This window comes from Physella acuta, unplaced genomic scaffold, assembly GCF_028476545.2.
Source record: "Physella acuta isolate Inbredline_101_S28 unplaced genomic scaffold, ASM2847654v3 ptg001196l, whole genome shotgun sequence".
In the NCBI taxonomy this organism is placed as follows: domain Eukaryota; kingdom Metazoa; phylum Mollusca; class Gastropoda; family Physidae; genus Physella; species Physella acuta.
This window is the reverse complement of record NW_026732713.1, coordinates 297292-369380: the sequence shown is the minus strand read 5'-3', so window position 1 is coordinate 369380 and position 72089 is coordinate 297292. Positions and strand designations below refer to the sequence as shown.

At 36.2% G+C, this 72089-nt stretch overlaps 2 protein-coding genes across 2 annotated transcripts; one reads left to right on the top strand and one right to left on the bottom strand.

The window, feature by feature from the left end:
- The first annotated feature begins 14453 nt into the window (after positions 1-14453).
- LOC131957018 (complexin-like) lies at positions 14454-63080 on the top strand. Its single transcript, XM_059321714.1, has 5 exons — positions 14454-14508; positions 36203-36363; positions 50641-50782; positions 59872-59982; positions 61476-63080. The coding sequence occupies exons 1-4, from the start codon at positions 14454-14456 to the stop codon at positions 59973-59975; spliced, it is 462 nt and encodes a 153-aa protein (XP_059177697.1). The 3' UTR covers positions 59976-59982; positions 61476-63080.
- Positions 63081-66368: 3288 nt separating this feature from the next.
- Positions 66369-69269, bottom strand: LOC131957019 (uncharacterized). Its single transcript, XM_059321715.1, has one exon. The coding sequence runs from the start codon at positions 68869-68871 to the stop codon at positions 67009-67011; it is 1863 nt and encodes a 620-aa protein (XP_059177698.1). The 5' UTR covers positions 68872-69269; the 3' UTR covers positions 66369-67008.
- Positions 69270-72089: the final 2820 nt, after the last annotated feature.

Genomic DNA, 72089 nt, shown 5'->3' with positions numbered 1-72089 from the left:
CACTCAGGTGGTAGAGTCTTTTACTATATATCCTTTACTCCTACTCGTGTTCCCCCCTTCACCCACCTTCTCCACCTTCACCCACCTTTCACCCTTCACCCACCTGTTCACACCGTCACCCGCCTGCTTACACCCCTCACCCATGTTACTATAAGCGAGTATGTATTGAACATTTGTTAATATTTCCCCCTTCACCCACGTGTTCACACCGTCACCCGCCTGCTTACACCCCTCACCCATGTTACTATAAGCGACTATGTATTGAACATTTGTTAAATTTATCTGGCTCAGGGTGGTCAAATGGTGGTTAGATCAAAAGAAAATCGGAACGGTCATAAAAAACTTAATTACTTTTCCAGACTTGTAAAAAACATGTCTACCCCCGCATACCTACGTACCAACGCACCAAGTCGCCCTGTCGCCCATTAAAAAAAAAAAAAAAACACGAACCTACCGAGACTTCGTTTCGTCTCAAAACCTGATTTAACGGTGGTTGAAAGAAAATTCCGACCCTTAAATATATTTTGTTTTCGTTGACCCTCGCTATAAGCGAATAGTTACAACCAATGTCCTTACTCGGCGTAATTACAGCACCAGCTGTTACGTGATGGCTTCTCACTCTAGTAACCGAGCGGGGAAAAATCAATTAAAGTGGTACAGCTGTTACCACACTTAACGCGGAGACGCGCTTAATGGACCTCATTAAACACCGGACCCTACGGTGTTCGCTTCCGTGAATAACACATAACATCGACGATGCGTAACAAAATTTAATTAGGCGGGACATCATGCTGTGATGGCCCGTGGGTGCGATCAATATTAAAAACTTTGCTGGTGAATCGATACGTAACATCTGTTACATGTCTGGTTAATGGATGTTATTCACAAAGTACACGCTAGCGCACCCCTACCCTCAACCAACACCCCTATCCGTTTACTATTAAACATACATACAATCAAATAAACAGTGTCTTTTATTTTAAATACCATACATCAAAGAAAAGAAATATATCAAATAAATAAATAAACAAAAGTAATTAAAATCAAATTACGTAACTACTCAATAAAAATTACACAATATAAACAAAGTAATTAAATTAAACAACAAGTAAACAAACAAATTAAACAGCAAAGAAAAGAAATATATTAAATAAACAAATAAACAAAGTAATTAAAATCAAATTACGTAACTAGTTAATAAAAATTTAACTAATTATAAAATAAAATTAAAAATTTAAAAATTCAAAAAATTAAAATCCAATTACGTAACTAGTTAATAATAATTTAACTAATTATAAAATAAAATAAAATTAAAAATAAACAAAATAAAAATAATTAAAAAGTAAACAAATAATCAAATTTTAATTAATAATTTTAAAAAATTTAAAAATTTGAAAAAATTTAAAAAATTAAAATCCAATTACGTAACTCGTTAATAAAAATTACACAATATAAACAAAGTAATTAAATTAAACAACAAGTAAACAAACAAATTAAACAAAATAAAAATACAATCAAAGTAATTAAATTACGTAACTCGATAATAAAAATTAATTAAAAATTTAAAAACTCATTAAAACTCATTAAAAAACGCATTAAAATTACGTAACTAGGTCAAAAATTAATTAAAATTTAAAAATTAAATTCAAACTAATTTAAAACTCATTAAAATTACGTAACTAGGTCACCTGCGGTGATTACGTCACAAGGTCACCACCGGTGACCTACTGACCTACTCCCCATCCGCATCCCTGCGCATCCTCCCCATCCCCATCCGCATCCCCATCCCCATCCGCATCCCCATCCGGAGTATTTTACTATATCTCATTGTACCAGGCTGTTGCGCCTGCGCCTGCGCCTGGAGTATTTTACTATATCTCATTGTACCAGGCTCCCCATCCGCATCCCGAGTATTTTACTATATCTCGTTGTACCAGGCTGCGCCTGCGCATCCCCCTGCGCATCCGAGTATTTTACTATATATCCTTTGCGCATCCTGCGCATCCTCCCCATCCCCATCCGCATCCCCATCCCCATCCCCATCCGCATCCCCATCCGGAGTATTTTACTATATCTCATTGTACCAGGCTGTTGCGCCTGCGCCTGCGCCTGGAGTATTTTACTATATCTCATTGTACCAGGCTCCCCATCCGCATCCCGAGTATTTTACTATATCTCGTTGTACCAGGCTGCGCCTGCGCATCCCCCTGCGCATCCGAGTATTTTACTATATATCCTTTGCGCATCCTGGGTGCGCCTGCGCCTGCGCCTGCGGTCCAAAAGTGACCTAATATACTACTAACGTGATTACAGATTTCGAGCAGAATGCAGATAGATGTTTATCTGTATTGTATGTTGTTGGTGGTGGTGGGTTAGAGCAGAATGTAGATAGATGTGTACCTGTTTTGTGTATTGTTGGTGGTGGGTGAGATCAGGGTTGATGGCTGCTAGCCGTGGGTTGTTCTAGAGCAGTGGTTCTTAACGCGGGCTCGATCGAACCCCACGGGATCGGTGAGTCAAAGATCAAGACAAACACACGACTCGTATGATTCGCGGATCAAAAACTGTTTAGAAGGGTTCGGTGAATGAGCATTTGAAACTGGTGAGGTTCGGTACCTCCTGAAAGGTTAAGAACTACTGTTCTAGATACTGGCGAAGGGGGGGGGGGGGTAACTACTTTCTTATTGCTACAAACGCCCACTGTCTTCTTAACTCACTGCCGTACGTATGTGGTATAATATTTGATTATTAAAGTTTCTCAAACATACTATATGGCGTTGAACTCTGTTTTGGTTTATTCGAAATGATACTAATCCACCAACAGACGGAGTGGTCTAGCGGTATAGAGCTGGACTGCTAACCCGTAAGTCTCGAGTCCGAATCCGGGTTCAAGTCAGTAGACCGTCCTTGAGTCTAGCCAACTCTGATGGGTACCTAACTCACGTTAGGGAAAGTAAAGAAACAAGTGAACTCTACTTCACTTGCCCTATAGACCGTCAAGTTTGAAAGGAAACTTTTTCTTTAAACACCTTAATGTTATAAATCATGTAGCTATATTATTATAATAACATACACCTTGTCAATACCCCCCCCCCCCACCCCAACACCTCTCCCGTCATAACACCAGTATCAGCTACCTTCCTGTCAATTGCACCCTGGGTAATTACCCCCCCCCCCCCTTCAGGGGGACACACTATACCAATCCCTGTCCATTATTATTACTAACTCCCTAACCCCAAAATTTCCCCGATCCCTATCCCAAACTTAGTCATTATCCCTAACAGTATGTATAGCCCCTAATTCTATCCCAACCACTATTCCAAACCGTAACAAAAATCCCATTACAAAAACCATCCATATCCACATCCATATCGTAATTGTTCAACCAAAACTAAACGTATCTTTAACCCATTACTACAAGTATCTAACTCTAAGTGAATTTTAGGGGAGGGGGGGGTAATTGACAGATGGCAATATCCTATTACAGGTGTCTCGGTTGGGGTGGTGTTTGGGTGTGGGGTGGGCGGGGGGGTGATAATGTACATGATGTAATTGATCCAGTATTGACGTGGGTAATGTATTTGGGGGGAGGGGGGATAAGATCATCCCCAAAGTCTACTTACAAACTCTGTGCCGTTACAAATCGGTTCGTGCAGTTAAAGTTATCCACTGGATGTTGTTGGGGAGAGACGTCCCCGTGTTCTAAACGAATCGATAGTTTGAGCATTGTATTGGGGGGGAGTCAAACCTAATTGGATCGCGATTAACCGAACAGCTCCTGGGAGTTGTTGTGTAGCCCAGTGACGGCGTCAAGCAGCCGTCTCCAAGGGGACTTCACCGGCAGTTCCAAGATTCTTCTTCGTGGGGAAATTACTTTCTAACACCGGCGGAGACACGGTGGACTGAAGCGTTGTTTTATAGGCAACACTAATAGCATTTCTCTGTGTTAAAAGTCACCCTGTTTATTTATTTACTGACCGGTATATATATATATATATATATATATATATATATATATATATATATATATATATATATATATATATATATATATATATATATTTATATGTGTGTGTGTGTACATGTGCATGTAATGTACATTGTCATGGTCATAGGCATATGCATACGTTTACGCACATGCCCACGCACATACGCATACATATACACATACATATGTATATATATATATATATATATATATATATATATATATATATATATATATATATATATATATATAGATAGATAACTGTATGCCTTTACAATTATACAGACACACTATGCATGCACAAAAGCGCATGTAGTGTATACCTACATTGGTATCCAACAATATATTCATGTTTATGTTTTGAGTGTACCTCTTGTTTGAATGCCTTAGTGTCGGCGCGTATTTGATTCAAAGAAATTACTTGTGAATGAAAGCTTGTACTCATAATTTAAAAAAAAAATAGGCATGAGTACTGATATTCATCTGTGCTTCAAGTAGCCTTAAATTGATCCCTCTCCCTACCTGAAATGCAAATGGCTTCAAGTTTTGTTTATTATCTTGATATTTATTCTGCCCCACGTCAAAATCCGAAGACGAGAAATATATTGTAATGTATTCAGGTTCATAAATATGGATATCGCCGTGCGGGTGGTCATTTAGATTCATTGATGCGCGTTTTATTTTTTTTTATTGGCACGCGATTCACTGTTAAATAGCCATATGGAGGAATTGCTTTTTGAAATAGCCACTTAAATGGTAGTTAGTTACATTTGATGTATGATGATTTGTTTAATTAATAGTTTTGTTGTTTCATTAATTGGGGGTGGATTGTGTGCGGTATTGAAGGAGAGTAATGAATCGTTTGTATTGGTGTTGCCTTCAAATTTTTGTGAATTATTTCCAGATAGGTGCTGTTTTGGGATGTGGATATAATGTGACTAATTCAGGTTTATTTACTGGTGGGTTGGTTTTTTTGGCTGATGGCGTTGTTTTTTAGACTTAATAGTGTTCGGTGGTTTACAGGTTTGGCTTATATCTGTTCTGTCATTCAGGACTGGATTAATGCTGTCTTAGCATTCAAGATTGATGTAACATGCCATTTGGTGTCATGACATTTCACAATTGTTGGTGTCTTGTTTTTCCTTACATAATTAATGGTGTCTGGTCATTCAGGAATGATGTTGTCTTGTCATTTCAACATTGATGGTGTTTTTTTTTTCCTTTTGGGAATAGATGGTGTCTTGTCCTTACATAGTTGATGATGTCTTTTTCTTTCAGGATTTATATTGTCTTGTCCTTTTATGACTGATGATTCCTTGTGCGTTCAGGATTGATGGTACCGTATCCGTTCAGGATTGATGGTACCGTATCCGTTCAGGACTGATGGTACCTCGTCCGTTCAGGATTGATGGTACCGTATCCGTTCAGGATTGATGGTACCGTATCCGTTCAGGATTGATGGTACCTTGTCCTTTGAGGATTGATGGTACCGTATCCGTTCAGGATTGATGGTACCGTGTCCGTTCAGGATTGATGGTACCGTATCCGTTCAGGATTGATGGTACCTTGCCCGTTCAGGATTGATGGTACCGTATCCGTTCAGGATTGATGGTACCTTGTCCGTTCAGGATTGATGGTACCGTATCCGTTTAGGATTGATGGTACCTTGCCCGTTCAGGATTGATGGTACCTTGCCCGTTCAGGATTGATGGTACCGTATCCGTTCAGGATTGATGGTGCCGTATCCGTTCAGGATTGATGGTACCGTATCCGTTCAGGATTGATGGTACCGTATCCGCTCAGGATTGATGGTACCGTATCCGTTCAGGATTGATGGTACCGTATCCGTTCAGGATTGATGGTACCTTGTCCGTTCAGGATTGATGGTACCGTATCCGTTCAGGATTGATAGTGTCTTTCCCTTAAATAATTGATGGTGTCTTGTCATTCAGGATTAATGGTGCCTTGACCGTTCAGGATTGATGGTGTCTCCTTTTAGGATTGATGATGTCTTGTCCAATCCACGTTTCTTATAATTGATAGTGTCTGGTCCTAATGCTGTTTAACGCTAAATACTTGCAGTACTTAATGGTGAATGTCTTTCTCGTGACTGATTGTATAACAATTTTCTGTGACGTACGATAAAACAGCTATATGAGAGATTAAAAAATGACTGAATGTGACTGAAGGCTAAATGACTCAACGTGATTGATAGTAAACTTGCCCTATGTGACTGATTTTAAAATGACTTTTGTGGCTGATGGTAAAATGGTTTCCTGTAACTGGTGTTAAAATGACTCCCTTGACTGACGGTAAAATGACTTTCTGTTACTGATAATAAAACGGCTTCCCATGACTGATGGTAAAATGACCCTGTTACTGGTGGTAAAATGACTTCCTGTAACATGGTACAGTGACTTCCTGTGACTGATGGTAAAAATGACTTTCGTGACTGATGATATAAGTGACTTCCTCTAGCTAATAATAAAATGACTCCGTTGACTGACGGTAAAATGACTCCGTTGACTGACGGTAAAATGACTTCCCATGTCGGCAAGTCTACGACTTCCCACGACCGACTCTGTGTACACCCCTACTAACGACGATGTGTTTGACTCTGTTAGCCAGACGATCCCATTACCATCCAGAGCTGATAGAAGGTCAGACCACAGATCGAGTGCACCGATTGATCGATACGCCCCATTACAGGTAGACATAACCTCGCGAAATCTGGCTATTTGTCCCTCGCGTGACCGGGGGGATACCTTCATTATTTCTTAACGAGGGGACGTGTTTCTCGTGTTACCTGGACGCTTCAGCCGGCAATCTCAGGTAGGGTAATTTAAGCATGACAGAGTCGCCGGATCTAGAGCTGAAGATGGAGGTAAGTCAAACGAATAATTACAGTCAAGGTCATTTAATCGTGAGTTGGTTACACAATTTAGAGCGGAAATTGAAGGTAAGAAAAAGGAATAATTACATTTACAGATAAAGTAATTTTATCGTCAGTAAGTTACATAATTCGGTTCTTAATTTGAAAGTAAGAAGAACGAATTATGCAACTTAAATTATCCTAAGTGCGATAATTATACATACGATTATTTAATCATGGCATTTGGAGCTTAAATTAAAGGCAAAACAAAATTACACATACGATAATTTAGTTATGACGTGATTCCATAATTCATAGGTAAGGAAATGTACATATGGCACTAGTATTTAATGTAACAAAAGCTGCTACGGTAATTAAACATATACATTAATTACGTTAATTAAAAAGGAGATTCGGTCATAAAACAAATAATGATGTAAGAAGCTTGTGTATTCTAAATATATCAACACTATATTTAAAAAAAATGTATTTCGTTACTACATCTATGAAGATGTTAAAAAAAAAAACTCCCCACTTTTATGCGTGACGAAAACATTGACCAAAAACCGTTAGAAAAAACGTGTTATCGAGTGTAAATGCCAGGGCTATAAATTACCGACAGGAATCTTGAACATTAAAACAACTCCCAGACTGGGTGGTTAAATATTCATGCCGTTATGGGACACACGGGAGGGATACGGTTACCGTAGGTAGATTCAGCATCGCAGCCTCTCTCACGCACTCTCTTATTCCATCTCACCATCTCACACACTCTCACACACTCTCTCATTCCATCTCACCATCTATCACACACTCTCTCATTCCATCTCACCATCTCTCACACACTCTCTCATTCAATCTCACCATCTCTCACACACTCTCTCATTCAATCTCACACACTCTCTCATTCAATCTCACACACTCTCTCATTCCATCTCACCCTCTCTCACACACTCTCATTCCATCTCACCATCTGTCACACACTCTCTCATTCCATCTCACCCTCTCTCACGCACTCTCTCATTCCATCTCACCATCTCTCACACTCTCTCATTCAATCTCACCATCTCTCACACACTCTCTCATTCAATCTCACCATCTCTCACACACTCTCTCATTCCATCTCACCCTCTCCTCTCTCTCCGTCTCCCTTTCTCTTCCCTGTGTAGTTCTCTCACTCTCAACCACATAGATCGTTATAGATGTGCTTATGTTTGCCTGTTCTATATTCCTTGCATCTACATTTCAGCGTTAGAACTTCTTATGTGTATTGATCGATACGTATATATATATATATATATATATATATATATATATATATATATATAATAGTATGTGCATTTAAACTTTATTACAGCAAATATCTTGGGTGTTTGTTTTGAAGATCGCCTAGTCTCAACACTATCAGCCCACTAAGATATCTAGTTTCCCGTACAACGATCCCTAACTCCTGTAGCTAAGGGATCTATATAGGTTTAGTATTAGTTTTACAATGGGGTATAATCATGTTGAGTACTTTCCATAATGCAGGTCTTTGTGTATAGAATAAAAAAAAAAACTCTCCCTACTGCTACAGTTTCACAGAGTACCACCTTCGTAAATGTAAAAATAGAATACAAATAATGTTTTTATCAATAGCAAGTCCACACTTTAAATGTACAATCCTAACTATGGGAAATAAGGGCGATTAGGCTATACTCTATATAAAGCATAAAACCCACTCAACAAATTCTCTTAAGCCTAAGTCTGGATAAAAGAAAAGCCGGCAGAACAAAAAGCAATAATCCCCTTCCATAGATGTGAGTGTTTTCATCCTATGAATATTTTCCCCTCGTTGATTACAGAGGGCTATTGATGGGAGGGGTTATGAAATCAATACCCCCCCTTGACGGAGTCTTTTGTTGTGATAGTGTTATTCAATATGTTTGATTTATGAGACGGTCGCCTACGTCATTTGGAGGGGAGGGGTTTAGATATGTTTAACCCTGGGGGTGAGGGGGTAGGGGGGGGGAGGGGGTAAAACAGAGTGGGATGTTTGTGGAAGCTTGAGTGTATGAGGTGGATGGTGTAGGGTTAAGTTAGATGGAGCTTGGATAAGGGTTAGTGGTATGTAAAGATTGTTTTGTTATTTTGTCCCGACGCACGATGGTGAGCTTGATTTTGTTTTGTGAGTTAAGGATTTTACCTTGGTTTAGTCATGGTGGGGTTAAGTTTGTTAAACCTAGCCTGTAATTTTAATAGGGGGGTCGCGTGGTCGATTGGTAGAGCGAACGGCTGTTAACCTGAAGTACTTGAGATCGCATCCAAGACTTGAGTCCGGTGAACACACCTGTCCACCCAGCTCTGTTAGGTATCTGACTCACGTTGGGGAAATCTAAGGCGGCTGGGCTTAGTGCTGACCACACTATACTTTATATGTCGAGGTAATTGAAACAGCTTAACTCTACTTCACCAGCCTCATCTGTCTAACGTGTTCTTTCTTTTAGACACTTCGAACTTGCATATCACTGGCCATGCTGTTAGCTGTTGATGGAGTAGTGGTTTTGTTACTGGTAGTAGCTACTTAAGCTGATTGGCTAGGGTTTGAGGTGGTGATAGTAGCTACTTTAGGTGATTGGCTAGGGTTTAAGGTGGTGATAGTAGCTACTTAAGGTGATTGGCTAGGGTTTGAGGTGGTGACAGTAGCTACTTAAGGTGATTGGCTAGGGTTTAAGGTGGTGATAGTAGCTACTTAGTTGATTGGCTAGGGTTTAAGGTGGTGATAGTAGCTACTTATGCTGATTGGCTAGGGTTTAAGGTGGTGTTTAGTACACGTTCGGTTTTTGAACGCGTAGACAGGATTAGCCGGTAAAGATTAATGTAAGAATATATTTGATGAAGACTTAAGATTGGTGACTAGAACAACACTAAGCATGGGTTATGAATGTTTATGCAAGACCACTAAATGCTGCATGCATAATGATACATTTTTGTTCTGTTTTAATTATAGTTGTGCTTGTTTTTCGCCCAAGTGTAGGTTTTGTATTTTCGGATCTGTATTGGTTAGAAACTTGTTTTTTCAAGCAAACTAAAATATGTTTGGTGATCTGTGCCTGTTTTAAAATCGGCTCTTGCTTTTCGATCACGTCTTTTAAGTTTATACCCTCTGGGCCATATGTATGTTTCCATATATAGAACACGAGATTGCATCTGAAAGTATGGTATACAATAGACCGATAAAGCCTTCACCTTTTAAAATCAACCTCACCATTACTCCTCAAGCTTCATGACCTTTACTGTAAAAACTCAAACCCTTTGACTCTCAGAAACTCAACCCCTTTGACTCTCACAAACTCAGACCAATTTCAACCTAATACTAGCGGATATCCCCCCCACCCCCCACCCCCCACCACTTCTACTGTACTTTATTTGCTCTGTTAATGCCCCGATGCGCCGCCGTACATGTGAATGTCATCATGAGTACAAAACCATCGCCAGAACCTACACCTACCGACTCAGCCACTACCTGATATTAAAAAAAAAAACGATCCCCGGATTATGAAAATCGTTATGGTATCAATGAAACAAATCATTACAGTCTTCATGCATGAGCAAATAAAATTCTCAAGTTGCGGGATAAAAATCAATAAAAAGCTATTTTACCCCTCTCTTTTTTCCCCTTGCCTTAGTTTTGTATTCCCAGCCATATGCAATCTGTCCCTGTTATGGTTATGAAATACAGCCAATAACACCGCCCGAGGTTAGCTTATTTTATGACGCGTAGTCACACGTCATATTTCACCGCTTTAGACAACCATCTTGTATTCTTACGCCGCGACTGGAAGCTCGTATTGCAAAAAATCGACCCAATCCATTTGCGCAAAATTCGGCTAACGTTTACTTTTAGTATGGGTTTTTTTGTTTTTTTTTTTTTAAATGAAAATACAAAATCTGAGTTTCTTTTTTAAATCTTTTCAGTACTCAATTTGTATTTGCCAGTTACAACTTCTTCATCTGTTTTCTTTAAAATGTTCCAGACATATTTTATTTGACTGTTGCTAGGATTCACACCACGTTCATCTTTCCATCTAAGCTCTGGCCAAATTGGTTCACCACAAAAATCCATTAGTGTTCTTAATTAACCATTGAAACAGTTTTTTTTTCTTTCAAGAATCTCATTTTAAAAATACTCTAACAGATCCAATCAATGTATACGATTTTTTGTCTGTGTATTTGTTAATTTAAAAAAAAAAACGTGAATACACGGTGACAAATTGGGTCGTAGTTGTCATCCATTTCTTAAGAAGTCCGACATCTTTTTGTTAAAAAAAAAACGCTACGACTAATAGTTTTTTTTTTTTTTTTTTTTTTTTTTTTTTTTTTTTTTTTTTTTGCAAACTTGCGCAAGTGAGAAATCATATTTTATCAGAAGTATTTATACTTAACCATGTCGGTAGATAAAGATCTTTTTTTTTCTTTACACCAAAAGTTCATATATATATATATATATATATATATATATATATATATATATATATATTAACATTAAATAGTGGTATTGTAAGGCCCTTTGATCAATTCTATTCCTATCCTATTCGATTTCCCACAAGCCAGTGTTGTGTTAGTTTATGATCCCATAACTTGAGACTTCTTGACATCTGTCCCATTACTATTCTATAATCAAATTCACATTCAAGGACTCCCATAGTATATGTGACATCACTGTCAAACATACAACACATGTCATACTAAACACACGTTCATTTCACTAGTGACGTCAGTATGGACACTCACGTAACCCCTAGCATATAACTCTTGAAAGAAACTCTCCACACAAAAAAATATAATTAGCCACATTCAGCCCCATAGTTGAGTATAGAATATTTTTTTATCCTCTTTCAATGAGGGGGCATAATACACGAGTGAGCAGGCCATGTGCACACATACTCATGACGTATTGATTCGTGGGCCTGATCAAATGAAAAGCAATACTTCTCTCTGTGATTAATAAAGAAATGTAACATTAGGTCCGCTCGTTGCTGAGTTATTTATTTTTTTTTTTGTTATAATCAACTACGTTTTCCTGCGTGTGCATGAAATCTATTAAGTTTGGTCATAATTTAGTGTATGTGGTGATAGCAATATCGCCTATATGTTTAACGTTGTAATAATATGGTTGTGGTACTAGTCTTTTTTTTTTTGTTGCTTGATTATTGTTTAATCAGATGCATTGTCTTAACTTAATTTAATAATTAATTGGTTGTTGACGCGTTCTCACAGATTATTAAATCTTTTCCCATGCAAGTTCGAGATTGTCATTGAATGAATCATCCTCTTATAAGATTTTGTTATGGGACGACGTGGCCTAGTGGTAGAGAGTTAGACTGCTAACCCGAGAGTCTCGAGTTGGAATCCGGATTCAAATGAGTGAAACGTCCCTGAGTCCACCCAGCTCTAACGTGTACTTAACTTACATTAGGTAAACAAAGGCGGCTGGGAATAGTGCTGACCACACTATCCCTTCACATACCGAGGTCTCTGAAGCAGATAAACTCTACTTCATCCGCCCCATGTGTTTGAGGCGCGAACTGGAAATGATGAAAACATTATTGACATTCTGATTTACTTTTTTTTAACGTAAAGGTTAAATTTCAATTCAATTTAAATTCAGGCGAAGACGAAATGAGATAAAGTTACATATTGTGTGTTGAGTTTTGACAAACAATTGGATGGTGTTTCTGTGTTTATTGATTTTCGAGCTTGAAATGTTTTTTTTACCGAAACAAACAGATCTATAACTATACAATAATTTCATCCGTGTACGTTGTGAGAAGTTTCTTCAACTGTTCCACTTGCCGTACGCTTTCACGAAAGTTAATATTTAGGTTTCACCTTCAGATATAGGAAAGTAAAGTTCCCTTTCGAACCTGTCGGCTCACGGAGTAGGTGAAGTAGTGTTCACATATTTATGTAACATCAGCGTATAAGTGATTGTGTGGTCAGCACTATGCCCAGTCGCTTTTGCTTTCCTTAAGTCAGGTACCTATCAGAGTTGGGGGACTCTGGGACGTACTACGATTCCACGGATCCTAACTGGAGACTTTTTGGTTAGCAGTCGTTATATCCAGGTGAAAAATGACACATTTGCTTTTATTTAAAATTTCCCCAACCCCACAAAGTCCATAAACGACGTAAGTCGTTTTTTTTTTTTTTAATTTGTTTTTTTAAGAAAACATCCCTCTCCTCCCGACATTGTCAGAAATTGTTTAACGTATAAAATGACGTCCTACGTGAGTCTTCCAACCTATTCGATTTTATTAAGATTTGTTAAAAAAAAGAAAACGTCTTTTATAAATGATAAATGTGCACTAAGATTTCTTTAAAAGTAACTTTAAAAATTACTTTAAAATTTCTCTTAAAGTCGAACTCGCTATTTCTGAAAATCCACTTCGTCACACTATATCATACAAGTCCAAACTCATCTCATCATCCACCTACCTCCCCCATCCTTACCTAGCAGCCCCATTAGTTAAATCACGCAAGCAGCTTGTGGGTCGCTACCCCCTCCCTCTCTCGATTTTCTAGACAAACAGGTCCAGACCACGACCCCCCACCACCTTAACTACCCGCCACCAACATAGACTATTCGATTGACCCGAAGGTTTGAGCACACCTCTCAGCGTTTTGCCAACAATCTGTTCGCGTTTGATCCGAGATTTTCTCCGTGAACGCTCGTGATTCTCCGTGACTGGTCGATACAGCCCGTAGGAGTTGGGCTAATGCAATACGCCGTAATGTCGTTTTTGTGTGTGAGGAAGGGGGTAGGGGGAGTTTCGTGGACTTCTCCGTATGGTCGAGCCATATGGTGTACTTTACAAAAGTTCCGTCATCACTAAGCGTTGGCTTTTTTTTCAAGCAAACTTCACATACAGTGTATGGCTTAATGTAACAGAGACGTGTATGTTCGTGGGGATATTAACTATAATATAAATAGAAGTTTGTGAAAGTATATATTATACGGTCTAGGTTGTCTTTAGAAAAAAAAATTGTAATGTCAGATTTGATTCGTTGTTATTTGTAGGTAAAGAGAGTAGCATATAGATTGTACTTAATAATGTATAATTTGGCTTATGTTTTTTTTTTCTCTCTTCTTTTTCAGGTACTTGGGATCAATGCGATTCGCGCTCCATAGATCGCCCGTGCCGTCCTTGGTACAGTCTTCCATCCAACCGGTACAGTCTCTCATCCAACCGGTACAGTCGCCCCTCCAACCGGTACAATCGCCCCTCCTGCCGTTCACCCACCTGCCATTCTGTGGGTACTCGATCGGCTTGAAACGATAACTGCGCTGTAAGTCATCTCGCTTCAACAGCTGACTGGGGAGGAACCGGAAATACGTCTTCAGGATCCCCATCCAGATTATTGTTATTTCTGTGTGCTCTCTGGTTTTATCGGCATCGGAGGATAATTTTTTTGTTCTTTTTTCTCTGACGGGATCGTTGAGGGTTTTTATAGAACCTCACTAGACTTGATTCGTTGGTGGTGCTGGACTTAGGATATTTGTTGTGGGATTTTGTTTGTTGTTTCCAGGACTGATTCGGAGTATTCTAAACAATGGCAGCATTCATAGCTAAGCAAGTTGTGGGTGATAAGCTGTCGTCAGTCAAAGGTGAGTTGTATTTTCTTTCATGTGTGTGTGTGTGTTTGTGTAACAAAGTGTTGGTACTGTTGGGTTAGGCGTTCCACTAAAGTACTTATTGAAATAAGCGCTTACAGCTATCCAACCACATGCGGCTAAACTTCTCCCTACGTTAAGGCATTACAATCACCATACTCAAATTCTAATTTTCAAAAAACAACAGCTAATTTAGCTTTTCGTTGTTGTCTTTTGTTTATTTTTTTTTAAGGACGGAAGGGTAGTAGATATATATCCAAATACAAATCTAGGAGGGAGGGGGGGAGGGACTAAGCCTCCCCATACCTTCCGATAGCCTGTCATAGTTATGCGAGTATATAGTAAGAAGCATAAAACCGGGTAATTTCGTTTAAAAGATCCCGAAGTATAAATATGCAGTAGATTTGTTATTTAGAAGGAGGTTTATACCCCCAGCTTCTCCCTAAAAGCGCCTCTTTCGACATACCTTGTAATGATAAATGGTTTTCAACCATTTCGACTATCTCAATCACATTTATTTTTTCTCTTCTTGCGAAAACTGTTCAAAACTGTTGAATTAGTTTATGATGGCACACCTACTTTTGAATGAACTCACGCTTGATTTCTAAGGTCTTGTATCGAATATGTGACACAGTTGTAATGGCATATGTATTATTCAATGTGTTATGCTGTTATAATGACAGACTAACTATCACATTAGTTATACGGTTATAAAGACAGATCTGCGATCGAATGAGTTTTGCCCTGATACCGACAGATCTACTATATTTTATACATTATTTATAATAGTAGACCAACTATCGAACGCGTTATACGGTTATAATGGCAGACCAACTATTACATGAGGTATGCGGTTATTATGGCAGACAACGATCGAATGCGTTATCCGGTTATAACGACAGATATGCTATCGAATGAGTTATACTATTATAATAGCACACCAACTATCGAATGAGTTATACTGTTATAATAGCACACCAGCAATCGAATGTGTTATACGTGTATTATACCAGGCCAACTATCGAATGAGTAATGCGGTTATAATGGCAAATCTCCACGCTCGATTAGCTGATCGGTTGAAACCATTTCAGCCGTGGGTTGCTGGTGTAAACTCATCCATGACGGGAACTTAGTGAGTTACGCTGTGCTGAGTCCGTGTTCGATTATTTGGTGGTCTTGCTCGGGTCATATGGTGTCTACCATCATAGATTCTCGCCTCGGGTCATAGGGTGTCTACCATCATAGATTCTTGCCTCGGGTCATAGGGTGTCTACCATCATAGATTCTTGCCTCGGGTCATAGGGTGTCTACCATCATAGATTCTTGCCTCGGGTCATAGGGTGTCTACCATCATAGATTCTCGCCTCGGGTCATAGGGTGTCTACCATCATAGATTCTTGCCTCGGGTCATAGGGTGTCTACCATCATAGATTCTCGCCTCGGGTCATAGGGTGTCTACCATCATAGATTCTTGCCTCGGGTCATAGGGTGTCTACCATCATAGATTCTTGCCTCGTCTACCATCATAGATTCTTGCCTCGGGTCATAGGGTGTCTCATAGATTAATGCCTCGGGTTATAGGGTGTTTACTATCATAGATTCTTCCCTCGGGCCATAGGGTGTCTCATAGATTAATGCCTCGGGTTATAGGGTGTTTACTATCATAGATTCTTCCCTCGGGCCATAGGGTGTCTCATAGATTCTTGCCTCGGGCCATAGGGTGTCTACCATCATAGATTCTTGCCTCGGGCCATAGGGTGTCTACCATCATAGATTTTTCTTCCCTGTTAATATTGAGCTCCCTTCAAAGTGTTGGTGTTAGATTGCGAAAAAAAAATTGTGTGTAAATAAGTTCTATTTTAGTCTAATAATTGTTTATTGATTTAGCCAGTTCACCGCAGTGTAATTATTTTCAGTTTAAAATGGTTGAAAATCTCTCTAACGTGTTATCAACTAATTTTTTTTTTTTTATAAAGTGGCTAACCAGATTGTGTGCTAGCTATTGTGTGCAAGTCTCCGGCGTGTAAAACCAGACACGTACTCGCCCGTTTGTTCAATCGAATGTTCTAATCTTTTGCGAGTGTGGCTGTTTGAAAACATCCATCAAACGACAAATCATGTCTGATCCATCTATGGGTCCACGAGCTTAAACCTGGTCGTTTAGTGAATCGTTTTTTTTTTTTTTAATGGAGGATAGGTTCTTTTGATAAACGTTAAGGAAAAGAGGGGGGGGGGGGGTGAATTCCTTTAGTGAACGTAAAGACCCTAAGTAGGATTAAGTCTACACAAAACGTCGCGGTTAAACTTCAGTGTAAAAGAAAAAGCGGAGCAAATTTTTTTGAATTTTTTTTTTAAGTTTGAAATTTTTTTAATCGGATTAGAATTTCGTAAAGTGAGGAAGATGGGCACAGATGGTTGGGAATGATGTTTTTTTGGTTTGTTTTGTATGCCGTGTGATGGCCGCTTTTTGTTGTATCTTTGAGCGGCCGAGTGGTTATTGATATAAAAGTAACATTGAAATACGAAGCGTGATTGACAAGTAAGTTCATGTTTTGAATAGAAGCGAGAGATTTTTGTTGTGTTCGTGTTTAGTAAGACTAACTGCTGCGGTTACTTTTAGTTAAGAGTGGATTGTGTTAAATAGGTGACATGACTGGATGTATTATTGTATTCCGACCTAAGCTTTAAAAAGGCGTACGGTCGTTCATCGACCGTTTTAAGCTTTGGTGTTTTAGTAGCATATGGCTTAGGTTTATCCCTGGATGGGATGGCATAACGCAACCTCAGACAACCCCCCCCCCTAAAGCCAACCCGTTGGTGAATCGATGGTAGCCGGTTTACCGTTTTCGTTCAATAGAGGTGTTAGCGCAGGTCTGCCGGCTAACTTTAGGCGGTTATCGGATTTACAAAACAGACGGCCTGAATCCATTTTAGTCCTGCACTCACTCAAATATTCAGTTTATATTTTATCGATTTAGATGGAGAGAGATGCATTAAGTGTATATATATATATATATATATATATATATATATATATATATATATATATATATATATATATATATATATAATGTTGGTGATACTATAAGCATTATGTTTGTTTTCGGTTTATTTCTTTGCCAATTTTTGTTAGATGTATTTTTTTTCTTCTTTTTTTTTTAATTTTTTTTTTTGCCTCAGGCATGTAATTTACAGCGTCAGTTGTGTGTGTTCGCTTTAGTATTACAGTTTTCATCACCGGCTTGTGAGGACTGATTCAGATTTACAATAGTAATATTTCTTTCTTACTTGTAGCCTACTTTCATTCATTTAAGATGGTTTACTTATACATAGATCTAATACAAAACGTCTAAATATAAAAAAAAAAAAAAAAAAAAAAAAAAAAAACCTGAAAATGCAAATGTGAAATTAAATGATTCAATGGATTTTTTATTTATTTTTTTTCTTTATTAATCACCATTATTTGGTCTGACTCATTAATAGTTGTTGTAATAGTTTACCCCTTATATATGGCGTGATATCAAACTAGATTTAGTGTTTGCTTTTCTAAATACATTCAAGATTTAAGGTGTGGCATTTAAAAATAAAAATACGAATGATGCTGTAACATTGCCGTTTATATAACGCACTCGGTCCTAATGATCTTAAAGTGCATTTTTTAGATCATCCGTCGTATACTTACGTAATTTTGATTTCAGTTTCCGAACATTACTCTAAAAAAACGTTGTCTCCCTTACATGCTTTAAAATAGCTTAGGTAAAAATAAAACCACTGAGATAAAACAGTGGTAACTGATGTAAATACTGCATTACATGATGAGTAATGAAGAGTTATAGACGTCCGCACCATCGTCTTCTTACCCGTCTGTTTTTTTTTTTTCAAACTTGCGTGATAAAACATGCGTGTCTTTGACCTGAATGTGGAATGAGAAATGACATTTTTTTTTTATCTTATAGATTCCGATTTTGTATGCTTTTAAAATACTTTAGCTTATTTTGTTGTATATGTTGCATGTGCGAAATGCAAAAGGAGCAGTCACTTTTATTGTATCGTATAAATTCCTATTTTGTATGCTTTTAAAATACTTTTGCTTATTTTTTTTTTTTTTTTTGTAAATGTTCCGTGTGCGAAATGCGAATTGAGAAGTCACTTTTTTTTCTTATAGATTCTGATTGTGTACGTTTTTAAAATGTTTTTTTTTTTGCATATTTTATTGTCAATGTACCATGTACTCGAACTTTACATGAATCAATTGATTGTTTAATGGAGATGAGGTGTTTCAATTTTTTTTTATTATCAATGTATCGATTGATTTAAAACTTAAATCATGTTTTATAACGAGATCAACCCTTTAAAATAAGTCTCTGTTATCCAATGGGTGACTTTATTTAAGTCTTTTGAGTTTACCTTACTTGGGAGAGGGGGGGTTAGAAAAAAAATGGTTTTTGTTTACTCTGACCGCTACTTGATTGCTTTTAAAATTTGTAAATTGTTTGAATCGATTGCGGAAAACAAATTTAACACGAAACCTAATAATTGGGGAAATTTAAATTAGTGTACACAATACTGGGATGGGATGGCGTGGCCGAAGCGGTAGAGTGCTAGGCTGCTAATCCGAAATTCTCGGGTTGGAATCCGGGTCCAAGTCAGTAGAACGTCCCTAAGACCACACGGTACCTAACTTATGTTGGGGAAAGTAAAGGCGGCTGGGCAAAGAGCTGACCACACCTTCTCTTCACATGCCGAGGTCAAGAAATATATTAACTCTACTTCATCTTCCAAATTATCGCTAGATCTATAGTATTCTTTACTAACACAACATTGGTAGGCTACATAGAGCTATGGGGGTTCTTTGGTAAATTAAAAAAAAATGAGAATATACAAAAGGAATTTTGAAACATTGTGTTTTGTTGTTCTGTGTTTAAATGACTAAACAAATGGCACAGTGATGGCGAATATAATAAAAACAGCTGCTTAGTGATTATACACAACATGTATTTGTGATACCTTTACTGATACTAAAGCATAACATTGCATGAAGTTAAATGTAAGAATACAAAAAAGTGTAACTGTATGTATACAAATTGAGAGACAAAAAATAACAGAGACAGAGCATATCAATAATGTTTATAAATTAGCCAATTGTTATGAATACTAAAGGACACACCATCTCCCGGGTCGTGTTTTTAAGCAGCGGTTAATTGATCCTCCCGCGGCCATCTTAGAAAATAACCGCTATGATTATTAAATGTCTTGTAAATGACAAACGTCGACAGGCCGGGATTATGTTGCAATTATCAGTTGAAAGCAAGTACTGGTTGAAAGGCCTGACATTTCTCATTCGGTAAGCATTTTTCTTTTGAGAACATCTCGAGTTGGTCATTAGAATCTTGTTTTTGTTATGTTAAGAGGTGATTTTTAAATGTTAAGGTACAATCTAGATATGGCAATTTTTTTTTTACATAATTTATTCGGTTTTCGTCGATACATTTTTTTAGATAGTTTTGAATTTCCTAAGAAATGTTTATAAACATTAATTTGATGTAACATGCTAAAGATATATTTTTCTGTTATATTGTTCTGTTACTTTTGTCAAACTTTACTATATGCTTATTGGTTAGAAAACCTTGTTGTAAAATATCAATTTGTTTAATCGGCTTAAGTTCAACTTGTACTTTGATTGTTATTACCCACTGGTAGTTTTTTTTTTTTTTAAATTAATTAATTAATTAAATACTTCCCTATATTGTTAAACCGTTCGGTCTGAAACAGTATCTTCATGTACTTTTAAAACAATAAAAGCATTTACTAAGTCAGCAACAGCTTAAGGAAATGTATATTTATTTCTTCTCTTTAGTTCTTTAAAAGCGTATTATTCTCAAGGTTTTAATGCTCGTTTTATAATGTAGCTACGCTCATATCCAGGATATGTAAAGGGAGAGAATTAATAAGAAAGATGATGAAGTGGAAATATTAGAGAAACAGTTTTTAAGCTATGTATATATACAGTGAAATGAAAAAAAAAATAGGAAAGGACGTAACGGGCCATCAATAGATGTGCTAATTAAGTAAAAATAAAAGGGAAAGTTAAGATAAAATGTAAGGAAAAATTGAAGGGAAAAAAATGTAACGAAAAAAATTAAGAGAGGGAAAAAAAGGCGAAAAGTAATAGAGAAACTGAAGCAGAAATGTAATTTTGTAACTTTGTAGAAGGGAAGTCTTAGGATGTGTTTAGCTCGACGTGAAACCACAAGACGGTGGCCTCAAAGTCACGACAGATGGTTTCATCTCTCAGTCATGACTAGCCGGTCTTCTTATGTGTGTGTCTGTGGGGGGGGGGGGTGGTTGATTGGGTGCTGGATTATGGTGACTTGATTAGTTATATGTGAGGGTTGTTAGTTAGTCTAAGTAGTTCTGTGTGGAGGTTGTTTGTCTATTTGTGAGTAGTTTTATTTGAGGGTTGTTAGTCTAGCTGTGAGTAGTTCTTTGTGAAGTTTTTTGTCAAATTTTGAGTAGTTTTATTTGAGGGTTTTTAGTCTAGCTGTGAGTAGTTCTATGTGAGGGTCGTTAGTTAAGTCTAGCTGCGAGAAGTTCTATGTGAGGGTCGTTCGTCTAGTTATGAGTAGTTCTATGTGAGGATCATTAGTTAGTCGAAGATGGCTTTAAGTAACTATCGATACACTAATGATTAACCTTTGTACTTTTAGAGAATTATATTTATCTATTTTTCAATCAGATCCCACCCTTACTGTTTACTGTCTTGCCGTCTGTATTGATTTTAACCAAATATTTGGGACAAGGAACGCAACTTTGCCCAAAAAGTAGGCCCCATCTTTTTTCTACCCCGTTCGTGCCCAAGACACATGGGGCGGATAAAGTAGAGCTCATATGTGTCATTGACCTCCCAATACATTGGGATAATGTGGTCAGCACTATCCCCAAGCGCCTGTTTTCACTAACGTGAGTCAGGTACCCGTCAGAGCTGGGTGGACTCAGGGACGTCCTATAAACTCAAACCCAAAGTAGGGCCTATGGTGGGTTTTTGTTTTTCCGGGTTTTAAACTTCCCTGAGCTGGGTAGGTCGTCACTGTTGTAGTTTTTATCACACCCGAGTCGGTTCATGTTTCTGTCTATTCCTGCCTACTTAGTTATCTTGTACACTTGAGTGTTTCAATATACAAGATGGTTACATTTCTTTCTTGCGACAACCTTGTGTAAATTCTTTTGAATTTTAATGATATAATTAAAAAAAAAAGTGTATTCTTATTTATTTCATATGTGTATTGTATGTTTAGTCATTTGTGTTGTGAATATTAGCTTAAAAATTGACGCATATTTAAGTTCTTTGTAAAAAATAATTTGGTATAAGAAATAGAAGGAAGTCTAACTTTGTACCTGCTGTCCTGTAAAAATATGTGTTTTTTTTTCTATCTTCTAAAAGACAAAACCAAACTCATACATCACATACTTCGCTGTTTACTGTATACAATCTGTACTTTAGAGTTCATTTTTACGAGGGCCAGTCGTAAAGCGAGAAGAAAAGTTTCGGGGGAATTCCACGAAGAATTATACCCGCCTGAAGGAACTCGTACTCCCGGCTATCGTCTTCTGTCTCCCTCACATAATCAGAGACTTTTTTTGCTGAGCCCGTCCAGCTAAGCTCATTAGTTGCGTGAGAAGAGAAATACGATTTTAGGCCTAAAATTGACCGCACAAAGCCTTATCATTGGGAGGGCTTACCTCCCTTAATGAGGTGCTATCAACAGGCTAGGGGGGGGGGGGGCTATTTTTAGAAATGTTTGATGAATGTAGAGAAAAAAAAAGGGGGATAAAGAATTTTGAGATTCGATTAGATAAACTGACAAAAATGTTTACATCTGAGGAAAGGTATTCAGAGGATACTTTCCCTGGGTAGATAATGGTCCTATTATAGAAATGAACAAAGACCATTCGTTCACAGTGTATTCGGTGCAATGTATTTTAGATGACATTGTCCAGTACTGAGTATTATATTCTTGACAAACTGAGTATTATATTTTTGACAAACTGAGTATTATATTCTTGACAAACTGAGTATTATATTCTTGACAAACTGAATATTATTTTCTTGACAAACTGAGTATTATATTCTTGACAAACTTAATATTATATTCTTGACAAACTGAATATTATTTTCTTGACAAATTGAGTATTATATTCAACTAAAATAAACTGCAATTTTCTTTTTACAACTTTAGTTAGAATGATACTAGTATTTGTCACAAAGATGACACAATGACAATATGAATTATAAGCAATATGTCTTACACGTTAACACTAGCTGTCCATGTTCATATTAAACTCAAACACTCCCTCCGTTATATATGTAGATTACGTACATATATATATATATATATATATATATATATATATATATATATATATATATATATATATATATATATATATATATATATATTCAACATGTGTTATTATGTACAGTTGTATGCATTTATGTAACGATATATATATATAAATATATATATATATATATATATATATATATATATATATATATATATATATATATATATATATATATATATACACACATTAGTACAAAGAAACATGTATGTGAATAGCTACCAGGTTAACTCAACACATACGATACACCATACTTTCTGGCTTCTTGCCTGGTTCCATGACACGGGTCAACACTGGGCATACTGCTAGCCCCCCTCTCGAATGTCTATCGATTTTTGTCTATGTGCCGGAAAATAATTCTCTATTATTATGTCCGATTTTTTTTCTCTCTCGCCTCAAACCATAATTTCCGTTATCATCGTTTTATAAAAAAAAAAAATTTAAAAATCTCCCAAATTTCTAAATCACAATTTCTTTACGTGTTCCATTAAAAAGAAAAAAAAAATAATCTTTTAACTTTTTTAAAACGCCATATTTTGTACTTTAAATTTTTTGTCCGGGCTCTGATAGAAGGGAAATGACGTCAGAACTTGACTTGCAGATGGAATGCTAAACACACTTTCATTGCGCCAAGTCCGACTACTCGCCCAGCCCTTTGATTCCCGAACCCCCCAAAAAATCGATGATAAACTAGTACCGTCGAGTAGAGGGATGGCCAAAACTTGTAGTCTAGAAATAACAAACATCTGGGACTTGGAACGATGTTTTTTTTGTCAAAAAAATATAAGCGTTGCTGACGTCAATATGTTTTTATTCTCCTCTTTTTGAAAATTTAGACTGCAAATGTTTTTGTTTTAATATGTAAAATGTATTTGTTGCTAATTTTTTTTCATATTGTTCAAATTAATACTGATGCATATCAGTAGTCCAAGCTATTACCCTTAGCTATCCTTGCCCGAATGCGAGAATTGCCCGAATGCGACAAATGCCCGAATGGACATTTTCCCGATATTTGAAAAAATAAACACATTTGTTTTTATGCTTAGAAGTGTGTTGATTATCAAAATGTCAAACTTGAATTGATTAAGAATGTCTATTGGTTATTCTAACTTATCTTATAAATTAACATTTTGTTTTCGGGCAAACGGCCTTCGGGGAAGTAGCTTGAGGGCATTTGTGGCATTCGGGCAACGATAGCTAAAGACTTATTAAAATTTGTGTCCATTCGGGCATTTGTGGCACATGGACAAGTGTCCATTCGGCAAATCGGCCTTCGGGCAAACGGCTTTCGGGCAAGTGTCTTTCGGGAAAACTTCCGGCTCCCGTGTGCTTTATGCCCACAGTAACAAGTGCTTCTGAGTTGAATGTCTATGTCTTCCTTAATAACAAAACTTTCTGACTATTATGTCTCTCTTAACACATGTGTGTACGCTTTATGTCCATGTCTCTCTTAACAAATGTTTCTGAATTTCATGTCCCTGTCACAAAAGTTTCATATTGCTGTCTGTTTTCACAAAAGTTTGTATGTTTCATACACATGACTCATCTGACAAGCTGACATTCATGGCGATCCTTTTATCCAAACATGGCTTTATAAAACTTATTAATTTTTCTTTTATGTTCGCCAAATTTGAAAGTTTATTCAGGAAAATACGTCAATCCTTTATGCTTATAATTTAAAAGGCTCGCTTTCATACTTTCACAAAATCAAGATCTGGTATATATCATAGTTGATGACATCCAATAATGGCGGATACAACTCGCCTTTTTTGTGTTCAAAATATTAAACAAAAATTGAGACTCAACAACTTTTGTGTATTTATAATTGGATAAGGGGTTGCATATGGAAGCATTTTTTTTAGAGATGAAATGTATCTAATTAATGTTGACGGTGCCATGGGGTTCTAGATCTGGCCGTTTTTAATCTCATTACACTTACATCAGCCTTGTTTACTTACATAGTAGTAGGTACAGTATAACATAATCCCATTACACTTACTTTAGCCGTGCTTACTTACATTAGTAGTTGGCACGGAATAGCATAATCTCATTATACTTACAGGTACCTTGTTTATTTTTATATAGTAGTAAGCTCAAGATACATCAAGAAGTTGTTAGTTATTATTGTTCGTTCAGGCATCATAAACATGAACTGACTGGCCATTATTTATTCCTATTTTTATGCATTAATAAACACGAATACACGTATTAAAAAATATACAACTAGACCGGTTTTAGAATTTTACACTCACAACAACATGATGCCCAAAGACAAAACAACTCTATATTAGATACCTCTTGGGAAAATGTGGCGTTTTTAGAGTAGTAGGAAACGAGAAATACACATCATCTTTTACTTATACTTAGAGAAAATGCTCGGATTTTGTTTTAAAAAATAGACATGTTTTTTCCCCTCGAACTCCCCCCCCCCACCCCCCCCACCCCAACCGGACATTGCATATTCCCAGTTTCCTTCTGGACGTATTCTAAGATAAGACAAGACGTCTCGAGGCTTACACACATGGACGTATATCTCTGATACAGCCGGCTATAACATCAGCCCGGGATGAGGGGCACTCAACCCGATCTCTCTCCCCACGGGAGGGGCTGGAGGGGACGTCCGAGTGCAGCAGGATTAGGGTCACCCCAGTCTCACCCCCCCCCCCCCCCCCCCCCACCTCCCCGAGTCTCATCCCCATCTTCACAATTTATTGATATTTATTTTCCCGTTCAAACACGCTCGATATCTTTTTATCACATTTAAATGTTTGGTCCCCGCGTTCGATCCTAGACAACTTTATCTCCGATGGAGAAAAAAAAAAACGAACATGGAAACACCGTAGTGTGCTGAATAGATGAAATAGATTTATTCAGGGTGTCTTCTTGGCGTTTTGGAAACTCCATCCTTTGGTGAAGAGGGAATCAATGCACTAAAATATTCAAAGTAATGATACTGAAAGTCGTATTGGTAACGTGTTTATAACAGGTGTCTACTCTAATTGACAAAGCACATGTGTACATTTGTCGCACATAAGCACGTTCAACATGTGTGTGCCCTTTATACCCCTAATAATCACATTCCTTAAGTATGTGCCTACTATGCTTCTACTAACCACTCCACAAGTATGTCATTTAAGCTTCTATGGGCAGTTTGAGATTTTAAACTAATTTTCTCATTAGCGTTTAATTATTTTTTGTTTTACATAATTATAACAACCGATAGATTCCAATGTATGAAATAAAATCGACGCCGTTAAAACAATACACGTAGAATAACAATATGTTAACATGTACAGGAAATAATAATTTCCCGAACATTAATCTCCCCTGCCATTATTTTCCCATTAATACAAACGTAAACACCAGTGCCGGCAATGTTTTTTTTCCAAGTAATTAAAACTTTGTCGAGGGTTATTATTATTTTTTTAAGAGATGGCCGCACTCCCCGGGACATTGATTTGTAACAAGCCCCCCCCCCCCCCTGTGACGTTACGTGACGTGGTAAGTAAATGGCTCGTCCTGATGTGATCCGAATCCGAGGGGAAACTCCAAAGTCAAATCAATAGTCTTGGATCTGAGAGTTACCCCCTCCTGTCGTGATGGCGGAGTACTGCAAACATTTCAACTATTGAATTCAATTTGGTCGTCGCTGGGGATGAGGGTCCCGTGTGGGGAGGTCTGTGTGGAGGGGCGGTGGTGATCTTGTGATTGGTAGAGTTGAGGGGGGGTCTCACTCATGTGGGGAGGTCTGTGAGGAGGGGCGGTGGTGATCTTGTGATTGGTAGAGTTGAGGGGGGGGTCTCACTCATGTGGGGAGGTCTGTGAGGAGGGGCGGTGGTGATCTTGTGATTGGTGGGGGAGGGGAGGTCTGTGTGGAGGGGCGGTGGTGATCTTGTGATTGGTGGGGGGAGGGGAGGTCTTTGTGGAGGGGGTGGTGGTGATCTTGTGATTGGTGGGGGGGTAGGGGAGGTCTGTGTGGAGGGGCAGTGGTGATCCTGTGATTGGTGGAGTGGAGGGGAAGTTATCACTCATGATTTATGTGTTCTAATCTATGATGTGGCCGTTGTGATATGGTAAAGGGGAGAAGTTCCTCACTCATGAGGGGAGGCCTGAGCTCGATGTAGGGTCCTAGCATATCTGGTACCTTGCGTAGAAGAAAATAAATGTATTGTACCTGAGAGGGTGGTCTGTGTTCGATACAGGGTAGGACCTATGTACTGATCTTGTGGGGGAAGATAAGAAAGAAGGGAAAGTTTTCATCCGAGGGTATTACTTTACATTGGTAGTATTCATTAGTTTGTCTTTGTCATCAAATTATAGAAATCTAAGTTCGTCTCTTAAGTCAACTGTGGTCAATAGGGTATATTTAATGCGAATATTTTAAAACGATGTTAACTGAAGCATAATATAGGTGTGCGGCAAAGCAATGATGTGATTCCAACAATCAGAATGTTGGTCAACATAGAATTTTAAAATCTACCATCCAACCCTTGATGCTGTCTACGATGTATGTACTTCACAGCTCACGGTACCGTATCACGTGATGACCCCCCCCCCCCCTGTACCAACCCCCATGCAGAAAGCTGCCAACCAACACTAAACCCACGCAGACATTAACAGATCGCCTAGTGTCGCCGGCTCCGAGCTCAGCTGCTAACTGGGTGTTAGCATTTTTTACGCTCGGCGACTTTCTGACCAGAATCGCGTGAGGTAGTCACGCACGTGCAATTACGACCGAGGGTAGTTTCGAGGCTTGGGACTAGATGTTTTTTTTTTTTGTTTTTGTGCGCAGCTCTTTGAAGATGGTCGCTCTGGGAATAATGTGTTGTTTATGTAGGGTAGTCAAAGCGACCGAGCGGTATCAAATAATGGCTGGATTCTTGTTAAACCGTGTTGTTGTCTTTTGCTTTTAAAAAACCACTGATTGAAAATAGCATGTAGTAACAGACAGTAAAGTAACTGTGTTATGTTTAGAAAAAAAAAATCTGCAGCTAGATGTATACAAATCCCAACAAAGTGAATCGGACAATTTGGGCTTTTGATTAAGGAAGAATTAGACAACCGGACGTTCGTCCAACAAGAGACACTTGCCCGAATTTGTGAGTTGCCCGAAGGTCAATTTTTCCAAAGACCGTTTGCCGAAATGGAGCTCTGCCAGAAATTATATATATATATATATATATATATATATATATATATATATATATATATATATATATATATATATATATATATATATATATATACATATACATATATATATACATATATATATATATATATATATATATATATATATATATATATATATATATATATGTATATATATGTAAATATATGTATATATATGTATATATGTATATATGTATGTATATATATATATATATATATATATATATATATATATGTATATATATATATATATGTATATATATATATATATATATATATATATATATATATATATATGTATGTATATATATATATGTATATATATATATATATATATATATATATGTATATATATATATATATATATATATATATATATATATATATATATATATATATATATATATATATATATATATATATATATATATATATTTATAACTTATTTTGACATGCTGTTGAAGGCCATTTTTGCTTGCGTCGTGTATTTTCCTCGCACTTTCAGTAGTGACGTTAACAGAAACTAAAGTAGGGTGTTTTCCCCACACCCTTCCCGTTCCAATGACGTGTTTGTTCTTGAAACTCTAGCAAGTTATTGATTTTATAGATATTAAATAATAACCCCTTCTTAAAAAAAAACAGTTATTTTCGTTCGACAGAGGATGTGGTAAAGAAAACAGCTTAAAACGTCAATATTCCACCCACTTTCCCCCATCTCACGTCATCTTTAGGAGGGCAAACATCTGCTGTCGACGTCTTGTGTGGAAAAACTCCCGGAAATAATTTCTATTTTTGTTTCTGTCACCTGTTTCCAGCTAGATTGTATGAGCATCGAAGATCTCAGTTGTAATAAAATAAAATGCCAGTGGACGCGTTGTGGTTGAGTCGCTTGCGGGTTTGGTGTCGTGTTGTGCTGGGATAGGGAGGGTTGTCAGTTTTTCTTGCTGGGTTCAATTCCTGATATGTAACAAGACTAGTAGAATGCTCATGTACGACATTTTTGACTAAAGAGGAAATCGCATTCTTCAGCACTCCGTATTAAGCATGTAATGCTGAAGATCATCTTCACATCACTCACTCGGTGTATACGACAATGCTCGCACCAATGTTTCAGCGTAGATAAGAACCATTTTTAAAAAAGAAATCATTTTAGAGCCACGTTCTCAATGTATCTAATTTTAGAAACACTGTTCTTATTTCACTAACTTTAGTCAACTGTTCCTTTTTTCTTTATTTTTTACCAACTTTACAATACCGGAATAATAATATCATTTCAAACAACTCATAAAGCCTACTGCTAAAAGGGTGTTACATTACATAAAGATGTCTTATACTTTATACAACATATCCCTAGTAATCTGTGGGTTTTGTTTATCATGTAATCACATGTAATGAATATAAGATCTTCAATCCAACACCTTTAAACTAAGCGATTTTTTTCCCTAAATTATAATGCTATTGTGTAACGCTATGGTAAAAGAGTTTGTACTAAGGCAAATGAAAAAAAAAATCGTGTACAATAAGTTTAAATGGTGTTTCGACCGTTAGAACAATCAGTGTGGCTCATTTGATATTCTCAAGTAAAAAAAAAAACAATCGTCAGAAGAGTGAGTTCTACGGAAACTAGTTAACCAAACACGTTCCAGGAAGTGCCAACACAATGCCCAACTGCACTTTTATCCTAAGCCTAGCTTCATATGGACCAGCGACATCAAATCATCGCGGTGAATATAAATTCCAGAATTATTCCGGATCCTGAGAACCCTTTCTGGCAGGAACTCCCATTTCCTACGCGATCTTGTTCTAATCTTCATCAAACATCACCGTCTCCATTGACAGCTGATTTATTTTATTTTTCACGTCCAAATCGCATGCAACAGACTTGGGTGATGGCGTGTTGTTGCTTGTTTCGTTCTTTTGCTTTGGGTTTAAACTTTTTGTTTGTCTGCTGGAGGTGTACTGTGGCTAAAAGGATAGTAAGTAAAAACAAATATTAGGAAGTATTGTAAAAGTGAAAAAAAAACAAAACAACCCCATATCGAAATATAACTCTTTATCCAGTTTCTAAAGTACCGATAATTTGAGTACCCTTTCAGTCTTCTTCTTCGTTCTTAATTTTTAGTGTTGGGAGGGATCGAGCCTTATCTGCCAGAGGGTTTGAACTCGACCATGCTTCCATCACAATTAAGGATTACGTGTCAACTGGTTATGCGCCATTGAGGCCATTGACTCAGATTTCAGCCTGCTTTTCTTTTTGGATTTGCTTCCATAGACTTTGTCCATCCAAGAACAAACTACAAGGCAGCAGTTGTTTGATTTTGGAGTTGTCTCTCCTAGAAGAGTGGCTGTCCCCAGCTAACGAGCCTCATGTGCCCGAGGGTTCGAACTCGAGACTTTTCGGTTTAGCAACCATGAGCTTTACCGACTCGACCACGCCGACCCCTACCGTTTCAGTTATCTGGGCGACAATTTATATATAAGTATTAGCTCCCGTAAAGAGATTTATATAAACTTTTAAACGCTTTTCTGTAACCGGGTTACTTAACCTTATTTCCCAATTTCTCAAACACCATCAGAATTTGATCAATTTATATCGTATTTTCATAAAGCGAATTCGTCGAATTTTTAGCTTCTGTGAGTGTTCTCGAAAAAAAAAAGCGGTTTTGTCACAAAGTTATATATTTCTATACTTCGATTTCATTGGAAGTGCCATGTCATTGTAATATAAGTATATACAAGGAAGTTTAGAAGAGCTCACTAAGGTGGTGAAATGATGGTATGGCCGAGTTGGTTAAATGATGGTATGGCCGGGATGGTGAGATGATGGTATGGACTGGGTGGTGAGATGATGGTATGGCCGGGGTGGTCAAATGATGGTATGGCCGGGGTGGTAAATTTGATGGTATGGACTGGGTGGCGAAATAATGTTTTGGATTGTGGTGTGATGGTTATATTGCAGGGATAGGGTGAAATAATAGCACGGCCAAGTTGGTTAAATGATGGTTTGGCCCGTTTTCCCCTGAATTACCTTTTTTATAGGCGTCGTATCCTGGCTATTGGTAAGCCTTGATTGCTTCCGGCTTTTAAACGGCGTGATTGATTTTACGTTGATTGGAAAAGCTGTTGGCGCGTGGTAAAGTAGATAATGCATAATGCATGTCTTCAAAACACTGTGGGTTTCAAATTTCCCGAATTTTTTTCTTCATTTTTTTTTCAGTTTGAATAATAAAAAAATAAAAATAAAAAAGCCATTTGAATAGACTCGTAAAACAATAGTTTCCACCTTATTCCAAGACCCCAAATCATACCTTTTTCTTTCTCTCTCTCTCCGGGTCGCGGTAGAGGATATGTATTAAAAGCCATTAAGAGATTTGTATTGGAGCTAATGCGATAATGGGAGTAGAGCGTGTGTACAGCTCGCTGTTTGAGTGTCGGCTCGGCTCCATTAGCTGCACGGTGTGTGTCGAAATCTAGGAGAGGATACGCTTTTTTGTTGGTGACGTGCTGGAAATCTGACGTATGTCGTGATGAATGTGGGGGGGGGGGGGGTGTAGTTGTAAGACAGTAAGATCGCTGTTGGTAGTCTTTCATATGTCTGTCTGTCTGTCTGTCTGTCTGTCTGTCTGTCTGTCTGTCTGTCTGTCTGTCTGTCTGTCTGTCTGTCTGTCTGTCTGTCTGTCTGTCTGTCTTTGTCTGTCTGTCTGTGTCTGTCTGTCTGTCTGTCTGTGTCTGTGTGTCTGTCTGTTTGCCTTTCTGTCTATGTATCTGCCTATCTACCTACCTGTCTGTCAGTCGGTCGGTCGTTCTGTCTGTCTGTCTGTCTGTCTGTTCGTCTCTATCTGCCTATCTATCTACCCACCTACCTACCTTCCTACCTACCTGTCTGTCTGTATCTATTTATTTCTCTCTCTCTCAATATATATATATATATATATATACATATATATATATATATATATATATATATATATATATATATATATATATATATATATATATATGCTGATGAATAAAAACAATCATTGATTGTGTTAAAGAGCTTACTGTCGAACTAACCGTTTTGGCTAACCATTAAGCGTGCTGATTTGAAATGTAATCATAATGTAGTTCTGTCTTGAACTGTGAAGGTATTGTGTACGCATTAAATAAGTATTACGCAAATATTTGACAGATCTTTTATCTTCAACAGGCGGAATAAAAATAATATCCAACAAATGATTGTGTCGTATTTGTCTTGATGCTGTTGTCTTGTTTCAAAATTGTAAACATCTGTCTTCTTTACAGCTGACGTTTATGATAGTTTTCCATAAAAATATCTTTAAAATCTTCGAGATATGACATTTTTTATAAGAAAACAACATACTTTGTTTTAACTTCGTCCCTTATTTTCCTTTTTATTTTCTTCCAGACCCACCCTCGATTTTCCTCCCCACTTTATATTTATCCCCACTCTCCATTTTTCCCACACACATCATCAATTCCCCTGACCATACTATCCCCACCCCTCCGTTTCTTCCCTACTTTGCATATCCTCAGAATTCCCCATTTCCACCCCTTCCTCCACCCCCACTCTCCCGTTTCTTCCCTACTTTGCATATCCTCAGAGTTCCCCATTTCCACCCCTTCCTCCACCCCCACTCCCACTCTCCCGTTTCTTCCCTACTTTGCATATCCTCAGAATTCCCCATTCCACACATCCAATATCTCCCCCCCCCCAAAAAAAAAAAAAAAACTATTTTTTTCTTTACTCTTACTACCGCACCTTCCACGATTCTATATTTGCTGGCGTCTTCAAACAAAAAAAAAAGAATTGCTGGTTGAGAGGACGTAATGTGTGGGCCAAGATTTCCCACAGGATTCGATTGCTGGTCCCCTTATAGATATCGTGTCACACAAAAAACTAAAGTTCCCTTTTTGAACTTGACGATCCATGAGGTAGAGTTCATTTGTTTCTGTGACCTCAGAATATGAAGAGATAATGTGGTCAGCATTATGCCCAGCTGCCTTTACTTTGCCTAACATGAGTCAAGTACCCATCAGAGCTGGGTGGACTGAGGGACTTAGACAAGAGTTGTGTTTTGTGTATGTTTTAACTCACAACACAATTTCTCCTGCAGAAAGTTGTATGCCAGCCAATACTTTATCAGTAGAAAGTTGAATTTCACATAAAACTTGATTTCTAGAAAACTGTATGTCTCATAAGACTTTGTAGAAAGTTTTATGTGGCATTAGTTACCCCACCCCCTGCCCCCCTCCCTCCCTCCCCCCCCCCCCCCTTCCCCCTCCCCCATCGCGATTGATCAGAATTTGTTTACTAACGGGGAAAAAATAAACACTGTAACATTCAACAATTTTTAAAATATAGCTCTTACAGCACCTATTCAAAACTCTCATTTAAGTTGCCTACTTACCTCTGTACAACTATGCATTCTCTGCTTTCAGTTCTCGTAATTTAGATTTCACATTATCTTGAGAAACTCAGTTTTAAATTCATTACATCTTGACCACCATCCTCTCAGCTTACACATCTGATGTGAATTCTAATCACTGCGTTTCTCCATCTTACCATCGCTGATACTGTCATTCACACAGTTTACCATGATTCCACTACCCCATCCCTCTCCCATCTTATACTGTCGTTGGCGGCTAATTAAGCGAAAACTCCGAGTGTGAGAACGGAACAAAAACAAAGCTTCTGATTGGCTCATTCAAACCTGATCAACAGCCCAGCATGTCTTTCAACTTGGTTCGGGATTTTAAATTTTAATTAACACATTTTTGCCTTGATTGGAATATTGCTAAAAACTATTGGGATTTTGAAAAAAAAATTGTTCCGTTTGTTATTTTTGTCGCTTCCTTTAAAAAAAACCCCATTCACAGCCTTGTTCAAAGATTGGGGCGTGTGTTGATGTGTGAGGTATCCAAGGTAATTTTAGCCACATTAAAATGGGTTTAAAATAGAGGCTATGGATTTTGTGAATGCTCGTTTAATGGCCGATTGGCTGGGGATAGTTTGTTCAAATATGGAAATGAGATGGGAGAAGATTTTTTTTTTTTAAAAGCTTCTTTTCGTAACGTGATACAAAACTAAGGGCATGTCTGTATTATAATGCCTTGTTCACCATTGATATTATTTCCTGAAATTTAGTTTATTTTTAAATTAGTTTTTTTTTTTTGGACGTCGTGGTTGCTAGCCCATAAGTCTCGAGTTCGGATCTCGGTTTGGGCATGACTTTAGGGCGTCCCTGAGTCCACCCAGCTCTGCTGGGTACCTTACTTACATTGGGGAAAGTAAAGGCGGCTGGGTATAGTGCTCACCACACTATCAGTTCTAATTCCGAGGCCTTTTCATCTTCCCAATTGGTCTAAACAAGAATTTAAACGTTTGTTTATTTTTCATTAGGAACTTTTAAAAATGTTTCAACTGTAAGGTTCTTTAAAAAGTCTATGCAGCCTTTAAGGTGTATGTAAGTCTATCTTTTCTACCCGCATGTAATGGGGTGAGTGTTTAAGTACCATGACCTGCAGTATTGATCGCATTGAAGGAACTCATCTCGAGACGTTTGGGTTGATATTCATGCTTTGGTCTACGTTGATTTTTTTTAATTCAAATTTTCACACTTTTTTTTCTAAATTGTTTATTATTTTGGTTAAAATATTATAAATATTGTTTCAACTCAAGTCATTCGTTGTTTTGTTGCTGTTGATGATGTTTTCAAACGCCTATATTTAACTCTGACGTCCAGTCAAACGACCCTCGCCCAGGTCAGCCGCCCCTCGCCCGGTTTACCGTCGCCCAGTCTTCATTTTCTTCTCCATCACTGTTGTGCAAATGAGGGGAAAATCCATACCACTGGCAGAGGTCAAACCGCCAGGACAGAGCACCCTTCTGCCCCCTTCCCCAGAGGTTGAGAGGGGTGTGAGATGAATAATGCTCCTCATGGAATCCAAAGCTTATAACGAAAGAAAAATCCAAACAAAAATATAACACGTTAATCCTGTGTTTAGCCTTCATTTTCCAGCATCCACTGCGAAAACATGCCATAATTCTTTTCACGTAAAAATAATTTTTTTTTTTTTTAAACTTGATCAAACAGGGAAATATGTGGGTTTTTTTGTTTGTTTAGGAAACGTGCTATTACTTTTAATTTAGCATAAACCAAGAGAGTGTAATTTCGGAAACATTTCTTCTGAATTGAAATAATTTAACGCTTTGTACTTCCGATATGAACTAATTACTCGCCATATTAACTGGCTCTGCGCTGGGCGACAACTCTATGTTAATACCAATTATACCAGAGGTTACCATTCCACCTGACGATACTATCGGCCTTGAGGGCTAAAGATAGTAATGTGGAATTATCTTGTATCAGATGCCGCGACCCCATTTTTTTTTAATGTTATCATACAATTATTTGGCCTCGTTTGCTGGTCTAATCGGCCATGTCATAATTTTTGTCCTTGTCTAAAAAAAAAAAAAAAAAAACAAGAAAGAAATATGGACTTGTACATTAGTTGCAATGAGGTCGCTATAAGGGTTGTCTTCTTTTTGCATGTGAAAGGGATTCCCTCCAACCCAATTAAGCATTATTTGTCCATATGGTATACGCCGTGTAGGTCGCTGTCTCCGATTTCAGCTTGCTACAAGTCGGCGGTTGTTTTATTTTGGAGTTGCTGCACCTTCCTCATTTGCCCGAGGGTTCGAACTCGAGACTTTTCGGTTTACCAGCCATGAGCTTTACCGACCCGACCACGCCAACCCCTATATGTAAAATCAAATCGTCAAATTTTGTTAGAATCCCCTTGTTTGAACCATGATTTTGTTTTTATTAAATTGTCCAGTGTTTCTTATTTCTTATTTGTTTGTGTCTTTTGAAACCATGACTTGTTTAAATAAACCCTCAAGTTTTTGTTAAATTCACCGTGTTTGTACCTTGACTTTTTGAAATAAATAATCGCGCTTTTTTTATATTCACCTTGTTTGAACCTTGACTTATTATTTTAAATCGTCAAGTTTTTTTTTGTTAAATATTTTCATTTTTTGTGTGCCTTGACTTGTTGCTCTTTAAATCGTCAACTTTTTCCTTACACCTTCTCATTGTTTCTACCCCAGGTGCCATTGGTAAAGACGAGGAGGGCGGAGGTAACACGAAAGATGACGAGGAGGCGAGAGAGATTGAGGAAGCCAGACGGGAGATGGAGGAGAAGAGGAAGGAGAAACACAGGAAGATGGAGGAGGAGAGGGAGACAATGAGGCAGGGAATCAGAGATAAGGTTTGTAAAGAGGCAGCTACTCTCGGTTTTTATATTATCTCCCCTTTTAGCTATGTTGTGTGTTTGTATGCTGTGTCACTATGCGATTCTTACTAACGCATTTAGGTACTTACTTACTTGCTTACTTACTTACTTAATTGCTTACTTGCTTACTTACTTACTTAATTGTTTTCTCAGTTACTTACTTAATTGCTTACTTACTTACTTACTTACTTGATTACTTACTAACTAACTTACTTACTTACTAATTCATTACTCACGTACTTACTAACTTGCTTCCGTACGCACGTACCTAAATATGTACTTAAGATTATTTTAGGCTTAAAATCATGTACTACTATATTATTCTAGTATTTCAACTATGTAATGCGCTACCGTACAATTTTAGTAGCAGCCAAGACAGTACTTAGATGATTCGTTAATTCAACTTAGATACTCGGTGATCTGAATCGTCTATTTATCATACCTCACAACATAGGCATGACCTGATACCTTTAATAATGTCGCACATAACACTGGCCGTATCGTGTCAGCTACTGCTATTTTGATTCAATCTCAGATCCTAAACATTATGATAGTCAACCCCAGACCTACTAAAGCTATAACACCCCCCCACCCCCCACACACACACGTCCTACTAAAGCCCACAGACCTAACTTACACTGATGAAAACTTCTGTTCATACGTTGACACATACTTAACTAACATTCACGACCTCAAATAATACGAACGTTAAATTTAAAAAATTAGGGTTTTAAACGTTAGCATACCGTCATTTTACATTGTATATAGGGGGGGGGATCATTTTTCAATAAAAAAAAAGTCGCGCCAAATTGCGTAAGACAAGATAATAAAATTTGGACCAAAAACGTAGACCGGAAAAAGATGACATTGTAGATGAACATCTTAATTCGGACAGAAAAAAAAGCGAACAGTTGTATTCTGCAGGTCGAAGAGTTTTACCTCCCCTCGTAGACTTGTATGGCAAGAGCTAGCTGACACCCTACATTGCTAATCCGTGATAGAACAGCTAATGGTGTCACGTGATTAGCATAAGCTAGCTGACACCCTCCAGTGCTAATCTGTGATAGAACAGCTAATGGTGTTACGTGATAGGGGTTTACATGCTCATTACGTCACCTGACCTTTCCTTACATATGTCCTGCATTAGCCGTTGATCGATCTTTATAACGAAAAAAAATTCTTTTAAAAACCGATGTAGGAAGTGGGTTTTTTTTCTGATTTTATTTGAACACGACAGCTAATGCGTATAATTGTGAAGTAATTTAAAACATTATTGTCAAGCATTTTAACGCAGCCTCAACGTAATTACTTTTGTCATTAAAAAATGTAACAAAAATGGTTTGCAATATTAAAGTGCGATTCCCGCAGTTGTTTTTTTTTTCAGTTTGCAGACGTGATGCTATACATAGTCATCTCCTTACCTGGCTGTGCGCCTCACTGCGTACCTAAGTCACAATCAGAACTTAGGCATAACCGCCACAATACCTAATCCTTAACTTGTCCCCCTAGCTACCCACATACCCCACACCATACCTAAGCCTTATATCAACCCCCACCCTACTAAATCATTACACCTGTCCCCCTAGCTACCATAGACCGACATACCCCACACCATACATAAGCCTTATATCAACCCCCACCCTTCTAAAGCTCTATACCACCCCTTACTAAGTCACCCCTTTCCTACTAAAGCCCTATTCCAACCCTAGCCCTACTAAGCCCTATTTCAACCCCAGCCCCACTAAAGCCATTTCAAACCCCAGCCCTACTCAAGCTATACCACCCATTACTATACCAAGTCGCAATTAGTCCTAGGCATAACCCCCACCCTGCCAAATCCTTACACCTGTCCCCCTAGCTACACCATACCGACGTACTCTCAGCATTCCTAAGCCTTATACCAACCCCCCACCCTTCTAAAGCTCTATACCACCTCCTATTCTACTAAAACCCTAAACCACCCCCACTTTCCAAAAAGCTCTATCTCAACCAATTCCTACTATAGCCGTACCAACCCACGCCCTGCTAAAGCTAAACCAACCCACGCTATACTCAAATTACACAATACCAACCCCATCCCTACTGAAACCATATACCTAACTAAATCTTTTTACCATCCCCCAGCCTACTTTAACCCTAGACCAACTCCTCCCTAATAAAGCCCTACACAAATCCCCCCTCCCCCATTTCACCCTTTAACTGATGAATCCCACTACCAAAGACCCTCCAACCTCATACCAGCCGTGAAATTATAAGGGTTTTCCTGTCTCAGCCTTTCGATTCAATTATTTTCTCTAAACCTTTAGGTAGGGGAAAAGGGGCCGTATTTTTATGATTATCTTTCTGTAGTTAATTCAAAGACCCAATCACCGGTGTTTGTGTAGGGATCTCTGGCTGTGTATTGTTTATTTATCCAATGATGGTGTTTATTCGGCCTCTTAGAATGCTTTGTCGAGATTTTTTTTTCTTCGTTCTGAAGGATGGTGGAACTTAATCTCTATGTCGTATTCAGACGTCCAGTTATGGTAGTCCAGCATTCTAGTCGTTCAACATTCTAGAATAGTCCAAAAATAGAACTAGAATATTGTAGAAATGTCTAACATTTTGGAACTCATCAACATTCTAGAAGATACGTTCGGCTTTCAAGAAGTGTTCAACGTACTAGAACTGTCCAATATTTTGGAACTGTTCAACGTTCAACTTTACAAAAGTATCTACTATGCCGCATCAAGCATACTCTGTGTCATAAGCACCGGTCACATCATGCATGCTGTGTGTCATAATCAGGCATCGTGATGCACACGAGCATGCGTAATCGTATTACCACCGGCTGATACCGGCTTTGTCCTCGGCGAGGTCACGAAGACATCATCACATGCAACCGGGCTGAAAATGTTTTTTTTTTTTTTTTTTTTTTTTTTTTTTTTTTTTTTTTTGCATACACTGTGTGTAGCGAGAGGTGAATGCTCAAACGTGTGGCCATAGAGTAAACTGCATAGCTTTGTAGGTGTATTTTTTTTTCTGCGGGGTGGGTGGTGGTGATATGGTAGAACGTTTGACTACTAAACCGGAAAGTTTCTAGTTCGAATCGCGGGCTTGAATCTGTAGAACGTCCCAGCGTCCTGCCTGCTGTGATGGGTACCTTACCTATTGACTTAAATTAGGGAAAGTAAAGGCGGCTGGACATAGTTTTGACTACACTATCCCTTCATACGTCTGGGTCACTGAAGCAGGTGAACTTTACTTCATTGCCTTATAGGACTGCAAGGTTTGAGAGTGTTAGTGCTACTGATAGTGACTGCCAGCGATTTCAATATATGTAACTATCACACTCATGTGGATTAAATAGAAAACTGCGTATGTTATTATAAGTAAATAGCTTATAATTGTTAGGGGGTGGGGGTAAAGGTGCATACTTTTTGTATAGCTAACACATAGTGGTGGGAAAAAGAGGGGGTGGGAGACAGAAAACACACAGCAGCTAGATAGCGTGTTTATGGATGTGAGTTCAAAGCTTCGCCCGACTTTATAGTTGCAGCACGTGCATGTCATGTCTGGAAGTTTGAGCCGATTGTAAGACAGATCTCAGCATGTCGATAACAGGAGCTTAAACACAGACAAAATGTTCATAGCGTGACAAGCGTGAGTCGAGTGTATTGGATTTTGGTATGTCGATAACAACATTTTAAACACAGACTCAGACAAAATGTATGTGAGCTTGACGTTTGGAGTTTTCCATAACTTGAGGCAGAAGCTACCATAAATGTGTATCTTTCAACGAGATGACTATCAGCCCCCAATCTATTCTTCTCTTTATTGACCCCTGACTTCCTGTATAAGAAACGTGAGGTGCTGAACTCATCTTTTATGTCCACTCTTTTCGAACTTGACGATCCATGGGGCAAATGAAGTAGAGTTCACCTGTTTCTGTGATTACGGGGTATGAAGGGATAGTGTGGTCAGCACTACGCCCAGCCGCCTTTACTTTTCTTAGCGTTGGTTAGGTACTCATCAGAGCTTTGTGGATGTTTTTCCTGACTTGAACCCGGATTCGAACTCTAGACGTATGGGTTATCAGTCAAGGGCTCTAATTCTAGACCATGCAGTTCCTCATATCCATTCCAACCACGACCTAATTACCCCTGTTATACCGTGGCTACACCCAACGAAACAGAAAAAAACCTATTCTGAAGCATCTGTATATCCGGAGAGAAGCCCCCCCCCCAGCCACTCCCCTGCCGCCATGCTAGCCCTGTTATTAGACAAACCTGATTTGGCTCCCATCACATCAGCAGCATGAAGGCGCCGCTGGAGGATAATGAAATAGATCACGTTTGACCGGCTGATGTCCCCGACGTTGATTGTATAGGGCCAGGGTCGAGGCTGGGTTGGACGTGTCGCTTACTTCAACTTTAGGGGGCCCGCGGTTTGTTGAGAGGAAGGCGCGGGTCAGATGGGCGTGAACGGTTGCCAGGGTCGAGGCTGGGGTGGACGTGTCGCTTACTTCAACTCTAGGGTGGGGGGGGGGTCCGCGGTTTGTTGAGAGGAAGGCGCGGGTCAGATGGGCGTGAACGGTTGCCAGGGTCGAGGCTGGGGTGGACGTGTCGCTTATTTCAACTCTAGGGGGCCCGAGGTTTGTTGAGAGGAAGGCGCGGGTCAGATGGGCGTGAACGGTTGCCAGGGTCGAGGCTGGGTTGGACGTGTCGCTCTAGGGGTCCGCGGTTTGTTGAGAGGAAGGTGCGGGTCAGATGGGCGTGAACGGTTGCCAGGGTCGAGGCTGGGTTGGACGTGTCGCTTATTTCAACTCTAGGGGGCCCGAGGTTTGTTGAGAGGAAGGCGCGGGTCAGATGGGCGTGAACGGTTGCCAGGGTCGAGGCTGGGTTTGACGTGTCGCTCTAGGGGTCCGCGGTTTGTTGAGAGGAAGGCGCGGGTCAGATGGGCGTGAACGGTTGCCAGGGTCGAGGCTGGGTTGGACGTGTCGCTTATTTCAACTCTAGGGAGGTCCGCGGTTTGTTGAGAGGAAGGCGCGGGTCAGATGGGCGTGAACGGTTGCCAGGGTCGAGGCTGGGTTGGACGTGTCGCTTACTTCAACTCTAGGGGTCCGCGGTTTGTTGAGAGGAAGGCGCGGGTCAGATGGGTGGGAACGGTTGCGGCCGACTGATTTGGTGACTCTAGCGCTTTAAAGTCCACTGGCGTCGTCGTGAATGTTTGGGTATAGAGAGGAGGCATGTCGGGCTAGATTTTGGTCGCCGTGCAAATACTCTAGGTTTTAATGGAGAATTTAATTAACGAAGGTATAAGAAAGTTATTGGTTTTTCATTAAGATAACTTTACCTTTGTCTTATATGCTAAGTGTCCCACCAGTATATCCTCTATGTTTTACAAGTAAGTCAACAAGATGCCCTCTTGTAAATATCTCAACTACTGCCCCCCCCCCCCCCTATTTTATAAACACCCACCAAAGATATCTTTTTTTAGCGTGTTCCACTTCTTCTTCGTTCTTAATTGTAGTGCGAAATGTATTTCCTCCAATACAACTCAGTCCCTATTTTTGGGATTTCCTACAATATGCCCTATTTTTTGACAAACATGCTACCACGATGCCCCCTATTTTGTCAAGCGTTATACCAAGATGCCCTCTATTTTGGCAAGCTTCCTACCAAGATGCCCTCTATTTTGGCAACCTTCCTACCAATATGCCCTCTATTTTTGGCAACCTTTTTACGAAGATGCCCTTTATTTTGGCAATCTTCCTACCAAGATGCCCTCTAATTTTGGCAAGCCTCCTTCCAAGATGCCCTGTATTTTGGCAAGCCTCCTTCCAAGATGCCCTGTATTTTGGCAAGCCTACCAAGATGCCCTCTATTTTGGTAAGTCTCCTACCAAGATGCCCTCTATTTTGTCAAGCTTCCTACCAGGATGCCCTCTACTTTTGGCATTTCCTACATATGCCCTCTATTTTGGCAACCTTCCTACCAAGATGCCTTCTATTTTGGCAACCGTCCTACCAAGATGCCTTCTATTTTGGCAAGCTTCCCATCCAGTTTTTCCGGGATCCGACCAACCTATAATGCGATGGAGGCAAATTTGCAATCAATTGTTGGCTTGTATTGATCTCTGCTTTACGTCCCGAGGCGCTATTAACTCTGGGCTAGCTCGCGCTCGTGTTTACCTTCCAGGCAGTGTTCAAATATGCCATCATCTTACCACACGTCCCCGGCCACAGTACTCACGCTATGTTGGAATCATCCGGTACTTAGTGGATTTACCACGGAACAAGTCTTTACATCCACACGTTTATATATACATGTATGGGCATATATATATACTAGCCGTCCCGGCCAGGCCCTGCTCTGGCTTCTGTGAAAAACCTTTCTGTTAAAGACCATTACCTGTGTGTTTAGTAATCATCATAAACCCGGCATTGCACACCCAAACCCAAACCAAAACAACAAAACGCAAACATAACGCTAACACAATTACAAATACAAACGAAAACAAAAACCTAACAACTAACCCAACCACAAACACCAATACGAACACAAAGAAAAAAACAAACGAAAAAGCAAACGAAAACAAACCAAATCCAAATGCAAAACCAACCACAAACCCAAAGAAAAAAACACAAACGAAAAAACAAACGAAAACAAACAAAATACAAACGCAAAACCAACCACAAACACAAATACAAACACAAACGCAAAGAAAATAAAACACAAACGAAAACGAAAAAAGAAAGAACAAAAACGAACCAAATCAAAACGCAACCACTAACGCAAACCCAACCTAAACACAAAGAAAACACTAACGCGAACATAAACGCACAGTGCTCAGAGTCTAGCCCGGGGCGGAATCGCCTGTTTCAGCTTAATAAACGACTATAGTACCCCAACTTATTCATAGTCTTTTGCACTCACTTTAATGAACGTAGGCGCGAAACCGAACACGGGAGGCCCGGGACCCCAAATAGCACCCTGTCTGGGCGCCAGAGGACGCACCATGACGTCACCGCCTGATTGAACTTAGTAAACGACTATAGTACATAACTTATTCATAGTCTTTTGAACTCACGCGAACGTATATACCATAGCGTACACCGGAAGGCCCGGGGCACCAAATAGCACCCTGTCGGGGTGCCGGAGGACGCCCGGATTTGATCACTTAAAGACTATAGTAACCTTTCTTACCCATAGTCTATCGCACTGTTAAAAACAAAACTATGCAGCATAGCGCTCACATGATAGCTCAGGGTGCCAAATCGAACCGTGCAAGGGCGCCGGCGGACGCGCCTGTTTCAATTTAGTGAACAAAAATGATAATTTTACTCCAAGCTTATCCGAAAATGGAAAGAAATAAACATATAGGATTTGTAGGACCTGGCTTATTAAATGTTATTGATTTAAAAAAAAAAATATTGAACAGTATGTTCAGTGTATAGAATAAATAAAAGGCAGTGTTAAAAATACCTAACGACATTGCACTTAATCAATCCCCGCTAATTATGTAATTATTTTTTTTTCTTAACACCAAAAACAAAGTAATAAAATGTAAATTCTTCTTAAGAATTTTTTTTATTAAAGGGAAGTAACTGTGCAGTCAATACATTTCCGACACAATTTTAGAAATTTTATAAACGTCGATACACTTTTTAAAAATTTTATGTCGTGTTCATAATTAAAAATTATTCTTCTAAGTAAATAGAATGAAAATTGTTTTTAAAGACTTTCAATGGTAATTTTTTGACTCGTAAATTTAGACTATGAGCACGATAAAAAATCTAACACTTAAATCCATAGAACTGTCAACGACAAACTTTTTTTTTGCCACACGTTACAGAACTGAGCTTTATATATTAGATATATATATATATATATATATATATATATATATATATATATATATATATATATATATATATATATATATATATATATATATACATACATACACATACACATATGCCACTGAAGAAGTCTCTACATCCGCACGCTTATATGCATGTGTGTATATATATATATATATATATATATATATATATATATATATATATATATATATATATATTTATATATATATATATATATATATATATATATATATATATATATATATATATATATATATATAATATATATATATATATATATATATATATAATTGTGTATGAATATTGTATTTATATAAACTTAATGCTGAACATGATATAACTTAATTTTGGATCAAGCAGCTATATTTGTTTACAATAATAACAAACAAAATTGTTCTTTAATTACATGTATCCAATAGGGGGATGGAAGCATTGTTTACTATAAGCTTTAAACAAATATTAACGCTAATCTTTAATTAAAGCTTAGTTGAAGAGACATTTTCTCTTGGGATAGGGAAAATGAAGAACATGGCTATAGCCCGTGGTTAAATTTTTTTTTTAATATCTCATCTTCTTGGCGAGATAAAAAATTAAAATGAGGATTAACATCTTGAATGAGGATTAACATCTTGTAATTAAACATAAAGATGTGATAGGCATGGCTGGGGTATTTGATGGACGAGAGATGTTTTTGTTTTTATCCCCACTTTGACGTGCTAATGGATGTGAGATTTTTTTTCTTATACTGCTGCAGCAAGTCTGGAGTGGGGGCGATATTTTTGTTATAGGTTATAGCTACTGCGGCTGTAGTGTGATAGTCTGGTTGTATCATGGTGTAGTGATGGTGTCGGGGTCGGCGTGGTCTGCTCATGGTGGTGTTGTCATCATGGTCTAGTGATGGTGGTGTTGTCGTTATGGTCTAGTGATGGTGGTGTTATCGTTATGGTCTGGTGATGGTGGTGTTGTCGTTATGGTATTGTGATGGTGGTGGTGTCATCATGGTCTTGTGGTGGTGGTGTTGCCGTTATGTTCTGGTGGTGGTGTCATCATCGTCTACGGATAGTGGTGTTGTCGTTATGATCTGGTGGTGATGGTGTTGTCGTTATGGTCTACTGATGGTGGTGTTGTCTTTATGGTCTGGTGATTGTGATGTTGTCGTTATGGTCTGGTGGTGATTGTGTCGCTATCATGGTATTGTAATGGTGGTGGTGTCATTATCGTGTACTGATGGTGGTGTTGCCGTTATGGTCTGGTGGTGATGGTGTTCCTATCTTGGTATTGTGATGTTGATGGTGTCATCATGCTCTAGTGATGGTGGTGTTGCCGTTACGGTCTGGTGGTGATGGTGTTCCTATCTTGGTATTGTGATGGTGATGGTGTCATGTTCTAGTGATGGTGGTGTTGCCGTTATGGTCTGGTGGTGATGGTGTTCCTATCATGGTATTGCGATGTTGGTGTTGTCATAATGCTGTAGTGATGGTGGCGGTGTCATCATGGTCTGCTCATGGTGGTGTTGTCATCATCGTCGACTGATAGTGGTGGAGACATCTTTGTCTATATGGTCTATTGATGATGGATGTGTCATCAAGGTGTACTGATGGCGGTATTATCGTTATGGTTTACTGATGGTGGTGTTATCGTTATGGTCTACTGATGGTGGTGTTGTCGTTATGGTCTACTGATGGTGGTGTTGTCGTTATGGACTACTGATGGTGGTGTTGTCGTTATGGTCTACTGATGGCGGTGTTGTCGTTATGGTCTACTGATGGCGGTGTTGTCGTTATGGTCTGGTGAGGGTGAGGGTGTCATCATGGTGTAGTGATGGTGGTGATGTCATGAATACCTTTTTCTCGTGATAACTATCGCGAGTATTTACCAACAGACTGATAACGCCTTATGGTAGAAGACTACCGATGACTGTGTACACCAGCGGTACACAGCGCGCTAGATAATCCAACAGACACAGAAAGCTGTTTCTTAAACCCATATGCCACTAGTAGGCCTACCTATAAGACTGAATATCTCAACATATTTTTCTCCTATCAACTTCCTATCAAGCTCCAAAAAAAATCTTCTCTAATTTCATGTTGCCATTTTGTGTAGTTTTAGTCTTTTTTTGTGAAGTTGTGATTTAGTTATCGATCTGAAATGAATCGATAAACACTTCCTATTTAAAAAAACAGACTTTTGCATTAGCACTTTCTTGCTAGAAGTATTGACAGCATTACACAAAAGTGTTCTACAAATAGAACGATTTTTTTTCAGCGTTTCACAACTGCAAAAATGCTGAGTTTAAAATGTACAATTATTGACAATTTTAAAACATTATTTCTGCCTCTTTTTCTACTTGAAGTGTTGAGTTATTTTATTCAAATTATTTTCATATTTTCATTCCTTTATACGTTGCTATTTTGTTTATGTTTAAATTTATTTTTTAAAAAACTTCACAACAAAAAACTAAAATACAACTGCATTACTGTTGCTAAAGAAAATTATGTTAATCATTAGCCAACGAACATGAAAAATATAGACGGCTTATTTTTTAAAGAAACTGCACAAAATACACAAATAGCTGATTAAGTCATTTTAATTTATTTCACTTTTCTTTTATACCTCTCTGCATAATTTAATCTGTTACATTTTAAGCCAACAAGAAAAAAAAATGTTAATTTTATAAATATGTAACAACTATAAATTTATTGTCTTTATCGTGATGTACCCACCTTTTCAGTGAAGTGTGCGTTCTTTTATTCAGCTCTGAAACTGCCTCTAGCTCTTAAAAGATAAATGCAATAGCATGTTCAAAAACAAATTAGCTTTATGTTTAGACAATAGAGCAAACGACTGCAAACGCAAAAACCTTGTGTATATATATATATATATATATATATATATATATATATATATATATATATATATATATATATATATATAACGTTTTATTTATTATATATATATAACGTTTTATTTATTATATATATATATATATATATAACGTTTTATTTATTATATACATATATAACGTTTTATTTATTATATATATATATATATATATAACGTTTTATTTATTATATACATATATAACGTTTTATTTATTATATATATATATATATATATATATATATATATATATATATATATATATATATACCGAAAATGTAACAGCCAATCAAAAATAAGGAGTAGAAGACAAACAAATGAAAATAGTTGTTAAAAAGCAAACCAAAATTATGATGAGATGACCGAAAAGCATACAAAGCAAAAATGGCTAAAATGAAAAAAGTACATTGTTTGCCGTGGTCTTGCAAGAAAGCCAGGTCTTTCTTGCTGCCTCGGCAGCAAAATTAGGTTGTGTTTTGTGGGCTAGCTTTAAAGTAAACAACGTCGTATGACGCGATCTAACAGCTCCACATCCTCTGTAGTTTTATTTTTATTATTATTATTACATTTTTCTTGGCCTATTCCCCCACGCTGTTATTTATAAGATTTCCTTAAAAGATGTTAGTGCCCTCTCATAATTCACTACTAGCCAGGGGAGATTAGAGCTCCTCGCAACTCGGACAGGGGAGAGAATATGTTGTCCCTAACGCTGGGTGGTCAAATTAGATTCCTGTGTGAGGATCATTTAATATACGGAGTAGGAAATTTTTTTTATTATTATTATATAAATAGCAGGAAGGAAGCATAAAAGAGGTGGTAGGTTTGTTGTTTATTTGGCTATACTTTTGAGCGTGTATTCGTACTGGTCGCGGCCTCATTAGATAGTTGATACGCCTCATTATAAAATACAAATGGCAATTGTCATTTCATTTCACCGCTGATTTTTGAGCTGTAACTAACCGTATTCTTACCTTAATGAATTTTGATTTCGTGGTTACATATTTCAGTATTCACTTCAGAGAAAAATATTCAGATTCAAATAAAATTATTACCAAACTTTAAAAAAAAAAAAAAAAAAAAAAAAAAAAAAATTCTTATTTTAAGCTTTTGATTCTGTTACTGTTATGTTAAATAATTATAGGTAACCCACGTTTGACAATTTTATTAAGTAATTAGTCATATTGTTATCAGCCTTAATTCTCTACAGAATAGAATCAATGTAAAAGCGAATATATTTATTTTATTTATCTCCCCCCCCCCCCATTTCGTTGGTATATGAACACCTATGGGCACTATCCCTACATACGGCGAGGTCTCTGAAGCAGATAAACTCTACTTCATCTGCCCCATGTGTTTTGGGCACGGACGGCAAATGAAGATGTTGAAACAGGTGAATCAACATCAAGAGTTACTTACATAGTTTAAAACAAAGTGGTTAGCAAAGTGGTTTACGGTGTTCTCATATAGGGATAAATAATCTAAAAAAAAGTTTAAAAGTAAAAAAAAAAAAAAAAAAAATAACGAACACATTTTTTTTTTACAATTTACAAGTTAAAAAATAAATAAATAACGAAAAAAAAACCGAACACCTATGATCAACGTTGTATGTGATGGTTATTCAAATAGGCCAAACAGTGGACACAAGACTCCATTCTTGTATTCTATTCCCACTACAAATGTAATACAGGAAATGGGATTTCGTTCCACAAGTGTTCGCGTCCATGACGTTCTCATCCGTTTTATTCCAAGACGATTTTCTCCCTTGAGTGCCTAATTGTTCTCTCCCTTTTTCAACCAAAATACATTAATTTTAAGAGGCAGCTAATTTCTCATTGAACTTCACGGAGAATAAAAATGTGGAAACCCTCTTCAGTTTCACATCACAGAAATCACTCTTCTCCCCAGTATTAATACTTGGTTCATTTCAGGGATGATTCTAAATAGAATTTTATGTTTAATAGACCCTTACATTTAAAGAAAATATTAATATAATTACAGAAATAGACTGGGATACCTAGGGATACATATTGGATGGATTGCATTTTAATAATTAGAAAATAAGTTCTTGAACTTGCTCATTGATAAATTGAATTAGGTCAACGTTTAACAAAATGAGTGACAGACAATGCTTTTGATGAAGTTCTTATACTTTTCTTTGTTAATATATTCTTATACTTTTCTTTTTTTATATTTCTTAGCTGACGATATACTTACATGTTGATGCATCTTTTTTTGTGTGCATATTTTGTTACCCAGTAATATCCATACACTTTTAAGCCATCTATTAACAACTGTGTGCTACCATTTTCTTAATTGATAATATACTTACATTTTTATTCCTCTTATCTGAATACATTTTCCTACCCCATCTTCTTCTTCATTCTTAATTTTAGTGTTGGAAGAGATCCCCTCCAACACAATTAAGTATACATGTCAACTGGTTATGCCCTATTGAGACTCCAATTTCAGCCTGCTTTTCTTTTTGGATTTGTTTCCATAGCCTTTGTCCAACCAAGAACAAACTACAAGGCAGCAGTTGTTTCATTATGGAGTTGTCTCTCCTAGAAGAGTGTCTGTCCCCAGCTAACGAGCCTCATCTGCTTGAGGATTCAAACTTGAGACTTTTCTGTTTAGCAACCAAGAGCTTTACCGGCTGGACCACGCTGACCCCCTCTCCTACCAAATAATATACATCCATTTTTACTCTTATTAAATGCATACCTTTTCTTATCCAGTAAAATACACCCATTTTTACTCCTATTATATGCATACCTTTTCTTATCCAGTAAAATACACCCATTTTTACTCCTATTATATGCATACCTTTTCTTATCCAGTAAAATACACCCATTTTTACTCCTATTATATACATACCTTTTCTTATCCAGTAAAATACACCCATTTTTACTCCTATTATATGCATACCTTTTCTTATCCAGTAAAATACACCCATTTTTACTCCTATTATATGCATACCTTTTCTTATCTAGTAAAATACACCCATTTTTACTCCTATTATATGCATACCTTTTCTTATCCAGTAAAATACACCCATTTTTACTCCTATTATATGCATACCTTTTCTTATCCAGTAAAATACACCCATTTTTACTCCTATTTTATGCATACCTTTTCTTATCCAGTAAAATACACCCATTTTTACTCCTATTATTTGCATACCTTGTCTTATCTAGTAAAATACACCCATTTTTACTCCTATTATATGCATACCTTTTCTTATCCAGTAAAATACACCCATTTTTACTCCTATTATATGCATACCTTTTCTTATCCAGTAAAATACACCCATTTTTACTCCTATTATATGCATACCTTTTCTTATCCAGTAAAATACACCCATTTTTACTCCTATTATATGCATACCTTTTCTTATCCAGTAAAATACACCCATTTTTACTCCTATTATATGCACACCTTTTCTTTTCCAGTAAAATCCACCCATTTTTTCTCCTATTCTATCCATACATTTTCCTGTCTGTTTTCAGTACGGACTGAAGAAGAAGGAAGAGGCTCAAGAAGAAGAGCCTGACCCTATGGCCGACGGCAGAGTTGGCCGAAAGAAGAAGACGCCGGCTGAATTAGCGGCAGAGGCCAACAAAGAAGAGTCGGACGATGAAGAATTCGCAAGTAAATTCTCCTCACTTTGCTGCTGCATGAATTTTGTATGATAGTCGGATAGAGATACGTGCTCACATATTTTGTATTATAGACGGATAGAGATACGTGCTCACGTATTTTGTATGATAGACGGATAGAGATACGTGCTCACGTATTTTGTATGATAGACGGATAGAGATATGTGCTGGCATATTTTGTATGATAGGCGGATAGACATACATACTCACATAATTTGTGTGATAGTCAGATTGAAGTATGTGCTCACGTATTTTGTATTATAGTCGGATGTAGATTCATACTCACTTTCTATGTGTCATAGTATAGATTTGAACTCGCTTCATTGTAGTCGGATCTACATTTGTATTTGATGCCTACATATGAAAACGTAGCTGATCACATACGTTGAAATAGTTGGGCATCGACATAATACTTGCTTATAGTATTGAGTGTAAAGATTTCAGGTTTCAAAAGATGGTAAAGGACATCAGCGAGTTTTTGTGTTAGCAGATGATTCACCTAACAGTGAATTTGGTCGTTAGACTGAAGTTTATGACATGTTTAGTTGCATTGTTTTGTCTAACTTGCTATTTCTTACTGTAATGAATTAGAGGGTATGAAGGGTACGAGCAATGAAATATCAGATGATTTTGTGTTAGAGAAGTATTTTTTTCCAGGGGTTAAGAATTGGAGTTTTAGATGTTTTCTAATGTATGCTCATGGGCTTACTAGTTGGTTGTGTTAATTAGCTGGGTGATTGCTTTGGTAGGGCACGTCTGTAACTGTTAACATGATACATGCCTAAGTTGGCAGGGTACTTCCCTAAGTTGGCAGGGTACCTCCCTAAGTTGGCAGGGTACCTCCATATGTGTTGCAGGGTACCTCCCTAAGTTGGCAGGGTACCTCCTTCAGTTGGCAGTGTGCCTCCCTAAGTAGGCAAGGTACCTCCCTAATTTGACAGGGTACCTCCCTAAGTTGGCAGGGTACTTCCCTAAGTTGGCAGGGTACGTCCCTAAGTTGGCAGGGTACCTCCCTAAGTTGGCAGGGTACCTCCCTAAGTTGGCAGGGTACCTCCCTAAGTTGGCAGGGTACCTCCCTCAGTTGGCAGGGTACCTCCCTCAGTTGGCAGGGTACCTCTCTAAGTTGGCAGGGTACCTCCCTAAGTTGGCAGGGTACCCCCCTAAGTTGACAGGATACCATCCTATGTTTACAGGGTACCTTCCTATGTTAACATGGTACATCTATCTGTTTATCTGTTGCCTTCATCTTTCCCTATGTTGATCAAATTTCATTGTGTCAGTTAGGTATCCACTTTAGACTAGGCTAGGTCGACCCCAAACCCCTTCCCCACCCATTCCCACCACTCCAATTCCCTCGTTTTATACATTTTAATAATTAGCTATCAACACAGTGTATAGTCTAGAATTATGCAAATACATTTGTTTTATCTTTGAAGCTATCACTTACTATTAAAATAATGCATACAAAATTTGGCCCTATTACCAAAAACATTGTACAGAATCTGCCGTACCCTTCATCATAGCAAGTGATTTAGAAGTGCTTTTGCTCACAATTTAGATGCATACCTATCTCTGTTTGCCTAGCGCTAATTAAGGCCTTTAATCATTGATCATGCTTTTGCTTACACAGTTTGGCAGAAAAATGTTTTATGTCTGTAGATTACTGTGTTTAGAGGTTATACCACAGCAAAAAACATCTGCTCTGGGTTTGTTTGTTTGTTTGTTATTTTCCACTGAGTGTTTGCAGTGCTTTTCTATAATGAGGTACCAGGCAACCATTGATTGGTGCCCTTGGTTAGAATAAGGATCCTGGATAGCTGACTATTGTTGCCAGATATTGGAATTATGTAGGTTGATAGTAAATGAAAAGAAATCAATCATTGAACTAATTTACCTGATACTTTCATGATAGAAAAGTACTATTGCAGGCTGGTGAATTAATTTGAAGAATGCATTGAACATCATTCAGTTGATCTCACTGACCAACCTCACATCACACTGGGGTAACATTTAGTGATGGATTTGACATCTTGTGAAACGTTTTGGAATATCGTGTTATTTTTCATGTTTAGACTGTGTATTTATTTATTCATCTGATTTAAAACAGTATTGTTTCCATCTTATTGAAGTTACATGTTAAAATTTCAGTGAAGTTTCAGTTGTTGTTTTTTTTTTCCAATGTACCCGGTTACCTTTTACTCTCTTTATCTTCACTGTGTTTTAGTGGAGCTTATAAAAATTCAGATTTACAAAATGTACTTACTAAACAATGTTAAAATCATCCTCTATCAGAACACATTCATATGGTCCATTCGCATACATTATCTTTCTTCTACATTGTTTATCTTTTTTTTATAAAATTAATGTGTTTGTTTGAACAATGCATCATTAATTATTAATTTTTTTTAAGGTTATATGACGATAATTATTTTTACTGTCAAGATTAGCCACTCGAATTCTTGTTTGTTGTTTCTTGAATTGACGCTCGTATAAATGTAACCAGCTAGTTTCAAAATATCTATGTGAGAATCAACATGAGGAGACAATTAGAAACGATTCTACTAGTCTATAGGTGGATGTTACTGTTTACAAAAACTGCTCTTAGTTTTCAGTGTAGATATATTGGGCCAAAATTGGACCAATTCTGTTTCATGACCTGCTCCATTGTTATTGTATATTTTAACTTGTTGTTTTATTACTCTGTCATGTATGTTCACATTGATCATATTTTAATGACAGTGTGCTTGATTTACGAAGATTTCATATTATTTTTTTCAAGATGGAAAGGGAAACTTTTCTGTTGTATAAATAATGCAGTACTCTGTGTACATGATGTAGACACAAGATTGATCTAGTAAAATAGGAAACAACACTTGGAAAAAAAAGGCAGATGATTTTATTCTTATAAAATCGAGATATATTTTGGGTAAACGTCTATCACTTATGTGGGCCTAGAATTGCATTGTATCTCAATGACGTTAATATGAGTTTTAAGAAAAAAAATTTAATAACCATTGAGACTTAGATTAGAAGAAAAAGATAAATTATTTATTAAGTTTTACTGGGTAACAAATGTTAAAAAAAATGTCGTTTTGAATGTGAATCTTATTTTTTTTAACTTTTAAAAATCCATTTTTAGAATATTTTTTGTTCTATTTTAATGTAATTGTTCTCATCTCGTTTAATTAGTTTTTTCCTCATCTTTCACATGCCTTCATCATTTTTAATTATCATAAAAACAATCTGATGTAAATAAAAGCGCTGTTGAGAGTTTTAAAATGATGTATTTTGTCAACTAGTAAATCCTTGCAAAGGTAGTTAACAAACCCATGTAGTCCTGGTGATATGTTTACCAAACAACTCTTAAGATTATTTTTTTTGCCTTTGTCAAAAGCTATATAAAATCAATGGAAGCATTATTTATTCACTGAATCTGATTCTAATAAAAATATACCAGCGTCCAATAATAGAATTTTCTGAAAAAAAGGGTGTTAGGCTACTGGTAGTCAACTAAAATACATGCATCGCTTGCTCACCCTATCTTTAACAAAAACCCCAACCCTGGTCCTACCATGTGCCTAACCCTAATTTCTAGCTATAAAACTAGTCAAGATTACAGTACTACTAACAACCTATTTTTGGAAGAGTCTATTATCGCACATGGGTAACTTCAATCATCCAAAAAATGATAATCAAATATATTTTGGCTTAAAAGAATCTGTATTTTCAAATAAAAACATACCGGTGCTTACTAAATAGCAGATAATGTGATGCCACTTGTGTCTCTTCCTTAACCCTAGTCTTAACTCTTAACCCTAACTCTGGTAAAGACCCTAGCTCTGGCGCTAATCCCTGTCCCGGCTCTGATTATAACCTTAACCTTAAATTTAACTAACAGAGACACCATATTGTGATTCCCTAGCTGGAGGCATTTCAGCTAGAAAACTATTATATCTTCATCACTTTCATGTGAACTGTGTTGCTGTGTCTTAAAATTTGTGTAGGTGTGTGGCTTCTGTTGTGTTCGTCGTACTGTATGGTGAAATACGTGTATTGTGTGACAATTAATTTGTTTTTTTACAAAATATTATAGTATAAATACTGTATTGAAATTTGAAGATCCTTTTTTTTCTCCAATATACATGTACCCAACTTTGCATTTTGTTGGCATATTATCTAATGAATTTTACTGTGTTAACATTTGTGTAGTGCTGTACATGTTTTAAACAGACAAAACAACTATATAGGAATAAAAATAAGTTACACAAACAAAAACAAACAGCTATGAACATTATATATATATATATATATATATATATATATATATATATATATATATATATATATATATAATGTTCATATATTTATATATATTTAAACAATAAAATGTGGGTTGCAATACAGCTTAAAAGTTTCTTAACTTATAGCATTATCTCTAAGTGTCAACATTCATGCATAATGGTTATATTTTTAAATAGGCTACAGGTATGCCAAAAGTGGATAGTATTATTACATTTTTCATATACTCAAATTTAGAGTGTTTGAGCGCACCACATTTTTATTTATAGTTATTGACTGGCCTACTTATCATTTTATTTTATTCTTATTAGTGCATAAAATTTGTTAAATGTACAAGTTTGTTATTATAAAAAGCATTAATAGATTTTTTTTTCTAGCATTAAGAAAATTTGAATTTTTTTAAAATTGCACTAATTGAATGCACTAAAAATGTGTTAACAGCTCAACACTAATAGCATTTTAGTCAATTTACCAATCTTAAATTCTTTTTTTTAATTAACTAATCATCTGATGATCCCAGTGTTCACGTCATATTGCATTTCATCAGAGCTTGAACTGAAATTTTTGGGGTGAAATTTCGATAGCAAAATTCCACCTATGAATCAGTTCATTTAACAAAATCTGGGAAAAACGCCAAGTGTTTCAACATCACTACCCAAATAGAAAAAAAATCCTTAAAGAGAAGAATTTTTTAATTTTTTTTATTTCATTACAGTGTTAGCTAGAATTGATTTCTTAGCTTATCAACAAAGTTAACTAACTGTGGTAATCAAACACCATTCATTAGCTGAACTTCATGACTACCTATAATATGAATATTATCTTGTTTTTAAAAATAATTGTTTTTTGGTTTTGTATTTTCTGTCCTATGACGCAAATTACACAAAAAAATTGCTAATATTCATTCGATGGAGAAGAGTAAAGAATTTACGACAGAACTTTTTTTTATATTCATTTTTAGCCACCCATTTTTTATCCTAATAATGATCACACTACAGTACACTTTTAAATTGGCTTTTTTTTTCTTTGTGATATTTCTGTGTCATTATAAACAGGTAATTAGTTTAACAGTGGCATTGCTAGAAAGGGAAGACACTCTAGGCAAATAAACAAAGGCAGACACAACAGTAAAAATAGAATTACTAGTCTATGACTTGTTGTTAGCACTGTTGTTCTTAGTCATAATAAATCTAGATCTGGGTTATAATAGATCTATACTAGATCCATGGATATCTAGGATTACCTTTCAGAAATAACAGTTTTAAAAAAAATTGAATAAATAATATTAATATCAAAAACCACTTCAACTGGGCCTATATTCTATGACTAGACCTATTCATTAGCTACTTAGTCTAGCTTGTAGATAGATACTCCAGAATAATCTATAGATCTAGGCTAAATTGAAGAATTAAATTTGTTTTAACGGATTAATATATTTTCCTTCAGTCTAATGGCTAGATTTTAAATAAAGAAAATTAACTCAGTCCATTAGAATGAAAGCACTGGTCACTTCAAAAGGGAAAAATAGGACAGGAAAGAATGATAAGAAAAGGTTTCTATAATAATTAACTTTGTTCAGTTAGTGACCAGAGTTATTAAAGGAAATAGCCTGTCAGTTGAGGTTTGATGAGGCAAAGTAACCCAGGTTGTTGTATTGAGATCACTTGTGTTTAGTCTAGTAGTTCAGTGCTGGTTGTACTGAAATTCACTGGCTAAATCATTTAAGTTATATTATATATATATATATATATATATATATATATATATATATATATATATATATATATATATTATATATATAAGTGTATATGAACTCGTGCTTACTTACTTAAACATTTTTAATTCTCCGCTCAAAATTTAAGTTTTTTGTTTGTCAATTAAATGTTCTCGTCAAGTTTTGAATTTAGTTGGGACTTTTGTTGTAGGATAAAAAGTTACTTTTTAAAAGAAATAACTAATTTAAACATAGACACTTCTACTAACAATACATTTCAAATTATAAAAAAAAATCTGACACCAAAATATTTGTGTCTGTTTAATTAGGTTCTAGTAACATACTTGATACATATGTTCCAATGTGATTAAATCTTCTTTAGCACCCATGTGATATATATAGCCTTGAAAAATTAATTGCTAATCATCTTCTCCTATGTATAAGGTTATAATCTATTTATTAATTTTGTTTTTAATTATTTCAGCTATCATTAGAAAATGTATTGTTAATAATAAATGTTTAGTTCGTGGTGTTTTTTTTTCTAGATTAACATTCATTTTGTTAAACTAATTAAATAATGTTTTAACTCTAAATGTACACATACTTTGAAGTAACTAATATCAAGTAATCTCACTGACTTTAGTGATTTTTTGTTTAAAAAGGTTTTATATGATACGTTAATTTTACATTATCCATTGTAATTTAGTGAGTTAATGTTAACGTAGTTTAAATGGTGTATCTGTTACACAAAGATTACTTTGTTGAGCTACCAAAATGCACTGTTGACTTGCTGAAGTTTGAACTCTTATATGCCATGCTTTTAGATGATTTAATCTTAGCATAATTTTTTACTTCCAATTGTATTTTATTTCTATTCACTTATAAAAAGATCTTTTCTTATACCTTACTCTATTTAAATCAAATTGACATATATTTTTTTTTCATTCTAAAATATTTATATCTTAATTTTACATGTGACGCATTGTTTTACCCAGTTGATAATATTTACACAATGGCATATATTATCAGGATCTTTTTAATATGAACTGTTATCTCACTTTTGTAAACAATATTATAACCTTTAACTTCAACTTGTGTAGGCAAAGAAATAATAATAAAATGAATATATTAGTCAGATTTAACTTCCTGTGGAAATATCCATGTATTCTTAAATTGGTAGCCTGCTATTAAATTACTAACATAAAATAGAATATTTGAAATTTTATTTCATATTTCTGTACAAACATTAATTAAAATAGTAAAACTCAAAAGCCTACATTTATTAAAACTACACTTAGACTAGGTCTATCATAAATGTTAGTTTCTTGTTCTAATTTTTTTTTTTCAAATTAGGAATTAGTTGATTTTTAAAATTCTCAGATTTATCGTTTTACTTCTATTTCATGTGCCAATGAAATTGTTTTGTATATAGATCAAATCATGAAATTTCAAACATAAGTTCAAAATATGACTTTTCTATTCCTGTTTACTGTATATGTGGTATTTTTGCTTCCATATTGATTTCTTTTTTTCTTAGCCTCTCTGATCTCTCTCTCTCTCTCTCTTCTATATGTTTGTATTCTATTCTATTTGAATATCAGCATTCCCCTTTATACAGGTGTCATGTTGTATTGTTCTACCAACAGTAATAAATTGTCAGTGTTAATTTACAACTTGCGTTCATTGTTTTAAATCTTAGTTTAACATGTTTGACTGGTCTTCAGGATTAGATTAATTTGAGCAGCCCCCCCCCCCATCCCCTTCCTCATAAGCATTGAATTAGATCCTGTTACTCTTAAAATTTGTTATAATAAAAAAAAACCATTAAGTTGCCCATAATATTATAGAGCCCCTTTTTTTATCTGCTGCTTTTTTTTTTTTTTTTTTTTGCCTTGTTATGGCAAGGGAGCACTGAAGGAATGTGTTTAACCTACCTATTTATCCAGCCGTTTAAAATTACAAAACATTTGATTTACTTGTTTAGAGATTACATCATTAAAGTTTACATCTGACTTCTAGCTACTTCATATTGGATTTCACATTATATGGAAGAAAAGTCTAACAGAACAGGGAAACGTTGGATTTGTTTTAGAAATTGATTGTTTGGTTAACATTAAATATGTAAATTTTATATGTGTCAACATTTGTTTCAGGAAAATTAATGTATTGAATTAGTATGATTAATTGATGTTTAATAAACATTTTAATAGTAAGGACAAATTCGATACAATTTGTGTATGCAATGTTGAAAAAAATATAAATAATATGTATTTAAATAATGTTAACAGTTTAAAAATATTAGAAAAGTATGTATTTAAAACAATGAAGTGAATTCGTAATAACTTGGTGCATTTCTCATTGATTTCTAAAGATTTTTTAGGTTTGATCTTATGGTTGATTTACTTTCTATTTCACATTAGTTTTCAGCATGATTAATTTCAATTTCTTTTAATTCAAATTTACACAAAGAATTCAAAAAATTATGCCTTGCATAGATTGGAACATACTGTACTTTTAATATATTTTGTCTGTTAATCATGTAAAGACTGACTTACTTTATACAATGAATTGTGTTGTATACATTTCTACTTGCAGTAGTTTAGTCCAATATTTTCCTTATATTTGTTACATTTGGCTATATATTGTTCACTTCCATTGGCTATTGTAACAAATAATTTGGTTTTTCATGTTTTTTGCCTACTATTCTTTATAAGTTAACCCTTGGCTTGCTCTGGAATGATACTACACTGTATGTTTGACTTGACTATATCTACCCTATGATTTTGCAATATTTCACCCTCAGCTCCAAATGTCAGTGTTAGATTTGGTATACATTTAATACAAATATATTCCTCTTCTATTACATATGCACTTAATAATTATTTACATTGAATAAGTTATAACTATAGATATAACAACTTAAAGTCAATTTTGAAAGTAATACTATTTGTCAAATGGCTATTCCTTAAAAAAAAAAATTCTAACTAAAATTATGGTATGAAGTAAGACTTCGGGCATCTTAGAAAAATTAAAATGTAGCTCGTTTTTGTTTTCTTCATATTTTACAGAATTTCCCCCAAATCTAAGTGAACTGTCCTCCAAAGTCAGTGAATTACCTGCCAAAATGGCACAAGGTGTAGGGGAGATCACACAGAAATGTGTCTTGCAATGAGATTCATGTAAGTTATGTCCCCTATGGCTATATTTGGTAACCTCACCCAATGCATGCTATTGTTAAACTGTATTTTTTAAAATGCACCTTCCTCACCAATACTATTTAGAAAATGTTTTATTTTATTAAACATTAATACCTAACATTTGTTACTAAAAATGTTTTAATCTATAGCTGTATTTTACTCACATGTTTGCACTTTGTAATATATTTATTTTTCCTCATATTGTATATCAACTCATTAATTATAATTGTATCTTTCTTTGTTACTAACAGTCATAAATTTTGTTCAGCTAAATATTAAGTAATAATTAATTATTAATCAAAATGTAAATTTGAAAAAAAAAGATATATTTTAAAATAGTGTTACAGTAGACTTAAACACTAACAAAATATATTTTAATTGTTATCAAACCTCTTGTTTGCTATTTTATTTCTTTTACCTAATATTTAAAGTCTTTTAATAATTGAGTAACACTGAAAACAATATTACATCTTTATTTGGTAGAAAGTATTTTTAATGATAAACTATATTTCCATTAATTTCAACAAAAATTGTTTCAAACATCTACCAAAAATAAAGTGTAATTAACGTATAATTATTTTGCCTGTGTTGCATGTAATTATTAACTAGAAAAAATGCCTTAAAATAATTTGTTTTCACCTTTGCTTTTCATCTGAAATTGTTTCTTTAATTCCCTGATTTATTAAAGTAACTGTTGTTTCTTATTTTAGTTAATTTTATGTTGCTGTCAGCTGTTATAGTTTAGAGTGAGAAATGCACCAAGCTATCTAGTACTTTGGTTTTATTTACAAACTTTAGTTTGCAATAACAGTAAGGCTTTAAAGGTATATTATTTTGTATTTAGTTCACTTGTTTTAGCTAATATGTGTGTAGGATTAGATAATACTGTAGTTAAATAGTGAATAGTCAATGTGATGTTTACATTTACACAATATTATTAAAATTGAAAGAGTTATTGATATTTTTATTTATAGGAAATTTAGTTCATTAATAAATATCTTACTTCATTAATAAGACATTTTCTATGGAAAGGTAAGTACAAGTCTCTAGAAATTTTAATTTATTTATTAGTGAACAATTGTAATTTATTTTGCAAAGTTAAATCATTTGGTTTTATTTAGATTTATATAAGAAGATTTGTCTCATATCACATTTAGTGACGTAGAAGAAGTAGAGTTTACTAATTTCTGTGACCTCAGCTTCATCATAAAAAGGATTGTTTGGTTAGCAATATGTCTTGTTGCTTGATCTTTGCAATTTGTGTCTATGACTTATAAGGAATGCAACATAACTCTAAAATGAAATAGAACTTCAATATTTTCAATTTAACAATTGTGCGCTGTATTACTAAATAACACTAAAACACTTTTGACAATATTTTAAGTTAGTTTTTTTTAGTTTAGTATCTATTTATTATGGCATATAAATTTTATAAACTTCACGTCTAATGAGATATTTGTTTCTTATTTGCATAGGTGATGGTTCGCTGATGGTGTTGTTTAAAAGAAATCAACAACCTGTTTCTATGTTTGCTGGTTTGAAATTGTTAAGTACTGCAGTGAATAAGATGAGCTACAAACAGACAGAAAGATAGACAGACTTATAACACAAACCATTGTAGCCTACACTTCACATTTCATATAGCAGGAGACCACCCATTGCAGAAAAATAAAAGATGATCTTCAGACTGATTAGTAAATTGACTTTTTATAATACAATGTATTTTGTACAGTTTACCATGTAGGCAAGACCACACATACAGCAAAGTAAAAGATGATCTACGCAACTTGATATCTAGATGGACCCATCGTAACAGACCATACTGTAACTTACACTTACACTTCACAATTCATACAGTGCAACATGTAATCAAGGGATTCATCATTAAGGACAGGTCATATATTTGATCTTCAAAGAAATATTTGAAAATGGCAAATAAATTTCATCTACCTGAAACTGCGACAACTTTTTATTATATAAGGACTAATTACACAGGAATGTAGGAGAAGGGTAGGAGAATGGAGTAGACAAGAGAATTGAACCAGCATAGTCATGACTGCTCAATAGCAATATTTGTTCTTGTTTTAACTTTTATTCTATAGTACATAGTTCCATGTACATTTTCTTCAACAAAGTTAGATGTTTATATTTTTAAGTCTGTATAGTCCATTTGTTGGTGTTTGTTGAAAACATTACAAATGATAAGAATTAGAGTATTACTTGATTAATGACATTAATGTATTGAGTGTATGGGGAGAGAATGTAGTGGTATATTGTACTGACTGGAAGATGTTATTTACTAAATTAATTTAGGCAAGGAAGAAATAGATCTAAATATTTTTTAAAAATATTTATATTTTTTTAAATTGATTCATGTGAATAGTTTTATCAATATTAGAATAATAGTATTTTTTTTTAAATTTTAGTTGGTGAAACATTACTAAGATAACAAATGCAAGCAAATTTAAAAATTTTATAGATTGTTGATGCAAATTAAAAATGTAAAAAAATTCACATTTTAAATAAATTAAAAAGAAAAAGTTGAAGATTTTGAAAATGTAACTTATTTGACCTTCTTACACTACTTTTATCAGAGAGTAATGCGTGCAATTTTAAGTTAGCGTGTGTTGAATGTTAATATGTCACATGTGATAATGTTTTACTTGATTATATTATTTTAATTATGTTGATGTAGTGAGGTGTGCAATCACAGTAACTGATAGCCCAGTGCAATGTAGAGTTAATTAAAAATTAGAGAATCATTCTGTAACTCTAGTGGCCTTTATGTTTACTTATTATGTCAAATGTAAGGAAGATTTATTTTTTGCATTCGTTGTTTGCAGAGGCACCTCTGTTTATTCACATTGGTATATGTTTGTATGCTTTGTAAGGCTTATTGACAGTGTACGTAGCTTTTAATTTCCTGCACTTGTAGTACCATAGCTATGTGGGATTGTAGTAAGATGTTTTTAGCATATGTTTAACTTTTATGGACATTAGTTTTTGTAATCATTGAATGGTTTGAAATTAATTAGAAAACAAGACCTTAACAGTAATTGGAATTCCTAATATAAATTGAATTTATAATAATTATTCCATTGTTTAGTACATATATATTTTTTTTTTGGTATAATCCTTTCTTTTTGAGCAAGATGTGAATTTCAAAAATATTTTGAAGCATATCTGAATCAAATAACTTGTATTAGAAACTTGTTATTACCATCCATAACTTAATTTTTATACTGTAAATGCTTTGTAGGGGATCCTTACCAAATGGGATTGTTTGTTTTTAAATATGAGAAATAATTATTTTTTTATCGGTTGTTATTTTTAGAATTTGACCTTGTTTGTTTAAGCGAGCTCATGAACAAAATATCAGCCTCGTTGACACACATATCTGTTATGGTTGTTTTGTCATTATCAGATTCTTTCCCCATCTGTTCAATCTAAAATACAATTCCTGAGTATTGAAACACAAAGATAACTATCACAAAAGTGATAATTGTTTTGCATAAGTTTCTGACAAGCAGCATACGTGTTGTGAGTATTTTATTTTTACTGCCACTACCTTTTGTGGTTTTTACATCTCCCAATATTGCTTTTATTTCCCTTTTGAAAAGCACAACATTACCTCCCTTGTGTAATCCTTACCAAACCCTTTTGATTCAAGTATTGAACATGTACTTAATTAATTTAAAACCAAGTATTTTTTGCCTTGAAGCAAAATATTCATATGCAAGTGTCTCATGAAAATGTTAGTATGACACTACCATTATGTTTGTTAGTTGAACTTCAGTAAATAAGAGTGTTTACTTATTACTAATTCATAATTTTTACAATTCCTGTGTGAAGAATGTGATGAGAATTAGAATGTATTTTTTTTTGGTCATTGAGGAAGCTTACTTCTGTTTTGTGTAAGTGAGATATTAAATTATCTAGAACTGTGCCCCTAGTTAGTATATACAGATGGTAAATAAGTTAGAAACACAACTATTAAGCTGACTATAACAGCTGTAAAGTATCAGTAAATGAAATTAATGTTATTATTTAGGCAAAAGCAATATTGGCTGTTTATAATTTTTGTAACTGGTTATCAGGCCTGATTTTAAAAGAAAAATTGTATAATAATATTAATAATACAAAAATATACATATACAAATTAGAATGCCATTTTTTGTGTATACTATTTTCATTTTAAAATAGATAGATCTAGAATTTAAATAAATGTCTTAAGATTGTTTTTTACAAAATGGTCAGCTTTTGAAAAATAGATGATAAGTGAATAGTTGATATTTTTGTTATTCAAAGTTTTGTGACTGAAAACATTCCAATATGTTTCTAGCATTTCATTTTGTAGTGTGGTTTAGCTTGTCTAGTCTCTGCAAAAAAAAATATTTAAAACTGTTTCAAATGGCTGGTTGTTTTGGTGAGTTTGTGTTAGACTTTTTTTTACAGTTGTTAATTATATTCCTGTTTGTAGTGGCTAAAGTTATGGCAACCATTTTGTAAGGATTCTACATGTAAAAGGTTTTGAAGACTGGTCTTCCTTTGATTATACATGTTTTTTTTTAATTTTTATTACCAATCAAGGGTTAACAATGGTTTTTATATTTGTGTTTGTTAGACTAAAATGCTTTTATGGTTCATCTGTTAGAGTGTTTGCACTATCTAAGTGTGGAAGTAACTATAACTGAAACTGTTGCATGATTTTGTTAATTGTATTAGTATTCTTTCCTTTTTTTAACTACTTTTTACAAGGGACCAATTTAAGTTTATTTTATTGCTGATACTCTCCAGTCATTTTTTATTTGGTTTTATTTTGTTTTAATCAAGCAATATGTATAGAGTTCATTTTTAGTTTTGATAGCAATTATTTTTCTGTATATACATACAATAGTTTTTGTTTTTTTGTGAATCAAGCTTTATATTTTTAAAAACATGAACCCATGTACTAAAATATTTAAAACTTAAAAGTATGGAATCATGGAAATTTAAATAATATTAAATAATTTTTGACATATATTAACATGATTTTTTTTTCCATTGTTTGATTAAGCAAATAGATTGATGAAACTCATTAGTCGTTTTAGTGTGCTGTCTTCATGTAGCAAAAACTACACAGTAAATGTGTGTTCCTAAAACTTTGGTAATGTACTTAAATGCATATATAAACATGTTTTTTTACTCAGTGTTTAGTTGAAGTGTGAAAGTGGTATAGTACTACACTGATGTGCAATTTACTTTTTCAATTTTTTTTTTAAATAGTTTGTAAATTGTGAGATATAGAAATAAACTTGTATTAGACCAAACTGTCTAGTCTTTCTTTGCTGAGGTGTTTGTGTGTGCTTTATATTTTGAAGTGGGAATCAAAGTTATTTTTAAATATTTTTATCAGAGACGAGTTTAAAAAACTAGTCAGATTAATGGATGCTACAAGATTTGAGCCCTAACTTAGTTATATTTGTGTAATTTTCTATTTTGTTGAGCTGAAAGGCTTTAGGAAAGTTGGTGGTGAAACAGGCCATAGCCCTATGCTGTAGAACTACAGAGATGAATAAAGCTATAGGACAACAGAATAGTTGTACGTATTGGGAGTTCATTGCTTGATAAGAACAATTTCTCACACACTGAAATAGTCTCTGTAATCAAAGCTATGGCCACTGATTAGAAATATTCAAATTATATGCTTTTATCATTGAACAAAATAGGATTCTACAAGGGAACCATAGAGGTCAGCTCATGGTTGCTAAACCGAAAGTCCCGAGTTCGAACCCTCGGGCAGTTGAGGCTGAGTAACTGGGGACAAGAATGTATCTAGAGTACAGAAACTAATTGAGTATAGAAAACTACAACATCAAACGACCTTGTAGTTTGTTCTTGAATGAACAAAAACTATGGAAGCAAATCCAGAACAGTTTCTTCCAGGCATCTCTTCGAGGGGGGCTCTGCCGCCCCCCCCCCCCTCCTGAATGAAATGGAATTTACATAGAAAATATATAATTTTACAAATGTCCGCCCCTCCCCCACCCAAATATCAAGTCACCCACCGCCCCCCCCCCCCCCCCCCGAGAAAAAAGTCTGGAAGAGACACTGATCCAGAAAAAAAAGCATTTCGAAATAGGAGTCAACGGGTCAAATGGTGCATAAAATGCTGACACGTAATACTTAATTGTGCTGGAGGAAATCACGTCCAGCATTACAAATAATGAACAAAGAATTAAGAAGCTAACCTAGACATTTATATGAATAACATGAATTTTAAAAAATAGGCAAATTAGTAACAAGGGAAGTAGGACTATACAATCAAGAGAAAACATATTTCTAATATAACACAAAAAATGTACATAAAGAAAAACCAGGTTGATATAGATTATTTATCAAACGATTTTATTCAATTATAAATAGTGTAATAATTATTAATAATTTACAAATACTCAGTACATTTCTCATTTTATATGAGCTTTTGTTTTATGTTTTTAATACAACCCCATAAAAATACTATAAGCATATCAATGTAACAACCTCGTATATGTTTCTAGATTGGTTGTTGTTTATTTATTTTTTACTACTTTCATGTGCATTATTCAATGTAGATTTCATGAAAAGCGTCATCAATAATAAAATGCTGTTACAACTTTTGAAATAAATATTCATGACATTAGTGGAATAAGCCATCGCTTTTTTTTACAATTAGTTTGTTAGACTTCGCTAAAATGTTTATGTATATAATAGAATCTGGACTCTCAATGCTTTTGGGAAAAATATTGTTCAGAGAAAATATTGAAACAAAATGAAATAACAGTCACAAAAAAGTAAGTATTCGTCAAAAAGTCAGTCCAAATTTAATGTCGATTTTTTTTTCATTTTTTAAAAACAGTTACTTCAATAAAGGACAAAGCAAAATAAAATCTAAAAATAGTTACATGCATTTTTATATAAAACTAAATAAACACTTTGGCAATTTTTTTTTTTGTTTTTTAAAATGTGTTGAATCAAACAATGTTCTATTTATAGCATGCCTCCACCTCGCCCCATCCCTTGCGGGCCAGGCCTGCGTTTGGGGGTACCCGAGCTGGAAGCCACACGAACCGGTTTTCTAACCGGGCGCCGAACCACCGACGGCTCGGCGAGAAGCGGGTGCCGAGGCTGGAGGTTGGTGACCTTGAGGCCGTTGTTCTCGTCGAATCCGGCCTCCATCTTGCCGTTACACACCATGGCCCGCTTCTTGGAATAAACAAAACTATGGGAGCCGCGGGTCAGTTTGACTGTCCAGTCCTTTTCCACCTCAATGTCGACAAACCGGTTCCCTAGACGCGTAGTGCCGAAATGAGGAGACAGGCGGATAAATTTAGCCCCCGTGACCACGGTGACGTCACCGCCGCCGGTTTGTGTGACCTTGACCCCGTTGATCCGGACGATGACGCCACCTTTAGGAAGGTTGGCGTACTCAGCTTGAGCCGCCACCTGCATACAACTCGCCACAAGAGACTCGCCGTAACCTTCCGACGAAAACAGCAAGTTGACGGATTGGTCACGCAGGATATCAGTAAACTTGATGGGGGCGGTCGGCTGAAGTTCCGAGTCTTCCAGCTTGAAAAAATTGATGCCGTTGGAGAAAACGATGGCGTCGCCGCCGCCCATGCGAGCCCGGAAGTTCTGAGTAGCGATGTCGGTGGTGGTGCCGATCTGGAAGACTTTGACCGCCGGGTGGTAGAGGCATGCCGCGGTGCCTCGGCTGTCGGTCGCAACGGCCATCATGTGATTGTGGGAAACCACCCGGATGGTGCGGTCGACGGTCATTTCAACAGACATGTCGTTTCGCAGTAGAACTGAGATGAGACCTGCACTGGAGACATAGATGGAGGGGTAGACGAAGTACTCGGTCTCGGTGGGGACGCTGCTCATCATGGAGTAACAACACGGGTCGCCTTGGTTACCAGACATAGGCGGGACAGGGGAGAGGTCGGAACTGTAGCTTAAATCTGTCCAAGAGCTGTCACGGGTGGGGAAGTAATCATTGTAGCCCGACCCCCCGGGCATGTAGGTGGAGTAGACGTTCGGCGTGTTGGAGCAAGCGCCGGTGACGATCAAGGCTGTCGGGAGAGAGCACTGGTTGACGTTTCGTTCATCGTCGAAGCCGGGTTGCAGTTCTTGAGAGGAGGCGCCGTCGTGGCGAAGCAGTGGCTGACCCGGATGTTGACATACGTACTGGGGGTGAACCAGAAGTGAACCCTGAACTTGATGGCCGTCCCCGGAAGTGACCTTATTCTCACCATCCGCCTCGAACTCGTGGTGGATGGACTTGATAGGGGTACCAACGCAGCTGTCAGCTGGGGCGATAGGACTAGCGTTGTTCAGAGACATCATGCTACAATCAGAATCCTCCAACCCCGGTCCGTTTCGTGCGGTGTTTGACATCACAGGGGTAGAGGAATAACGACATATCACCTCTATATCCTCGTCATTGATAGTATCCAGGCCATTATTTGTTTCACCACACCCCATATCAGGGCGGGATATATTTAGTGTGGTATCAGTATCAGGAGTGCAGAGCAATTCTAATTCAAGATTTCTAGAGTTCGATTCGTTCGAGGTTTGCTCGAAGGATCTAAAATCGCTTCGGTCATTATGGATTTCAAATTGACCCGGCGAAGCAGGGGTGACTATGATGGCAGGAACCATGCCGTGGTAACCTGGGTCTACTTTAAGGTTTAAATCATTTACCTCCAAGTTTTGTTGAGCTGGGGCTGTAGAACGCGACAGGAAAGTCGTATCTGGAAACTGATCCGGCATGAGGTTGGCGCGGCTGGTAGCCTCGTTTTGGTTGGTGTTGTGATTGTCCACGTCCGATTCATGTTTACTGAAGTCCATGGTACAAGTTGGTGGCTGTGTTGTCCGAGTCAGTCGAGTAAAAAGTTGGACGCCGTTAACGACGCCATTGTTTGTAAAGCTTAGAGGAAATGTTAAGCTGATGACGCTTTCACAATGCACGCAACTACTGATGACGTCTTATACAGATTTTATGAGGTTGCCTTTGGAACAACGTCTTTTCAAAATAGAAATCTTGATGTCACAAATTGTCTAAATGATTCATTAACTATTTAAGACCTTCTGCTTGAATTGAGTCAGGAGGAGTTTTCACATACATTAATATTATAAAACACTTCAAATAACTAAAGTCTAAATCAAAGAAACTTGCCTCTTACAATCCTACATTTTTAAGCTGTCTTGTATCCTTTGTAACGTGACCTCTTCAATTCGCACTGCGCGGCTATGGAAGCACTGGTGCAAAATGGTGCGAAACATTTTTGTTGTGTTTATATTTAAACCAGCTTACCAGCTGCGCGTCGCTGCGATTTAGGAAGGAAAGAAACTTTGTATTCAACTTCATTTGGAAATCATTTCAAAGTGTGGTTTTAATTTAATATTCCTGGTAACTTAAAAATTACGCTACCAATGAAATGTATCGAGTAATTTACTTAGACCGGCATTAAACCGCACATTTATATGCAGTGTTGTTTAAATAACATTACGGAATATCATTTTGTAGTTTCATATATTCCTAGATATCCAATTTCAAATTTTCGTTTAATTCGAGTTGTTTAAATGTAAACAATGTCTTCACTACATTTCTTTGTAGTCTGGTGCTGTTGAGCCCACACTACCGCCCAGACGACCCAGGGAGTGTTGTTTGGTCCAGAAATATAGACCTTTCTGGTCTAGGGTCATTAATAGTCCAATAAGGCGAGTCTACGGATTGCCTAATTTAGGCTGATCACCTCACCCCTACCCCCAAGATATGCTCTATAATTCTAAACGAAGGAGAAGAGTTAATTCATTCGACACTTTTGTTCACGGAAAATTGTACTAAGCAGATGCAAAACGTTTTTTTTTTTAAAAATGAAAACTAAATTGACATTGATTGAGTGGCTAGAATGTAAGGGTACTATAACATTACGGAAATTTACCCCCCCCCCCCCCCCCACCACCCAAGAAAAAAAGAAAGCATAACAAAAGAAAGAAGAGAAAAAAAAGCAAATAACAACACACTATTCGTTTTTTCCATAAGAGGAAATAACCATGCAATCATGATTTGCCAAAAATATTAATTGAGTTGCCTCCCTTGATCCATAGGCCAGGACTTGAATCAATAAACAGCTGGGCTTGTTGATTGAGCCTAAAATATCTCAAATCCTTATTAATGCTGAACATTTTAGAGAAACGGATCCATTATTGCATTATATTTTAATTTTCATTAAAAAAGTACCAAAAAATGCTTTAAACATGCAAAAATAAATACAAATATTACAATTTTTGAAATACCAATTCCAAATAGAAACAAGTGACGTCAAACTATCTTAACCCCTCGCGCCCCCTTCCCCCAAGCATCTCTCCACACGCAGCACATGGTCACATAAACCCGACCCCCCCCCCCCGACTCCTACCATCATTATTACGGTGTTTTTTTTATGGTCTGTCTCTAATAAAGGCACTAATCTTCTTTAAAACTATACAGAATAAAAATAGTAGTCCCACTCTACACCATACGACCACGCCAGCCCTTTTTCTAAAGATAGCCTAGGACCTAGGTATTAGTCGAGGTCATCGGGTTACAAGATTCGATTTTTTAAAGTTATTTTTATCTATCTTTTTTATCCGAAGAGTTCAGTGTTAGAAAGGAATAATCAACATCTCTATTTTGGAGAATAAAAAAAAATGTATGGGCTATTTATTTTATTTATATTTTTTGTGATGAAGAAGATTTTAAAAATTAGTTTAAAGTGCCAAAAAAAAAAAAAATAAAAAAAAAAACTCGGTTGGTTTAAAATATAAAACTATTTTGGATTCCCCCCCCCCCCCCCCACCCTCCTCCCCTTAAAGTTTTTACAACGTCACAGGCCGAGAAACATCACTGACATTATCAGCGACAGTGAGTGACACAATTTTATGTCACTTCACTTAAGTTACTGTCCTGGCAAAAATGTCACTTTAATTAAATAACTAGAAGTGTGTTTTAATATCCAAAATTAAGGCGGTTTTAGTGACACTATGGCAAAAGGTTAGATCACAGATATGGCTTTGTCAGTGACATAATTACATGTTGTCATGATCGTATTATACCTGTGTGTACGTTAAAACGATGGGACGGCGTGGTTGGAGATAAGAACATACGACTAATAACCCGAAGGTCCCGAGTTCGAATACTGGTTCTTGTCTGTAAAACGTCACTGAGTCCAATCAGCTCAGGTGGTTACATGACTTTGGGGAAAGTAAAGGATGCTGGGCATAGTGTTGACCGCGCTATCCCCTTATACGTCGAGGTAACGGAACCAGGTGAGCTCTACTTCACCTGCTTCATGGACCGTCAGGTTTGAGAGGATACTTTGCTTACTTTACATCAACGTTGTAAAGGATGCTTTCAAGATCAATGTTCTTTGAAGAAGGTAGCATTAATCCCGAACTCCAATCCGCATTCTATGATATATTGTATATATATATATATATATATATATATATATATATATATATATATATATATATATATATATTTATTTATTTATTTATTTATATTTATATATATTGTTGTATTGTCAAGGGGTAGTTATTATGACTCCTTACATGTATGTCTCGGGTTCAAATCTCAAGTTTGTAGTAAAATAAGACAACATCCATACCCTCTCTACTATAGACGGTATCGGTATAAACATTTTTAGCAAGGCATTGTGCTGTTCATAGTTTACTCATTGGGCAGTGTCCACAATAACTCACTATACATAGAAATAGAAATAAAAAGGTTATACTCGATTTATATTTATTACTTTCATAGGTTTAGTACACCTATTCCAGTTAATAGAGTACTCTCACAAAAATGGCCTTAAAATATATTATGATGTTATGATATGTATAAATGTTATGAGTTGCGGTCCCTGATGATGGCTAGTTTAACAGTAGACAAGCATTTTCTGAAGAAAAAAAAAACAATAAAGAAACTGTAAAGACTGATATTTTTTATAAATGTATTTTATTTACATATTTACATTGAAATAACATGTGCATCTACATGCTAAATCTTGAAAGCATTTTTTAGA

Coding starts and splice junctions, on each gene's coding strand:
- LOC131957018 (XM_059321714.1), top strand. CDS start 14,454: ATGGCAGCATTCATAGCTAAGCAAGTTGTGGGTGATAAGCTGTCGTCA. Junction 36,364..50,640: donor GGCAGGGAATCAGAGATAAG/GTTTGTAAAGAG, acceptor GTCTGTTTTCAG/TACGGACTGAAGAAGAAGGA. Junction 50,783..59,871: donor GGACGATGAAGAATTCGCAA/GTAAATTCTCCT, acceptor CATATTTTACAG/AATTTCCCCCAAATCTAAGT.
- LOC131957019 (XM_059321715.1), bottom strand. CDS start 68,871: ATGGACTTCAGTAAACATGAATCGGACGTGGACAATCACAACACCAAC.